The sequence below is a fragment of the Vombatus ursinus genome, unplaced genomic scaffold (genome assembly GCF_900497805.2).
Source record: "Vombatus ursinus unplaced genomic scaffold, bare-nosed wombat genome assembly UNPS02014812.1, whole genome shotgun sequence".
NCBI classification, from domain to species: domain Eukaryota; kingdom Metazoa; phylum Chordata; class Mammalia; order Diprotodontia; family Vombatidae; genus Vombatus; species Vombatus ursinus.
The window spans coordinates 96301241-96362188 of record NW_020954590.1 but is presented as its reverse complement, the minus strand read 5'-3'; the positions used below and the strand labels follow the sequence as shown (position 1 = coordinate 96362188).

Genomic DNA, 60948 nt, shown 5'->3' with positions numbered 1-60948 from the left:
AGGCCCCCACAAATAACAGTATCAAAGGCCTTGGTCAGATCTACAGATATTGTGTACAGACCTCTGTTCTACTCCTGGCATTTCTTCTGGAGTTGTCAGGGAGCAAACATCATTACTTGTTCCTTGGCCTTTTCTGAAGCCACAATGGCTCTCAGGTACATGACCACCTCCCAGGTGAAGGGATCAGCCTATTAAGGAGGACTCTGGCAAGAACCTTTCCAGCAATAACTAAGAGAGAGAGAGAAGCCCTTTTGATTATCACAGGACACTATTTCCTTTCCCTTTATAGAGATGGACAATGGAGGCATCCTTGAACTCAGCTTTTGTATGAGAAATGGACCCCCCTACTTTGTAAATCTCAGCTGGAATAGAATCAGCACCAGGTACTTTGCCACACAAAAGGAACCTGATAACATTCAAAACTTCTTCTTCAGCTGGAACTTCAGCTAGGGAGGGATTGACTTCAATCTGAGGCAAATTGTCAATGGCTTCAGCATTTACGATAGTCTGTTGAGAATACTATGGAAGTGTTCAGCCCATCTCTCTACGATCATGTCCATTTCACTAATCAATGTGGCTCTATCAGCACTGAGTAGTTGAGATGCACCATAGGTCTTTAGCCCATAATGCCAAGACCAAAGTGGAGGGAGTGTTGGTACATGTTTGCAGATGATTGTGCACCAATGCACCCCTGAAGGTGAGATGCAACAAAGTATGGATTGATTCTCTGCTGCTTGTGCTAATTTTGGCCTAACAATTAACATCAAAAAAACACAGGTGCTCCATCAGCCACCACCACACCATTCATACATGGAACCATCGGAGCAAATGGAGAAGTTTTGAATGCTGTGGATAAATTCACTTACCTTGGTAGTGTACTTTCTAGGGATGTACACTTTGATAATGAAGTTGACTCACGAATTGCCAGAGCCAGCTCAGTGTTTGGAAGGCACCAAACGACAGTGCGGGAGAGAAGAGGTATTAGAATGACTACCAAACTGAAGGTCTACAGAGCCGTTGTGCTGACCTCATTGTTGTACGCTTGTGAAACCTGGACAGTATACCAGTGCCATGCCAGGAAACTGAATCGCTTCTATTTGAATTATCTTAGGAAGATTCTGAAGATCACCTGCCAGGATAAGATACCAGACACTGAAGTCTTTTCTTGAACTAAACTGCCAAGCATTCAAACTCGACTTCAGAGAGTGCAGTTCCGATGGACTGGCCACACTGTTCTAATGCAAAATGTACACTTGCCAGAAAGACTATTTTATGGATAACTCACACAAGGCAAGTGTTCACATGGTGATCAGAAGAAGCGACACAAGGACACTCTCAAAGTCTCTCTTAAGAACTTTGGAATTGATCATGTATGTCACATGCGAGACACTGGCACAGGACCGCTCAGTATGGTATGCCCTCATCAAAGAAAGTGCTGTGCTCTATGAGTAAAGCAGAATTGAAGCAGCTCAAAAGAAACTCTAGATGCACAAATTTAAATAATCCACCCCAAATGCTCACATGGACGATTGTGCCCAACCTGTGGCAGAGCACTCCAAGCTTGTATTGGTCTGATCAGGCACAGTCGGACACACTCTAACTTGACTCTAGCATAGTGATGTCATTTTGGTCCTCTTCAAGAATGAAGGACAACAACCAATCAACCATTTTAAAAGTAAGATACTAACAATAAAAAGATAATTTATTACCTTACAATGATACAAAAAGCATACAGTTGAATAGGTGCATAACAGCAAAGAGGGTCACATTTATCTTCTCCATGCTATTTATTTTCATAGGATTCTTCAATGTCAAAAGTAAAAGGCTTGTCATAGCCCATAAGATGGTTATAATCTTGAGGATGTGGAAAAAGCATTGGATTAACAAGCATTGATTTTGTTTTTGCATAAAATGAGGTAAATATACTTTTGATATCTGGAACCTTTACATCATTCTGATGAAACACTGTTCTCTTTTCTAAAAGAGCAACATTATAAGTAATAGCTGTGTAAGTGTCTGTCTTGGCTTCATGGTACAATCGAACCACATATCCCTTTGTAATAAAGTGAAGCAGCATAGGAGTAATTAATGTAAAAGTTCCCAAAGCACCAAAAAACGCAATTTTCAGAGGCAGACTTCCAAATTCAATATTAGTTTGTCCAAACATGTATGGGAGTAATGCAAGGCTGAGCAGGCTTGTCGAATAAGAGAAACATTTTACACCTGAATTTGTAAAAAAGAGCAAAAATTGGTTAGTGTTTTTCTAAGGCACAAAGTAATCAATTTATCCCACTCATTTTCAATTGTTCATCTTATATGACAAAAATTGCCTAAGAGCTTATTCATCATTAAGGATTCAAATTATTATAGGATCTAAGTTAATAATAAAAAATTAAGAAATTAAGAAATAAAAATTGGTTTTATCATTTTATCAAACAGAATTCTACTAAACAGCACTCATATATCTAAAGTATCCAAAGTAAAGATCTTAAGCTACTTTGAGACCTCAAAGTAATTGCCCCTGAATTACCAGATATTAAATTATTCCTGAGAGTTATTTCTGTGTGTGTGTGGGTATGTTAAGTGTATTGCAAAGCATATTATCATTTTTTGGAAGAAACAGACTTCTCAATTCTATAATCATACTCAATAACAGATAATTACTATAGTTAAACTACAGGATCTTTTGGATTATGCACTAGCTTGCAATTTCACATTTCAATAATTTTAATACTAAATAAAATATTCTACCCATACCAATATTAATGTACTTGTATATTCATCGTAGGAGAATGGAACAAAGAAAGAAAAATAGGCAAATCATCACAAGCTTTGAGGGAAGGTTCTCAGTGGCAAGATAGGTGAGGCCAAAGTTAAGTCTACCAAACCAAAATGTGCCTGAAGCATAGTATTTAATAAATGCTTTTTTTCATTCGTTCATCCATTCAAAATGGGGGAGGAGGGGTAGGAGATCTCTAATGTGCAAAACATTATATCTAGGATCTTATAACTTCTATTAGTTCAAAACCCCTCAACTCATTAACTGTTCATTCAAGTGCTTGACTCCCTAGAGACTACTTTAGGTACTCATATTTATTTTTATAACTACTCATTACTCCTAATAGACAGTAGTTATGGTCAGTCTTTCTCTTCAGCTTCAAACTTACGATCATTCTATGACAATGTTCTGACACAAATGGATTAAAGAGTGCTGGCATGCAAATTAAAGAGAAACATTCTTACTAGGCTTACTTAAATTTCAATTAGGATTTCCAGACCTTTTCCATACTTGGGCTTCTTTATATCTCTATAACTGAGATATAAAATACAATTATCTCTCTAGAACTCAGTTTTCATCCTCATCCCTCTAATGAGACAGTTCTAACACCAAAGACTTCCTAATTGCCAATGTCAATGGTGTTTTCCAGTCCTCACTTTTTTCAATTTCCTTATATTTTATAACACTGGTACATTGTTCTTCCTTGGCTTCAGATACCATATTTTCCCCAGTTCACTTCTTACTTCTTCAAAACCTTCTCTAGCTCTTTATCTTCTTCCCAACCCATTTGTATTTGTGTTTCTTAAGGGTCTGTCCTTGGCCCACTCTTTCCCAAGACATCAACCATCACATGTATGCAGCAGACTTCCACATCTTTACCTCTAGTCCTGAGCTCTCTTCTGGGATCCAGATCTATATCTTCAACTGCCTATAGCACATCTCTACAAGTACCTCAAACTCAACATGTCCAAAACCAAACTCATTTATCTTTGGCCATGACCCTGCTTTTCCTTCTGAATCTACAATTTCTGTCTATAGCAACAACATTAATTGTGTTTCCCATGTACACAACCCTGGTGCTACCTTTGACTCTTCCTCTTATATCCCATCAGTTAACATGTCCTATTAATGCTACTCCCAATTCTCTTGAATTCATCTCTACTTTTCCATTCCAAATACCACTACCCTGGCACAAGCCTTCTTAGCAGTCCAAAGGACTTTTCATAGGGCCCAAAAATATGTTTGTGATGTTACCTTTTTTCTCAGTTTTGAATTGTGTGCTTCATAGCCCTTATATCTTCTTATGTTTATACAACTCAAAAACATATTACCTGATCCTCCTGATATGAATGATAAGTCTTAATTTTTACCTGTGTTGTAATACTTGGTCTCTATAGGTCCATTTCCTAGGAGTATTGAACCAATACCCTTTGACTGAATCCAAACTTCACAGAACAAATCCCCTTAATAAAAGGATTTGTTCTATAAAACTTGGACTCAGTCAAAAGCTCGCACCCAAGGACCTAGAAGGCCACATGTGGCCTCGAGGATGCAGGTTCCCTATCCCTGGATATATGGATGCATTTGTGCCAACTCATGATGCTACAAATACAATATTTATTAAGTATTTATTGCATGCAAAGGATTGTGCACCAGGGAAGGGACAAGTTTAGATACAGCACAATTTCTTCCCTCAGGGAACTTAGATCTAATAAAGGGATGAGACACCAACACAGAGAGCTATACACAATATTATATGCGTGCATTAGTTATGTAAAATCTAAAAAAGAGGGTCATTTGCAACTGAAAACGGAGGTATGGAAACCCAGAAAAAACTTCGGTGGCATTTGAGTTAGGCACGTGTGTGTGTGTGTGTGTGTGTGTGTGTGTGTGTGTGTGTATGTTGCAGGGAGAGCAGACAGACTCAAACATATGATTTTTCTGGTGTAGAGAGCTTGCAATGAGGAAATTTCCTCCACCAACATAAATCAACAACTACTATAGAATGTGCAGTTCTATTAAGTGCCTACGACACTTAAGAGTTTAAATAACACATATTCTTTCATGTATCCTTTGCCCAACAGATAGCCTAACATGATACATTAGTACTTAGTTGTATATTCTATCTGAGAGACGTATTGGCCTAACCAAGGTACACTCTCATTTCTACCTACTTCAATTATTGCAATAGCAGTAACACAGATCTTCCCATCTTCACTCTTTTTCCCCCACTATAATCTATACTCAACCAGAAAAATCTTTCTTAGATATACATCTGGTCAAGTAATTTCTATGTTCAAAAATCTTCAGTGACTCCCTATTGTGTGAGATAGATGAAGTTTCCTCGGTACTAAAACTTATAAATCCCCTCTGTACCCCCAAAGCAGTAAAACTTGCAAGAGGTAACCTGTGCTCCAATTCCTCTAGCAAGGTTAAAACGTCGAAAGACTGCTAACTTAACCGCCTTTGTCTCCGGGTAGAACTTCTAAATGGTTATCAAAAGTCTTCCCGATCCTTTGTCTCTAGGCAAATATTTCCAAATAAGGATATTATGTACTAAGGTTCTTAGAAAGCAGCGTTTAGATTGTGCACCCTGAAACCCAGCCAATGGGAAGAAGGGCTCAGGAATGGGGAGGAGTTATCGCTTTAGGAGTATAAAACTTTGTTCCCCACTAACAGACTTTGCACTCCCTGGCTGTCGCTGCTCAAGTGATGAGGGCTATGCCGTTTCTCATGAGAAAGAATAAAACCTTTTCTGATCTCTGACTCAGCCTCTGAACTTCTAATTCTAGTGTGGCCATTGCCCCACACACTATTGTCTATGAAGTAAAGGTTAAGGTTATCTTTCTTGGAATCAAAAACCTCTACAATCTGGTACCAACCAGACTTTCTAATCTTATCTCACATTGCTTTCCTCCATACTCTAGTCAGATTGGACCACACTCTCTGCCCCTAAACACACATTGCTACATAAATACTTTTGTTCACACTGTTCCTTCAGCTTAGAATTGTCCTTCTTCCCCATCTTTCCTGAATTTCTACTCATCCTTTTTAAAGTCCAACTCAAATACAAGACTTTCCCTTTAAATTTTTCCTGGGTACCCACACTCATATCCTTCCCTTTTGCTGACTACAAAACAGAGGTATATCACCATCTATCCCTATATTTTGTACAGAAACATCAAAACAAGACATTAAATAATATCTGGAAAGGTTTTGAATTTTGATATTTAATATATTGCCCATTTACATCTCCATGATAAAACATCAGGATTCACCCACCCAAAAAAAGTGATTACTATAAGCATGTAATTACCTGGAAAGTATCTGAAAGGACTGTTTTAAAAATATATTTACAAAAATCATATTTCCACCTTTATGGCTCCATGTTCTAATACCATACTGCTGTAGTACACCCACACTATGATCTCCAATCTCTTGATTCCTCAATTCTCTCCCAGGCTATCAACCTGGCACTAACCACTCTTTCTTCTTTTCCCCATCGTGGCCCCTTGATGAACCAACTCAAAACTACACTGTCCTCCTTTCTTGAATTCCTAGCCCCTTTATCATATCACTGATTATGCCCCACCAAGCCTCAGCCTTGGATCACTCCCACCATTAACCATCTTCACTCCTACACACATGCTGCTGAACAAAGATGAAGAAAATCATACAACTGTTCCTATTGAGTCCACTACAATTAGTGTTACAAAATCTCAACTGGCCCCTTACTGCTACTATGCAATCCTACTATAACTCCCTCATCAATTCACTATCCCAGTCTTCACTGCAGTTCTTGCAAGCCTTTTCTTCCCTCCTCAAACTTCCCTTGGCTCCTACTCCCCCACCCTCTCAGATGAGGTTCTTACCTCTAATTTCACAAAAAAAAAAAAAAAAAACTGAGGCCATTTGCCACGAGCTCACTCTTTTCCCTTCTTCCTCATCTCACATCACACTGATGTCTCTTCTTCCATTATCTCTCCCTTCACCCCATCTCACATGATGAGGTGCCTTTACTCCTCACCAAAGCCACCCTCTTCCTGGTCAATTAACTCCATTCCATCCGTCTCCTCCACTAGATTACTCTCTGTCATCCTCACTCTATCACTTATTTTTAATTGCTCCCTGTCTACTGCCTTCTTCTCTACTGCCTATAAGGTCTTCCCATCCTCAAAAAAAACCCTCACTTAATCCTTCTATCTCCACAGTCATCCTAGATCTCTCCTGTCCTTTGTGGTTAAACTACTTAAAAAGACTTTCTACATCAAGTGTCTCCACTTTAATCTCCTCTCACTCTCTTAACTCCTTAAAATCCAGCTTCTGACTTCATCATTCCACCAAAACTGTTCTCTCCAAAGTTTATCAATGATGCCTTAACTGCTAAATCCAATTGCATCTTTCTCAGTCTACATTCTCCTTGTCCTCTCTGCAGCCTTTGATACTGCTGTTCATATTCTCCTTGATATTCTCTTCTCTGTAGGTTTGCAGAACACTACTTACTCTGTCCTGGAGGTCTTCCTACCTGACTGCTCCTTCTCAGTCTCCTTTGCTGGATCCTCATCCACAAAACATCCTCTAAGCTTAAGTATCCCACAGAGTTCTGTCCTGGGCCCTCTTCTCTTCTTCCTCTACTACTTCACTAGGTGATCTCATAAGCTCTCAGGGATTTCATTAGCATCTCTACATTGACGATTTTCAAATTTAGCTATCCTGACCTAACCTCTCCACTAACTTCCAATCTTGTATCTCTGTCTTTCAGACATCTCAACCTAGAAATCCAGTAAACATCTTAAACTCAACATCTTCAAAACAGAACTAGGTATCTTTCCCCCTAACCCTATCCCTTCACCCTCAACTTCCCTATTGCTGTAGAGGGCAACAACATCCTCCCAGTCCCTTAGGCTCCCAATCTAAGTGTCATTCTCAATTCCTTACTATCTCTGACCCCCATATCCAATCTGCTGCCAAGACCTGTCAGATATCACCTTTGTAACATCTCTGTAATAGACTCTCTTCTCTCCCCTAACACTGCCACCACTGATATGCATACCCTCATTACTTCATAGCTGGAATACACAATAACCTGCTGGTGGGTCTGCCTGCCTCAAGCTTCTCTCCACTCCAATCCATTCTCCATTCATCAACTAAAGTAATTTTCCTAAAGTAAAAGTCCAACCATATCACCCTCCTAGTCAATAAACTCTAGTGGCTTCCTATTGATTCCAGGATCAAATACAAAATTTGTTTCACATTCAAAACCTTTCATAACATACTCTGCCCCCCTTTTGCCTTGCCAGTCCTCTTACATTTTATTTCTCACCTTGTATTCTTCCCAGTGACACTGGCCTCTTTACTGTTCCTCAAACAAGACAATTGGCTGTTGGATCCAGGCATTTTCTCTGACTGTCCCTCATGCCTGGAATGCTCTTCTTTCTCATCTCCACTTGGTTTCTTTAAGTCCCAACTAAAGCCCCATCGTCTACATGAAGCCTTTCCCAACCTCTCTTAATTCTGGTGCCTTCCTTATTTCCTATTTATTGTGTAATGTAGCTTGTTTGTATACATGCGTTTGTTGTCTCCCCAATTAGATTGTTAGCTCCTTGAGGGCAGACCCTGTCTTTTACCTCTGTCTGTATCCCCATAGCTTCCACAGTACCTAGGCACATAGGTGCTTAATAGATGTTTACTAAGAAGCCCTTAATATCTAGCCCCAGTTGCTGTATTAACCAGTAATTGGTCTATCTCTAGTTTCTCCCCTCTTTAATTCTTCCTCCATGCAACTGTCAAAGAGATATTACTAAAGCACAGGTCTTAGGAACACCTAGCACAGAGTTTTGTACACAGTAGGTGCTTAATAAATGCCTGCTGATTGATTGCTGACTGACTACATCGCCGCTTGACTCAAAAAGCTCCAGTATCTCCCTACTGTCATTAGGAGAGAGTACAAACTACTACTGCTCTTGACAATCTGGTTCTAGCTTACCTTTCCAGGCTTATTAGACAATGATACCCTTCACGAATTCTACATTCTGGCTAAATTGGTCTGCTCCCTAATCCTCATATACAACATTCTAATTCTAGCATTCAAGCCTTTTCACAGGCTATCCCCCCATGCTTGGAATGTACTTGCTCATTACCTTTACCTCTTAGAATCCCTAGCTCTTTTCAAAGTTCAGTTCAAGTCTCATGCTTACCTCAAGGAAACTAGATGGTGCAATGGACGGAGCACCAGAGTTGGAATCGGGAAGATATGAGTTTAAATTCAGCCTCAGACACTGACTAGCTGTGTAATCCTGGGCAAATCACATAACCTCTGTCTGCCTCAATTGCCTCATAAATATAAAATATTTTAAAATATAAAACAGAGATCATAGAAGCATCTACCTCAAAGGGTTGCTGTGAGGATCAAATGAGATAATATTTGTAAAGTGTTTAGCACAGGTCAAGGCACGGAGTAGGTACTTAATAAATACTTATTCCCTTCCCTTTCCTTGCCCCCTTCCTTTTCTCTACCTAAGACCTTTTCTGATCCCTACAGCTACTAGCGCCACATCCCCAAATTGCTTTGTATATATATTTACTTGTGTGCCTGTTTCCCTTGATAGAATGCAAGTTCTTTCAGACTAAGGACTGTTTTCATTTTTGGTTTTACATACCCTGAACTTAATATAGTGCTTGACACACAAAATAGATGCTTATTAAGTGATTTAAAAAAATAAAACTAAAAACTTTACAAATCTTAAAAAACATAGATTTAAACCAGCACCTTATTCCATTCCTATCAACAGTCCTCTCTAAGCAATGGGATGAAGAAAGAGTACCTAAATTACAAATAATCAAAATCCCAATTCTAATCACATACCAAATACTGCTCTTGCCATATTCCCTGTATAAATCAGTCTTCCATCTTCTGATCGTTCAGGATGGGCACAAGTATGAATACATCTAACACATTCACCAGAAGCTCCCTAATGGATTAGAACACATTGTAATGTTACACAATTTTTAAAAACCGTTCATACTAACTAGCCATTTTGGAAGAGCTTTTCATTATTTTAAGTGTTTTTCAAAGTTCTCCCCAAAAACTTGCTTAATCACTATAACAAATATCTGTAAGAAACAGAATTTGAGGTGAATTTTCAAAAAAGAAAGAAGGAAGTTCAACACCTACAAGAACAGGGTAATAATCCAAATATAAGGGCACCTACAAAACCCAGATTATGATCAAAAAATCAAGAGGGACATGAAATGATCGTCCTTTAAATTCTAGTTGTAAATAGCTGTATCTTCCTTATTTGTAAGTGAAAAAAGCAAATTAGAAATGTCAAACTACCAAAAATAAGTATCTTGTTACTGGTTTTGAATAGAAGGGAAACAACTTTCCTAAAGGCCTTGAAAATACAATAGATAGATCCTATGTTTCATAATCATCTTATCATCTCTTTTACTTGACACTGTTTTAAATTTCAGGAAAACGGGAGGCTGCAGCACATTACGGCAATGACTTTTCTTGATAAGAAAAACTGAAATATAATCAGGGAAGCCCATTTCCTATGACTGTAAGATTAAATTTAAAATCTCTCCAAAATCTAAATCTTGCCCTAGTTCCCTATTATTTAACCCTTTACCTCCCAATCCAATTAGAATAAATCCAATTGTAGCACCTTAGAGGAGGTAAGGGTACATCTGTACAGATGAACTTTCATACAATGGAATTCCTGGAAATGGAAATCATTAATTAGAAAATAGAACTATGGTATGAAAACCAGAGTAGAGGAGTTCTACTCCCCCTAGTTCTGGGCCCAAATTGTTTTAAAATTCTGCTTTCTGGCCTGTGCACTCAACTGTCAAAAAAGCAGGACGGAGGGAGGAGGCGAGACACAGTGGAGAGAAGTCTGTATGGCTTCGGGATTTATTTCTACGGATCTGAAAAGTCTTTGAACCACAATAAGAAAACAATTTCTAAGTCACACGTGGGTCCCAAGGGCAACAGATGGCAAAGGAGTAAACAGTCCCGCCTCCAGGGTCATCCTCTAATCTAATCCGCTGGATTTTACCGACACGTGTCCGGCTGACGTCAGACCCGGGGCCCCACGAGGCCTTCCACGCCTATAAACCTGACTCTCACGTTTGCGGCTCCCATGGCCTCTTTTTTTTTTTTTTAAAGCGCTGATCTAGCTGATAATGGGAACAACCCCAGGCCCCCGTGTACTCCCGGAACCTCCCCCCTCCCCCTCCCCCTTCCCCTCCCCCTTCCCCTCCCTCTCCTCTCCTCCCATCCCGGGCCAAGATGCCGGAGGCGGCACCTGTTCTCGGCGGGGCGCCCGGAGGGCGAGGCCTCGCGCCGATCCCGGGGGTGCTGCGAGTGCGCTCCGATCGCTGCCTGCGCGCGCGCGGTTGAGGCCAGAAGACTCCCGGGGATCTCGAGCGGCCCAGCGACTCCGCAGCGCCGCCGCTGCCCACGGTCTAATCCTCGTCCCGCCGCCGCCGAGCCGCAGCCGGGGGGCCCACTGGCCGCTGACCGCTAGGAGCAACATCTCCCTTGCTCTGAGTGAATGCGGGCAACTTCGGAACCGCGGCCCCGCAGCGGCCTGGTGTCACCAGCAAAGACACCCCCTCGGCCCGCGCTTTCCCTCCGCCTTCTGATCCCTCAGCATAGCGATTGGCCGCCTGGCTGGTACTCTGGCTTTCCTGTCCCCTTGGAAACTGGTCCCGAAACAAAAGTTCCCGAGATCAGAGAGGAGAGCTGCAGCCTGGAACCTGAAAAGTCAAGGCGCAAATGTAGCAGAAATAGAATCAAGGCGCTACTGTTGCTAGTACCTGTGCTTGAACTAAACTCCTGGCGCCTGGAGAAAAGAAGACTTCGAAAAAGCAGAGCCCGGAGCCAAAAAAAAAAGCCGCATTTTTTGAGGATTTGAAGAGCTATCATGTAGATGGGTGTATCGCAACAATTCTGCTTGGTCCCAGAGGCCAGAACTAAGAACAATGGGTGGAATAGCAAAGAAGCAAATCTAAGCTTGATGCCAGAGGGAAAATACTTTCTAGTAAAATTAGAGCTGTCCATGTGTGGAACGGAATGCCTTGGGAAGTAGTGGGTTCCCTCTCATTCGATAACCTTAGAAAAGCTCCAGTACTTCAGTTTTGCTCCCAAACTAGTCTGTGTGTGGAAACCTCGCTTATTTTTGTTTATTCCTTCCCGTTCCCTAATCCCCACAGTTCAGAGATGAGTGGTCACATAGAGTAAAGCAAAGGCCCCTGCCGTCTTGCCCCTGCAGCACTGAGTTCATCTAACACGAGCATGATGTCAGCCTGGACCTCAAGCCTTTGATTATATTTTTCTTTTATTAATGTGTCCACTGGTTCAAAAGGAGAAACTACCTGTTCTAGGTGGGCTCTTCAAAAGATAGTTCCTTCTAATACTCTTAGCTTAGACATTGCAGTAATTTCTTGGCTTCGTTTCCTTTGTGTTCTTTACTCGTGTTGTTTTTACTGGTTGATTTTGCACCTCTTCTGAAGTTTAAAAGCCCTTCTCAATCTGGCTCCAGCCAACTCCTTCCAGGTTGTTTATTACACTAAACTGCATATAGTTGGTCTTCACGCACTCTCTTTCTTTTTTTCTTTCTTTTTTTTTTTTTTTTTGGTTAGGCAATGGGGTTAAGTGACTTGCCCAGGGTCATGAAGCTAGTAAGTGTTATGTGCCTGAGGTTGGATTTGAACTAGGGTCCTCCTGAATCCAGGGTCGTTACTCTATCCACTGTGCCACCTAGCTGCCCCACACACTCTACTTTCTAGCCACATTGGCCCATGGGCAATTCTCAATATATTCTATTTCATCTTCAGTCAAAATGCCTTGGTACAGACACTATCCATTTTTTGAAACACCTCCTCATCTCTCTCTCTCTCTCACTGAATCCCCATGGTAGTCTATTCCAAGGATAGTAGAAACTCATACAAATCACAGTCAATAAGCATTTACTAAGTGCTTACTATGTGACCTACACTGCTAAGCATTGGGAATACAAATAAAAGCAAAAAGAAAGCTAGCCCTTGCCCTTAATGAGTTCACATTCTAAGGTGGAAAGACAACACAAAAGAGGGCTGGAAGAAAAGGTTGGGGTGCAGGTACCCTGCACAGGGGCATAGTAGGGAAAATCCTATGGAGATGAGTCAGCAGTGCAGCCTGGGAAAGAATGAAGATTGTCAGGCCCTGGGCCTGACATTCCTTACTTTGGAGGTTCTGGAAGGAACCAGACAATCAAAAGGAGAAACTGCAGGAATGGAGAATACTTCCAATATAAGCAGTAGTCCAGTAGATATTATTACATATTTTAGAATTATATATATATTCCTAACCCTGAATCTCAAGGAATAAATTATGATTATTGGCTTGTTACTATAGCAGCCCAAAATTAAACTGACTTTCACCATTGGCTATCCAGTACGAGTAGTTTAGGGGCCAAGTTTATTTACATGGAAAAATAAGAGTATGCAAGGAAATTGTAAGTTGAAATGACAATCCCTTTCATTCAGCTCCACTATTTGTTTTTTACTGTATGCCTAAAATAACAAAGCAAAGCTAAAACTCTCATTTTTGGCAACCACAAGAACTAAAAGTACGCTCAAATCAACCACAGTGGGGAAAAATCTATATTCTAGTCCCCAAAATCCCAACTACCCTAAGGGGAGATGCCCTGGAATACCATGAAACTCCTGCCAGAAGGAAAGAAATACAGAGCAGGACCTTTAAACATTTTGCCTGGTACCATCTTATAGCTTCCTAATATAACTAACTATTCTTGCTAATTAATTTACATCCTCCAAAAGGACTGAAAATACGAGTAAAGCAAGGTCAACAAGCATTTATTAAACCCTTACTATGTGCCAGATACTATGCTGAGAGCTGGAGATACAAAGAAATATGCAAATATTCCCTGCCCTCATAGAACTCACAATCTAATGGAAATATTGTCAAAATATAAATGTTAATCAAATATGAACTTTTTTTAAAAGTGTGCAAATATTCCCTGCCCTCATAGAACTCACAATCTAATAGAAATACTGTCAAAATATAAATTAATCAAAAGTGTATGACCTTTTTAAAAAAGTGTATGAATTTTTAAAATCTTTATTTAAAAATTCTACAGCCTTTAAATTTTATGCCCTCTACTAAGTTCTGATTGCCATACCTGATTATGATTCTGCAGCAAAATAGATGAAAATTTTTTGTCATCTCATGTTCCTAAATTCTTCTAATTCTTTTTAAACTCTATCATTTGTTAAAATGCTTTTTGATAAAAATATAACATAAAGAATCTTTCATTACTTCATTAACATAATTCAAAATTTTGTCATTTTGTGTTTGAGTGTTTTACTTCTAAAAGCAGCATTAAATAGTGAAAGATCTAGGAAGAGCCTGGAAAGTCTAGTTTCAAGTCTTGCCTTTAACAGTACTGGTAGTGTGGCTCTGGGCAAGTCCCTTAATTTCTCAGTGCTCTAGGCAACTCTCTTGAGACTATGAATTGCAGAGAAGGTGCCACCTCCTTTGGTTGAAGGAATTTCCTTATGTGGGAGTTAGCTAAACCAGTGAAATCACAGATCTCATTTCCTTCTAATACATTACTTATACTAATTCTGTTTGACTAGATGTGTGTAAAGCATTGCATGCCTTAAATGGTTAAATTTAGTGACTATTATTAGATATTCTTGTCATCACACATTTGTTGAGCACTCACTAGGCAGTTATAGCTGCAGCAGGAACCGCACTGTACAGAGAATAATAAAAGAAAAAAATGTCTTCTCTGCTCTTATGGCCAAAGAACTTCTATTCCAAGATGGACAACAATCCCCCTCCCCATAGCAAAATCACAACATTCTGAGTAGCAAAATAGGTATTTTAATAATGTGCTTTTGAAAAGACATGCTGCCAATGCCACATTTTCACCGAATCTCAAGCTGGTGAGGTCACTTAGTCCAATTCTGTTGTATTTATCCTTTTTAAGGTTTCACTTATTTCCATCCACTACTCTGCTTGGAAGTGGATTTCAGAGTTGGTGGGATGGAAGGAGGAAAGTAGAAGCTGATAATGGAATGAGAAACGAGAAAGAAAACAGCAGTAGCAACTGAGATGGGGGGTGTGTGTGGAGAAATTGAAAATACAGTTTCACTATTTGTGCCCATCCCCCAATCATCTGTTCCTAACGGTATGGAAAGTAGTTGGGTTGTTACAGTTAAAAGACTTATTTTACAACCAGTGTTTCAAGCCAGTGGTTTGATAGCTGAACCTCAATCAATTTCAAGAAAACTTTGTATTCAATTAAAATGGACACAACGACTGCTTGCAGTTCAGGGAATAAAATCATTCTTTTCAATTACATAAATATAATTTTCCACCGGGATAAATGCCCATTCCCCGCGCATTTTGATTGAGAACGTCCGGGGAACAAACAGCCACAGGCCTTAAAAAAAATGGGGGGGTGAGGTGGGGGAGGAAGCAATTTAAAAGAAAAGGGGCAGGTCCTGCTAAGGAGTGCAAAGCATAGTACTAAGAAAAGCAAACTAAATGTGCCAGTCTGGTCTAAGTAGTTGTATCATAATCAGTAAATACACGACCAGTACCAGGAAGAAAGAATCCAAGAAGGTACAAAGCCACTGTCCCAGAGTGTGCTGCAACATTTCTCAAAGGACAGACGTAGCTAGTTTGAGAGCAGGATGTTCTTATTAGCATCAAAACCGCGCCCCACGCTTTGCAATCTGTCCTCTTCTCTGAAAGTACGTGACTCCAGCTGCCCCAGAGCCCGACTCATTAAAGGAAACTACAAATTCCAGCATGCAATGCGCCCCTCTACACTGCCATCCTGTTTTCCGTCTTTTACCCCCCCACTAGAACTGAAAAATTGGGTCGTCCTGTTGCATGCTGGGAACTGTAGGAACACATGAGTTGGACTCCGATTGGTCACCAGTCCGGTCCGTGCCCCTCCTCCGAGGATAGAGAGTGTTTGTGTGGAAAATAGAGAGAGGGAAAAACTAAGAGAGGGCGGGTTTTAGGCTCGCCCGGAGTGGATGGTGATTGGGAAGGGTACGCGGAGCGTTTCCAATTGGTAGGAGGCGTCGAGAGGCTAGGTGGCTCGGCGCTGGCTTGGTGTACCCTCTCTTTGGAGACACTGCGCTGACCTGCCGGAAGTGGTTACTTTCGTTGTCCCGGAAGAGACGGCGGCGGGCGGCTGGGGCCCGCGGGGGGGGGGACGGCCCTGGGAGCAGGGGCTGTGGCAGTGAGTGGGTACCGAGCTGCGGCCGCTGCAGAACTGACAAGTGAGTCACGGGTCTGGGACTGGGATGGGAGTTCGCTTCTGGGCCCAGGCGGGGAGGCGAGGGAGGCAGGGAGAAGGTGCTCGTCTTCCCTTCCTGGCCTCGGATTTGGGCGAGGAGTGAACGGAAACCATTCCCCTGCCCCCGCCGGCCACCACTTCCCTCGGGGCCGTCACGGGGCGCGGGGAGAGGAGGGCGGCGGGGCCTCTCCGAGGCGCCCCTTGCGGGGCCTCTCCGAGGCGCCCCTTGCGGGGCTTTCGATGGCTGGGAGGTTCCCGTGGCGGCCCGGTGGCCGGGCGGGACGCCCCGGCGCCTGGGTGGGTGGAGTGGGGGGGTGGGGGGTTTCTTTTCTCCTGGCGTTGCTGGATCTGACCCTAGCTGGCTTTTCCAGGGGTGGCTGGACGGAAACCAGGCTCCCTTGGTGCCGTGCCCCTGGAAGTTTGGGTGAACTTCGGGGATCCCTAGGGTTTGGGATGGGAAGAAGAGCATGGGGCTGTTTCAGCAGACGGAGACTTTTGTGCACTCATTTGACTTTTTTCCACCACCACCAGCTCGCTGTATCTAAATGGTGGTGTCAGGTAACACACTTGTGGTGTTACTGGAGTTTCCCTTAAGGTGCAAAAAAACAGGGCACTAAAACCTTAATTTAAATGCGTACTATTTATTGCTTTAGAGGTTGTGTATATGTATGTATGTATGAGTATCTCATATCCTTTGTGAATGCTTTTTAAATCCTCAGTTTCAATTTTCTAATTCACTTATTTGTAGCACATACTTAAGTAGAAAATCAAAGGTTTAGTTAGGATGCCAAAAATTATTAGGTCTTCTATATGCCTAGTTAACTGATTCCTAGATAATTGCTGTTTCAGTGGTCTGCAGTGGTGAAAACTTCGGTTTGAACTATCTTGTATTTACTTTGTTTGGTGCCCAGAATTAGATCCTGAATGAATATTTAGTATTAAGTACTTTTTGTACTTGTCGGGCTGCTACTGCTTTTTTCTTTTCTTTTCTTTTTTTTTTTTAACAAATTTGTCTTTGTGTATTATCTCTCCTACGAGGTTGTAAGCCTCTTGAGGAAAGGGACAATGGCCTGTTTTTGTGCCTGCCTACCACCGTGCCCCATACACAGTGGGCTTGGAATAAAGGACTAGTACTTGTTAACATTGACAGCAGATTTGAGTGGCATTGGGTTTTAAATGTGACACTTAGCAGTTTTTCATCCAGATTTACCCAAGCACACCCACTACTAGGAAAGATAGGAATATTTATGTTACATTATATAAAAGGGAATATTTATGTTATATTATGTTATATAAAAGGGAGGCAAGCAGCTTCATTCCTGGCAATTTAAGGGTGGAATATAACTAGGCAATAAGTATTCTGTAGTTGGGAGGAATTGTGGTCAGGGCTACTGACAGATGTTCTAAAATAGTGTCTAAATCTCTGGCAATAATGAAGCAGCCAGTGCCTAAACAGTCAACTCTTCAAATGTGTGACAGTGTTTCAGATAAAACCTGTTTGTGAATGTTATTTAACTTACAAAGTGTATTTCACAGTTGAAGGATTAAAAGGCATGAATGCCATTATTAGTAGGAGCTGAATATCTCCATTTTGAATACCAAAATGAGCTTGGAACTTTGGTTGAATTATTTAAAATATCCCCTTTTGTACACAGAGGAAAATAGTGATCTTCACCTAAGCTTTTTGGGCGCTATATGTGTGGTTTATTGTGTTCTTGTAATCAGAGTTGATACTTAAGTACATAGATCATAATGCTTTTGTCATTAATCTGAATAATATTTTTCTTTTTTTAAACTGGTCTCTTTTCACTCTTATTTTGCTCTCTTCCATCCCTTAGCATAACTTTGTTAAAAAATACTACACATTGCTTGTTTTTTTGTGTGTTACCTAGCCATTTCCAATGAAACAAACTACTTAGGAAAAAAAAAGTAGAACTTGTAGTCAGGTTTGGGGATAATTAGCACCAGCATACAACAGCTGTTTTGTTCTTGAACTTCTTTTGAATGTTGTTTTAAAGTAGCATTTTATCTATTGTTATGCCATTTGTGAATAATATATGGCCTAAATTGATCTCTTTATCCATTTGTTCTAAGTATTTTATGCAGTGTGCTCTGCTTAAAACACATACAGAATTGTTAAATTATGAAATGAATTAAGGATATTTGCTTTAAAAAATCCACTGGAGAATTACTTTAAAAATTTATATACTATTTTTTGGAAAGTTTTCCATTAGATAATGTACCAAAATTGAGAATTAAAGCAGTGCAAAGGATGTGTCTTGACTGGAGGCCATGGGGAGGCAAAACCCAGACAAGTAACCATTTCATAAAAAATGAATTCTCTATAGAAGCACCCTGAACTTAATCTTTTGTTTTATGCTTTGCCTCCAGAAACCTAGTGTGGTTGAAATAGTGCTGGATTTGTAGTCAGAGGAACCAACTTCCAATATAAGCTCCTTTACTTAGTATTTGTGTAGTCTTGGACCTCAGTTTCCATATTTCACAAATGAGGGCAATGGACAAGTTGGCCTCTGAGGCCCTTTCCAGTAAGGGATAGAGTATCTAGTTTCAGATACTTCGTATATATACACATGTGAGGTGGTATGGTGTATTGGATAGATAGTTGGCCTCCAAGCCAAGAAGATTCCTCACACATCTGACATACTGACTGTAGAACTCTGGGCCAATCACTTGACCCCTCACTGTCCCAAGGCAACCCAAGGCAAGTTTTAGAAAGATTGTTCTGTGCTGCTCGGAGTTTCTTCATCAGGGAATTCCCTATGTGAATAAAATTGCAGGTCCAGACCTTATCCTATCTTTAACACTAACTTCACGGTTCACTTATGCCTTTCTTTTTTGAAATCTTAATGTTAACTCTTAGCTCTCTGGAATGCCTACTCCATAATTTAAAAAAAACTTGCTTTCATAATAAACATTTTCCTTTCTCACTCCTTCCATTACCTGACATTCCCTGGGACCCAGCTCCCTCATGATTATATTGCATCCCTGGCCACTCTTACCCACTACTGGTTGTACTTTGGTTCATACCCCCCACACACACCTCCCACACCCCTAGTCAAGATGGGAAAGTCAAAATACACCTTGCTGTCCATTGCCACTCCAGACTCTCTCCACCACCATTACTTAACAACCTTTCCTTCTAGGTTCATGCTATTCTAATTTATCACCTGATCCAGACCCTGTAGCAGCCTTACCTGTCCACCCCTAGGACATTCTCCTTTCTTTCTCAATGAGGTAAGTGCTTATGTTATCTTTCTACCCCAACTCTTGCCCTCACACTTATATATAGGACTTGTATATTTATATTTCCTCAAATATCTTAACTTCTCAATTCCCTAAGCTATTTAATTACCATGATCTACCTCTCCACTACACCTTATCTAAACACAAAGATAGTTGTATCCTAGAATTTGCCATCATTCACAAGTATTCTGCTTCTATGTTCATGAACTCGAAGATTCTTTTATCCTTTCATCTTTGCCTGTGCTTTATATCATTTGACCCTGTTCTTTGTTCTCACTGTGACAAGCTATTCCTTCACCCCTCACTTCTTCTGCAGGCTTGATTATACTCTTTTTTTCCATGTCTTGATGCTTTGGTGAATCGGTTCAACTCTATACCATCTTCCACTCTCCCTATGTATTGCCTCTTTCCCTGCTACCTACAAACATGATGTTGTCTTCCCCATCCTTTAAAAAAAAACCTTCTTTGATCCAACCATCCCCACCAGCTACCATCTTTTCTTACCTTCTCCACTAAACTGATTGAGAATTCAGTCAACAATTATTGTCTTTTCATCTTATATTCTCTTCCATAAACTCTCTATAATGTGGCTTCTGACTTCATCATTCAATTGAAACTGCTCTTTCCAAAATTATTTCATACCGAATATAATGGATTTTTCTCAATCCTCATCCTAAATGACTTCTCTCTACCTTTTGATACTGTTGATCACCCTCATCTGATTATTCTCTTCTCTAGATTTTTGGGACACTATTCTCTCCTATTTCTACTTTATCCTATTTCTCCTCTGGTCTATCTGAGCATTCCTTCTCAATCTCTTTTGCTAAATATTCATCTAGGTCATACCCACTATCAGTGGGCTGACCATAAGGCTCTATACTGGGCACTCTTCTTTTCTGTTTCTCTACTGTCTTGCTTGGTAGTCTCATCCACCCTCCAAAATTATTATTTCTATGCAGATAATTTCCAAATTTCTACATCCAGCTCGAGTCTCTTTTTATCAACTGCTTTTTAGACATTTCAGACTTGGTGTGTCCAAAAAGATAATCCATCTTTCACCCCAAACTCTCCCTTCCCAGCTTTCCTACCATGTTTTGTCTTCATATTACCTATAATAAGAAACTGTTCATCCTGTCTCTCCTACTCTTAGAGCCACTCCATTTGATAAAGAAACATTAGAGAAGATGTTGAGTGAAGCTAACCAGTATATCAACCAAGCTTATACAATGTTTCACTGCCATAGTCTCTCAGCTTTGAAGAGAAGGAAGTAAGGGACCTTTTTTCTTACTGTTTTTTTTTGTTGTTGTTGTTGTTGTTCTTTCCATATGTGTTATTGTAGTTGAGTGTATCATTTTTTCCTAATTATGATTACTTTGCTTGCTTCAGTTTATAGAAGGTGCTTCTGAATTCTTCATATTCATCATTCTTTTATGGAACATAAAATTGTTATTGTGTGACCATGGGCAAGGCGCCTTCACAATTACCCTTATAAACTGTAGTTGCCTTTCTCTATAAAAGTGGATTAATATTACTTCACAAGATCACTAGGAGCAAATGAGGTGATGCTAGTATATTACTTTAGGTATATATACATGTTATTTCTGTGTAACTCACTTGTTATGCAACCACCTACCATATCTTACACCTCTCAAATCTGTATTCCTTGCTCTTCCACTGCTACTAACTTAGTATAGGCACTCATTTGACCTTTCCTGAAATAGTATAGTAAGTTTTTTTTCCTTTTTAAAAACTCAGAACTTAACAAAAAAAAATAGGTATTTCCATATAAGTAGTCGAATAGGAAAAGATGATTATACATGACTGTGGATCTCTTTTTTGTACAGTTTGCTTTTCTTTTTTAAGCATATAACTTCATCCTTTAACTTTCAAAACTGTCTAGCTTTTGTTGCTTCTTTCTGGCCTGCCTTTTCCTCTCCGCATTTTTGTCCCCCAGAGGAGACATTCATGACCTGCTTTTATTTTCTTTGTTTTTTAGCTACGTAATCCCTATGCCTCTTTGTTCCCCCACCACCACCATCCCACAGTTGGGGGAGAAAAGGAAAAGAAAAATAAAGTCCTTGTAACAAATGTACATAGTTAACTCTCACATTGGCTATGACTGAAAATGTTTGTCTTCTGCATCGAGTCTGTCACTGCTATGTCACGAAGTATTTTCCTTCATTGTCAATCCTGGAATTATGTGATCATTTCATACATTAAGCTTCTAATAGATCTTCCTTCCTCTGTTCTCTTCCTTGTTGGGTCATTCTTCATAGGGTTGCAGGACACAGTCCATAGAAATAGATCTGGTCATTTTGTCCTTATTGGAAAGAGCAGTACACTTGGAGTCCTAGGACCTGACTTTTTTTTTTTCCATTTTGATTGTTAGTGTCTTCGTTTGTAAAAATAAGTATAGTGATTCCTGCTCTGTCTAGCTCAAAGGATATTTAAAGCAGTTGAGATCAATGTTAAGTATATTAATGTAAGTTATTTTGTGTGCTCTTGTTTCTTGAATAACCTTGCATTATCTGAATGTATGTTGTATTTCTCTCTAGAATATAATCTCCTTAAGAGCAAAAACCCTTGAACATATCTAGCACCCAGTGCCTTGCTCATAAACACTTGATGTTTATTGAATTGAATCTCTTAAACATTGATGATGAATTTTGTATTATAGGTATGTTTTCATGTGCTGTATCCTCTTGTTGGATTGTAAGCTGTATGAGAGCAGGAACTAATCATACATGGAGGGTGGGAAGAAGGGATATCCCCCACAATATACCTGACAAGTGGTCAATCAAGCCCAGGGGTGGGGAACTTGTGGTCCTCTTGGTCCTGAAGTGAGGCTCTTTGACTGAATCTAGACTTCACAGAACAAATCCCCTTAACAAAAGGATTTGTTCTATACTTAGTCAAAAGGCCACTTGTCTCCTCAGAGCTGAAAGGTTCCCCACCCCCACCCCTGGCTATCCTTTCTTAAGAGGTCTCAAGTAAAGAGAAGTGCCTGAGGCAAGCCATTCTACTTTTAGATATTCTGTTAAGAAGTTAAGCAACTTTCACCTGTGCCCCCAGGCTTTGCCCTCTGGCTCTGCTCCCTGGAGCCTAGTAGAATAAGTCTAATCCCTCTTTCTGAAAATAGCCTTGTAGATACTTTCAAGCCATCAATCAGGCAGGTCCACCTTTAATTTTCTCTCTTCCCAACTAAACATTCCCAGTTCCTTCATTTATAGGTTAAATTCAAGGCTCCTCATTATACTTTTTTGCCATTCTAGATGTTCTGTAGGTTATCAGTTTCTTTACTAAAATGCACCCTGAACTGAACATAATACTCCAGCTGTGGTCTGACCAAGTAGAGGATACAAGAGGACTCTCATCTCCTTATTCTTGGACACGGTGCTTCTCAATGTAATTTAAGATTGAATTAGCTTTCTTGGCTGCTGTATCACACTATTGGCTCATAATGAGTTTACAATTCACTAAAATTGCCATTTTTTTTTCTTGATAGACTACTTTTTGGTTTATCTTTTTATTTAAAATAAAATTTTTCTGATACTCTTTTTTTTCCCAGCACTTATATTTCCCAGTGTATTCCTCCTCCTTCCTCTTTCCTTGTATAAAAGAATAAAAAAGTGAGGGAAAAGCCAACCAACATATCCCAAAAGTCTGACAACTAGCAGTGTTTCATAACCACTTTCCCTTACTTACTCAAAGAAATGAAGGAAGGTACTTTCTTATATATTTGTTTAGGACCAGACATGGCTCGTTATGATTTTGCAGAGTTTTGATTATATATCTTTCCATGCTTTTTTATATTCATTGTTTCTTACAGAATAGTAATATTCTACCCCTCATGTCTTTTTCAGATTAGTAGTTGGCTAGACATGCCTATCTATCTTGTACTTGTAGAATTGATTTTTTTAAACCCAGATTCAGCTTAGTGTTTAGCTTGTTAAGACTTTTTTTGAATCCTGGCTCACCCGCTATATTAGCTATCCTTCCCAGTTTTGTGCTATCAGCAAATTTGATAGTCTTAAAGAAACTTTGTATTTTACTCCAGTGCCTGGTACACTATGGACCTTAAATGTTTGTTTTATTGGGAGAGGAACCAAAGATGTCTTTATTTTTGTTTAGTGTTTCTATGTCTAGGGCCTTGTACAAAGTAGACAGTTAATAAATATGTGTTGAATTGTTTCATAGAGAGGGAAATTGGGAAGGGAGGATGTTAATGGGAGGGGAGAAGTGATAAGCTTAGTTTGGGCTTAGAAATTGGAGACTATGTAACAGTGGAAGAAAGCACTGAGTTCTAGAGTTGGGGGACATGGCCAGGAAGACTTGAGTTCAAATCAAGATTCAGACATCTACTAGCTGTATGACCCTGGACAAAGCGCTTAACTTCTGTTTGCTTCGGTTTCCTCATGTATAAAATGGGAATAATAATGGCATCAACCTACCAAAGTTGTGAGAATAAAATGAGATATTTGTAAAGTGCTTAGCACATAATAAGTACTATGTAAATATTAACTGTTATTATTAAAGCCCATCTCTGACATTTTTAAACTGTGTGACCTTAGGCAAGACACTTAGCCTTCCTCAGCCCCAGTTCCTTCTTTTAGAAAAGGAGGGAATTGAACTAGATGGCCTGTGCAGTCTCCATATCTATGAACCTGTAAAGCTGTTGAAATCTTATATAAACTGTCATTGTTCAGATTAAGAAACTAAGGCCCAAAGAAGTTAAGTGATAATGGAGTATCCAAATTGTCCTGCACTTGGGGAAATGCTGAACTGGAACTCGAGAAAAATTAAAATCAGAGATATAAATTTGGAAGTTAACATAAAAATGTAGTAGCAGGTGAGTTTGTTTGAAATCTGTAAGGGAGGAGAAGACATGTGGACCTAAGTCTGGTGTTTGTAGAATGATCTCATTTCTGGGATGAGAGGAAAGAGGAAGATGGACTAAAGAGGTAAAAGGGGGAACTAGGGTAATATAGTATAATTTCCATTTCAAGGGGAAAACCATAATTTTAATAAGATTTTGCAAAAGCAATATATTTTGTGAACTTAAATCAAATTTTTTGGTTTAGCAAATAATGTTACCCTAACTATACTTAATTGGACATTAATGGCCTTCCTGCCTTTCCATCCTTCTCTTTCCTTTCTTATTTTTGCCCACAATGTACCCTAAACCTGAAATTCCTTTCCCATCTACTCTCTAAGCATCCTTTAAGGCCCACCTCCAGACACTTTGATGAAAGCTGTCCCTAGTGTTTCCTAGCTTGTATGATAATTATGTATGTGTGTATATGTGTGTGTGTGTGTATATATATATATATGTATATATATAGTATGTATAATTAGTCTTGCTCTCCTTAATTATAAGCTCCTTACGGTCGGGGATTGTGCCCTATATATCACTCATAGCACCTAACTTAAGTGCCTTACCATCATTGATGTTTGATAATTATTATATTAATAGAGATATGAATTTGTTTATCCTTCATTCCAGTCTTAGCATATTAACCAGTATTTTAAACTTCTTTGTATTTAGGAGACAATTAGAAATCTACATGACAGATGGCTTTGACATGTTGATTAGGAATTACAGGATACCTAGGATACCTTAGTTTTCTGAATTCCCTGATGTTGTGTAGTTTTTATCACTGTGGACTGTTAACATGTTACACTAAGGATTGCCAAGAAAAGCTCCAAATAATGGGAAGAGGAGCATTCTAGTTAGTTGAAAGTATTTGTATTAACAGAGAACCTCTTCATCATTGGCATCTTTTATACATCTCTACCAATTAAAGTATTCACTGTATGACCAATGCTTTGAGAACTCCATCATCAGTAACCTCAGTCTAGTGAGCTCCTGAATACCATCAGTAACAGGTAGGTGTGCCATAGAGTTTAACTTCTCTGGAAATATTTTATAGGTGATAATGGACGGGGGAGGTTGTGCTATGATGTACTGAGCTGTAGTTTTCTCACTAAAGGTTTAATAAGAGCAGTCAGCAGATCTGTGAATGGTGGATAATTTCAAAATGATTTTAGTTGGTTCAATCATAGTAATCAGCTAGGTACTCTAATAATAACTTGCAATTATTTCAGACTCTCCTGCTGTAGCAGTCCTGGAACATAATAGATTCTGAAGGACCCTGAGACAGTGGAGGGTTGCAAATAGGCTAAATAAAGTATGTTATCCCGGTAGTGTAAGATTATTATCCAGGAACTGACTGGAAAAATATGTGGTCTGGTCATATAATAAGAGCAAGGGGTTACATGGACAGTGTGAGTACTACAGTTTTACTCAAGAAATATTGAAAGCTGTTAGGGAGATTTCTTATGGGGAACTCACTGGAGCTCAATAATAACTGATGTTGATATAATTCTTCAGATTCAGATCTTTATATTTGCTCATTTGAGCCTCCCAACAACATGGTATGATATATAATACAGAATTAATTCCCATTTTACAGATAAGGAAAGCACAGAGTCTTGCCCATGGTCACTCAGCTTGTTAATGCTGGGGAAAGGCATTTGACAGGAATGAAAAATGGTACCTCCTCCTCCATCAGAGATCCACTGAAATATATGACTAACTCAGAAAGTTGAGTAAGCTTATTTCTACTTTCCCTTCCTCCTGAACATCTCTTTTTCACCTCCTTGTCCTTTCCACTTTCCTTTCCTGCTTATTCCTCTCTATATAACTAGCCATAGAATGGAAAGGAATCTGTATTTTTAAAAAATTAGTCATATCTACTGCATGAAGGTCAGTACAGGTGAATTAAATGTAATATTTGTAATCGGAGATTGGTTTCCATTGGTGAATGGCACTCTTACACATGGGCACTCTTAGCTATTATATGCTCAAGAAAAGTAAAATATTAACCTAGTCAGAGCATCATTTGAAAGGTAAATGTGGCCTACAGATTTCTAGCTAGTATATTTTGGATGCAAATATAAACAATTTTAAAATTGCTTTATTCACTGCTCATTTGCACAAAATAGATTGTTGAAAGCAGATGAATTGATATTTTAAGAGTTATAAAGATATAAGTAGTACTTATTTGTGTGTGATGAAATTAAAAGGCATTGATGGTCACTAGTCAGTGATATTTTTCAAATTCTAAAGTGAAAGTGAATAGGAAAAAATTGAAATTTTTTTTCTCTGCTCACCCTAGAGAAGGCTACAATTAAACATAAATATGAATATATACACACATTTATACCTGCATACATTCGTATACACACATACATATATGTAAAACAATACTGTACATATTTCTAAGTATGAGTGCTTTTTCTGGAGGTGGATAGCATCTTCCTTCACAAGTCCAGGTCTTTCCATGTTTTTCTAAAATTAACGAGCTCATCATTTCTTATAGTGTGGTGGTATTCCATTAGAATCATATGCTATAACTTGTTAGGCCATTCCCCAGTTAAAGGAAATCTATCATTTTAACCAATCTGATAGGTATGTGATGATATTTCAAAGTTGTGTTAATTTGCATTTCTCTCATCAATAATGGTTTAGAGCATTTTTTCATGACTCTCTCTCTCCCTGTCTCCATATATATATATATTATATATAGTTTTGACTTCATTGAAAAAATTAGCTATTCATATCCTCTGACCATTTATCATTTGGGAAATGACTTCAATACATACATATATGCGTATGTCCACATTTCATATATACACACACATATAAATAAATAGAATTCTTTAAATCAGAAGTGTTTTTTCAACCTGATTACCTGAAAGATTTAGGATTTATTTCTAGCAGATTACAAGATTTATAAATAGCTAAAAGAGGATTAATAAGAGACTAGCCAAGCAAACAATATGTGTACTACATTGAATTACATGCAGTTCAGTTACATTTATTATTTTGGTAAAACTGGACTGTTTCAGAAAAAAGTTGGAATAATAACCCAATTATGACCTTGGAAACAAAATAACAACTTGCTATGTATTTGTCTTTTCTTTACCACCTAATAAATGACTTTTTCCCCCTCTGCATTCAGCCTGTGTGCTGAAGTCCAAATAGTTCCAATCTTCATTTTTTAAAAATTAGATTTTTTTCCCTAGCATGCTACTTTATTTTTTTTCACTGCAGAAACATTTACTTTAATTCAGATTTTACAGAATCAATTAGAAACAGCAAATAATATTATCATGTTCAAAATCAAAGGTGTTGTATATTCATAACAGAATTGTACAAGTTTAGTTATTTATTACACATAAGTGGTACAAATTTAGGTACTTCAGCTATGAAGTTTATTGTGAATATCTTAAATTTTCACATAGATGCAACTAGGTGGTGCAGTGGATAAAGCACTGGCCCTGGAGTCAGGAGGACCTGAGTTCAAATCCAGCCTCAGACACTTGACGCTTACTAGCTGTGTGACCCTGAGCGAGTCACTTAACCCCATTGCCTAGCCCCCCCCCAAAAAAATTCACAGACTACAGTGTTGCTGTTGCTGATGAAATTTAAGAAAGAATTTTTTCATACTCAAAATCATATCCAAAGTTTTAAAATATGGTGCAATATTTAATGCATGCCCAGCAATCATACATAACTGTTAAGTAAATCACAATGCTAAATGCCAAAATAAAATGTTTTGATTTATCAAGTTTCTAAACTGTGAAAGACTATTACTGTTTTATTTAATTCATCTCAAAAAATGGTCGAGGATCCCCAAATCTAAATTTTGCAGTAATGTTGACATAGATGGCACTCAAAAATGTAACAGACTCAAGTCAAGTGAAGAGGCCTATTTTCCCTCCCTTTCACATTTTTATTACCTTATCAACTGGTACAAGCATTCCTGTCAGTTATACCATCAGGGCAGTATTTTTTATTAAGTTATGAAATAAAATAAAAGACTGAACTTAGGCAAGCATATGCCTTTGAAAATGGTTTAGAATATAATCAACAATGCTGTCAATTCATCGTAGAATTAAGCAACAAAAGGCATTAGACAATTGCCTGATGTGACAGTTGAAAAAAACTATGCCATTAGGTTCACAGAATAAAGATTCTCACAGGTAGCATATACCAGTAATATAGTCTCCTAAAAATAAACATGGCAATGACAAACTACTATGTTTCATGTATTCTTCTGCTAATAAGTAACAGTTAAAATTTAAAAAAACTTTTCTACAACTAGAAAGGTGTAAACCCTTTCATTTCTAACAACCTAACCTGTGCCTTTTTAAAAGATTGAAACAAATCACAGGAATTAAGAAGGGCAATTGCCTGTAATTAGCAAGGATTCATTCCCCAATAGATTAAAAGTTTTTGTCTGTAGTTAAGAGATCGTGAAGTAACATTCCCAAAAAGAAACTGTTCTTAAAGATTACTGTGCTAAGACAATAAAAATGTGGTATTATTTTCAGGTTATATTAGGCTTTTGAGCAGGAGCTTACAGAGAACTGATATTAATTATCTGGCTTACTTAAACCAACAAAATTATTAATGTATTCGATTTTCAGAGAAGCTTGTCTTAAGTTTTCTTTCCATATGCAATATTTTCAGTGCTAAAAGAAATGGCTGCAATCAAATCCACCCACTTATAATAAAATTAAATAGTACTGTCTGTTGTCAAGTGGTTCTATAAATATTAGAAATTAGGTTTGGAAAAGAAACAAGTCTAGTTCATTTTCACCCGTCATGTATGAAGGGTCCAATGGTGGAGCAAAATTTAATTTTAAACAATTGTTTCCACTATCATTATTAAACATATTTCAGACTTTAGCAGGGTAAGGTATGGGCTTAAGGGCACTTTTTATTCACTTGGTAAAAAAAAAAAAATTGAAGGTCTAATCCACAAAAACTTTAGGACTCTTACCTGCATTTCTACCACACATACAGACTTCCACATTGAACACCAACATTACAACTATCACCATTTTTAAAATTATCAAATAGCTAACCCTGGCCAAGAGTACTTTAATTCTGGATTTAAAAAAAAGAAAGTTCATTACTTCTGAGTGGTGTGGTGGCATAATGTCCAAGTTGGCCACATGAAGTATCACATATATACAGTGAATTTATATATTGTTATTATCATATTTAAATAATCTACCTAAGAAAGTTAGGCTGAGAATAGTTAGGGGATTGCATAGATAATTTTGAAAAGAATAAATTTCTTTAAAATGGTTTTTCTTTTTCTATTTAAAACAAATTTTTTGCCTGTAACATTTAAAAACAGTATCTTACATCTACATAATCCCATCAGAATCTGCTTCAAGAAGTTACCTGATAGATGCATTTTTAGTATTCTAATGGAGCATAATGCACTTTTTTTTTTTAAGGAAAGGGAAATGTATACATCTGTGTTTTGGTCACAAGTTGGGCAATTTTTTTATTTTATTTTATTTTTTGAAGATTGTGTTTAGGTTCTAAGAATAAGAAAAACTCTTGGGCTAACTAAACAGACACAGAGATGGTTAGGAATCAGAGAGAAAGCATCTGCCCAACTACCAGAGGAAGTTCCCTTATATAAACAGCATGCTACTTTAGAACATTTGTTTTGTTTTGAAGATAGATGGATTTCCCAAAACAAATTAAGGATAGTTCCTGTAAGTCTTTTCTTTTCCCATAAGTCATTTTTAAAAGAGTAATTTAACTGCAAGCTTCCACTAACCTGGGTACCATCTACCTAGTAAAATAATTTACAGGTCACTGAAATGGAAAGTTCTAATCTACACAGAAAAATTCCAAAAATATTAGAGGAATATTATCCTTATGTAAGTTTCCCATTGATTTCTTTAATAGGTACCAAATTGGCAGATTGAAGAGTATTGCCAGTTTGACTCCAGTGCTACTTATCTTAACAGAAAAGTGGTTACTTTTAGAAATTTCCAAAAAACATTAATTCCTCAAACTTGTTTTAAGCACTTAAGGCACTAAGCTAGGAATTCAAAAGATAGGAAAATATTCTCTAAAGAGACTTATTTATAATGATGTGGGGGAGGGGGTAGGAGTTAAAATTTGAATCATAGGCTTAGCCTTGCAAGGGACCTTAATGGTCATTTAGTCCAATGCCCTCATTTTATAGATGAGAACTGAAGCCCAAGTTAAGTGACTTGCCCAGAATCACACAGATTCTAGGCAGAACCAAGATTCTAATCAAAATGGAATGTGCTTCTTACTGGATGGCCATTTGTCAGGTATGTTGTAGAAGGAATTCTTTTGGAGGCATAGATTAAACCAAATAAGGTTCTTAACCTTTTTTGTGTCATGTACCCCTTTGCCAATCTGGCAAAGCCTATTTTCAAAATAATCTATTTAAATGCATAAAATAAAATACATAGGATTACAATGGAAACCAATTATATTGAAATCGTTAACCAAAAGATTATTAAACAAGTTCACATAACCCAGTTTAAGAACAACTGAATTAGGTGGTTGATGAAAAGCACAATTTTGATTCTGTGAATTTAGGTTCTTCAAATCAGAATTTGCTTAAGGCAAAAGAGAGATCTTACTTCAGTCTTCCTCATCTCTTCTCTGTCCCTTACCTACCATATCCAGAATAGGTTGCTAGGTCTTGCTAATTCTTCCTCTCCACTTCCTTCCACTACAAAGTCCATCTCTACTAACACTAGCAACCACCCCTAGTTCAAGGCATTATATCACATTTCACTTGAACTGTTTCAGTAACTTAATGCCCTAAATCTCTCCCTCTCTCTAATCTACCCTCCACTAAGCTGCCAAAATAATATGCCCATAGCATAGTTCTGGCTGTGGAACTCCCTTACTCAGGAGACTTCAGTGGCTTCCTTTTCCCTTATAGAGTAGTCTAAAACCTCTTCTGTTTAACATTTAAAGCCCTTCACAACCTGATTCCAGTTTTTCTAGGTTGATTTCACATTATTCCTCTGATGTGCCCGCCTTCTAACCAAACTAGTCTGCTTGTTATTCCGTGTGTGTGTCTGTGTGTACATAAAACACAGCATTCCATCTTTGGTCTCTGGAACTTTTTGCACAAACTATTTCCCATGTACTAGAATGCATTCACTCTTCATTCATACCTCTTAACTTTTCAATCTCTATTCAAAGCTCAGCTAAAGTGTCATTTCTTCCTAATTTTAGGCCTTTCCCAATTTTCCATTCTCTCAGTTTCTCCCCCCTCCCCTTCTGAAATTACTCTATATTTACCTTGTAAAGCGTGTACTTTGTATTTATTTATATATGTATATGTTTTCTCAAAGATCCTTGGGAAAGGTAAAATTTCTTTTTGTATCCCTGGCATCTAGCATACATAGAGTGTGACACATAGTAGGTGCTTACTAAATATTTGTTGTTTGAAAGTGCTGTAAAAAGAGAGCTATATTTCCATATATATGTACATACGTGTGTGTGTGTGTATACACACATATATATATTCATATCTTGGTATGGAGGTTGGAAAATGGCTCTCAGCCTGGCTCAAATTTTTTTTTTGTTGGGGGTGGGTGGGAGAGGAGTAGTGGTAATTAAATACTTAATCTAGTGAAGACAGGATACCAAAAGAAAGAACCCACAAAGATATCTCCATTCTCTGGAAGCTCTAAAGTTCATATATCTACATTTCAGTGTGAGAGAGATTGGAAAGTATCTTGGTATGTCCTCCATTTTACCATTAGGTGGCCATCAAGTTTAGAATAACATTCTAGAAGTTGGGAACTTTGCTTGAAGCTCATCAGTAACTATTGGACTCTGCATTAGGCCATGGGGGACAAAAATGTTTTTCCCTTATGGAGACTTAAAATATAGTTGGGGAGATTGGAATTCCATGGTTAACTTCTTTTAAAAAAGTAAATGAGGGTGTGGTAATTCAGGTTTTTGAAAATCAACAAGTATGAGCATTTCCACAATCACAGAAGAGAAAAAAAATTATACATGAAACCATGATTTCAGTAGTACATTTTAGATTTTTTTTAAAGAAGATAATAAATTTGACATCGTAGATTCAAAGCTTTCCTGTATCTCCTCCTTAGCTTCCTTTCTGTTACCTTCTTTGCTATCTTTTTAAATGCTACAATGACTTTTTTCTTTTTGCATCACTATCACTATTTCTCATATACACACATTTGAAAAACAAAACAAAACCTTCCATATAACATAAGCATAGTAAAGCAAAACAAGGCCATATATTGGTCATGATAAAAAAAAAAAAGTGCGTTTCACTGTGCCCCTTTAGTCAGTACTTCTGTCAGATATGTTCCCTTGGGAACTAAACCCAGGAAATGGCAACACAGATAGTAAACTCAACTATAACACCAAGGACATTCCAATGATAATTATCAAAATATTTTGAAGAATGATTTTTGATATCTTTATCTAAAATTAGTAATATCAGAAAACTCAAGAAATTTCTAGGTATGAATCTAATGAGAAAGAAACTCTACTTGTGAATTCTTAAGTAAAGAGAACTATTAATTTGAGAAATATGTTAAAAATTTAAGTTTCTTATTCCTTTTTTTTTTTTTAAATGGTGAGGCAATTGGGATCAATTGACTTGCCCAGAGTCACACAGCTAGTGAGTGTTTTGTGTCTTGGATCACATTTGAACTTGGGTCCTACTGACTCCAGGGCTGGTGCTCAATCCACTGCACCACCAAGCTGCCCCCCAAATTGTTTATTCCTTCAAGGTTCAGTAGAGTTGTAACATTTCTTCTTAGGAACTGGAATGAGTAAAATAGAAAATTCTTCTCTTCCCCTTCAAATAGATTCTGACCTTCCTTATCCTTCATAATATTAAAGGCAATGCAGTCTATAATGCTTCTTTTGATATCTTTTTTTTAAAAATCTATACCTTAAATGCTATTTATATTATTTTGCTGAAGCTTTTGTTGTTTTTATTAATTTTTAAATGATCTTAAGTTCATGTTTTTAGTCATCTAGAAAATCCAATTATTTAATGATGGAATCTACTTTTTTACTCTAAATCACATTATTAAGCATAGCAAGGAAGGGTAGTAGGATAGCGATCTATTTTTTTATTTTTACAGCTATGTTCTAGCATGTACAACTTTTCATAATTGCTATTGTATGTATGTATAAGTGTTTTTGTACATATGGGTATACTTGCATGTGTAAGTACTTTGTTTCTCCTTTGCTATTTTTTTTAATCTCCTTTGCTCTAATCAGACACTATCTGGTAGGATATTTATTTGTATACGTGTGTCTCCCCTTCATAGATTATAAGTGCCTCAAGACTCCAGTATATGTACTTTTACTTCTACCCAAAGCTAGCACTGTTCTCTGTATATAAGAAGTACAAATAATGTTTTATTTATTAAAGATAGTTCTTACAATACATTTTCCATATATTTTCTTGCTTGATCCTCACCAATAACTTTTGAAATAGGTCGTACACATAGCCTGGTTTTCAGATAAAAAAATTAAAGCTTAGAGAGGTTAAATTCATGAATGTCAGAATGGACACTTGTACGCTTGTATTTTATACTTTTTGTACAGAGGAGGGGAAAAACTTGAATTCAAACTTAAACATTTTTCAGATATTCTAATTTTAACTACTTCCTGGGCTACTGAAATTTGTAACTATTCAAATTTTACTTTAGTTCTATTCTCTCAATTAAAATACATCAAACAGTGGTATTGTTATTAAGTGCAAAGAAACAACTGCTATCATAAGGTGTTTTCAAGGTGTGATTTGGATAGTTGTTTGGTTACCATCTAAGTTAAGTGTAACTTTTTTTTTTTTACCCAAGGGAATTATTCCAGATAACATCATAGATAGAGAGAAAGAAAGGACCTTAGCAGTCATTTAGTATAGATCTTTCATTTTACCAGTTGTGGGAGATGAAGCTCAGAGAGGTCAAGTAATAAATGACAGCTAGGATTTTAATGCAGGATTTCTGCTCAGAATTCAGCATTCTTTGCATTCTGCCTTATTTTTTCTTAGAAAAGTACCCATTTGAAACGTCTAAAATTCTTATTGATATTTGTTATTTTTATATTTTTTGTTTTTACATTATTTTTGTATTCCTCCCCTTGCTCCACTTAGAGTAATCTCTTATTTTAAAAAAAAATGAGGGGGTAGGGAATAGTTTAAATTTTTTGCGGGGGGGGGAGGGCAATTGGGGTTAAGTGACATGCCCAGGGTCACACAGCTAGTAAGTGTCATGTGTTTGGTCTGAGGCCTAATTTGAACTCGGGTCCTCCTGACTTCAGGGCTGATGCTCTATCCACTGCACCACCTAGCTGCCCCTGGAATAGTTTAAATCTTGACTTGAACACTTGATACCTCTATGTCCTTGGGCAAGTCACTTAACTACTCTGAGCCTCAGATTCCCCATCAGTAGTATGAGGGGGTCAGACTTGATACCTGAAATCACTTCCAATTCTAGATTAATCCCATGGACAGTATAGACAGTGTTCTATATCCATAGATCCTCCTCACTACAAAGAAGGGAGGTGAATTTTCATATTTCTTCTTTGGGGCCAAGCTTGCTAACTATAATTGCGGTGTTTGGTTTCAATTCTTGTTGTTCTTTCTTTCCATCAGTGCATATAAGGCTCCCCATCCTCACTATGTGAGACAACTACGTTGTTTTCTGTTTGTATGTTCTTTTAATGTCTTTTATGCTACTTTCACATAAATAATTGTTAATGTGATGCAACCCAATGTGAAAATACTGACTCTGTCTTTCCATTGCCCTTTGGGTTATCAGTGATTTTGAGTCTTCTGAGAGCATGGTACTCTGATTTCCAGCTATGTAACATCACTGGAAAAAATAGGTTTTTGCATCAGGAAGCAGCTTTGGATTATTGAAAAAAGCTGTACAGTTTACCAAGTGCAGTAAATTCTTTTTTCTTCTTCCTGCTCAGTACCAGATTATCATTTATTGTCCACCTGTAGTACGTGATCAAAATTTGTACTGATGCCCATTTAGCTTCCTGTTACGGGACCAGTATGCATTCTTCATTCACTAGGTAGATGAAGTATCATTTGACTATGAATCTTAAGAAGTTCCTGTAGGGATATCAAGGAATTGATGCTATCTACAAACAGTATATGTGCAACCTCACCAAGTTAAATTCTTCCTCATCCTTTAAAGCCTTAACGTATATCTTTTTTCTTCCATAAGTCCTTTCCTGATCTTCCCCCCCCCCCCCCCCCCAAAAACCCCCCCCTCTCGTTTTTGTGTGATACCTGTTCTCCTCTAGTTCAGGAGTGGGGAACCTGCAGCCTCCTCGAGACTACATGTGGCCTTCTAGGTCCTTAGGTATGGCCTTTTGACCAAGTCCAAGTTTTATAGAACAAATCCTTTTATTAAAGGGATTTGTTCTGTGAAGTTTGGATTCAGTGAAATGGCCACACTTAAGGACCTAGAGGGCCACTTGGGGCCTGGCAGTAGGTTCCCCACCTCTGCTCTAGGGGATGAACTCCTTGAAATTAGGGACCTCCCTTTACCTAACTTTGTTTTCCATATCCCAGTGATTTGCACAGTCACTTAGTAAAGTGTTTGTTGATTTGAACAATAAGTCTAATCATTTTGGAACATGGTGAGATTTAATCTATTAAAGCTTCTTAAAAAATATTCTGATAAACTTTGTTGCTTATTATTCAGATAGGGATTCTAGTTTCATTTTCTCCCCCACTTGCTGTGTGACTCTGGGCAAGTTAGTTAAATCAAGAATGAAATTGTACTCTTCTTTCCCTGGCCACCATTTTCTTGTATGTGTTGTCTCCCCCTACTGGAATATAATCTCAGAGACAGTCTTGCATTTGTACCCATATCCCCGGTACTTAGCACAATGCTTGCCACACAACTTTAATGCTTTTCCTTTCTCTCCGTCCTTTCCAACTCTAACATTCTCTTCTTCAATGGTTTATTTACACTTCACTCTTAAAGCAGAGAATTGAAGTCTTTCTGCTTCCTTTGAGATCAAGGGAAAGCCTTGAGAACTATATTGCATGAGTTGTCTTGCTGAAAGAGTGCCAGAGGACATTTTTAGACATTAATTATGCTTTCATGCTTTCTTCAGCAATTTTCAGACATTTATACATGCATATTGTTGTCTCCCCAATTGAAGGTAAGGTACTGTTTCACTTTTGTCTTTGTATCCCCAGCACCTATTACTTGACATGTAATGAGCTATTAATCAAGGATTAAGATGGCATAGTGGATAGAGGGCCCCTTTGTCTTCAAAGCCGGGAAAACCTGGCTTCAAATCTTGCCTCTGACACATACCTACTGTATAACCCTAGGCAGGTCACTTAAGTTCTCAATACACTAGCCAAGTTTAAGACTGTAAGTTGCAAGAAGGTATGGACCTGCTAGGAGGAGTTTCCCTTTCTGGGAGTTCCTATATCAGTGGAATCACAATCTTTATCCCTTATCATTTGGCTCTGAAACATTCATTACTTAGCTGAAAAGGTGAGAGATGGGGAAAATTTCACAAGAAATGGGCAAGATTAGTCCTTTAACCTACTTTTTTTTCTTCTGACATAGGCTCTTTGAGTAAGACCACATGTACGTTCTTTAAATGTTCTTGGTCCTTTCTGCAAACTAGTGTGGTAAAAACTAGAAAACTTGTTTACCCTATAGAAGAAGTTTCCTATAATGCTGTGTAAAGTGATTGTTTTCCATCAAAATTGAAATATTTAGTAGATAGTTTTCCAAAGGAAAACAACAAACAGATAATGTAGGCCCTAATGTCTTAAAGTGGGTTGGGGAGAAAGAAGGAAATTAATCATTTTTGGTTTAAAATTAGAATATTTCACCATTGTAGATTTTTTTATTTTTTTTAACAAATGTGTTTTATCAAGTGACAGTTTTAAAGATTTATTCTTTTGGTGTGTGGCAAATGTCATAACCCCTACCCAAAAAAACCATTTTTGGAGGAAGTATTTGGGAAAACAAGGGGAAAGGATGCTTGATTACATAGTATCTTTACTTTGAGGATCATTTTGCTGTTGCTGTTGTTTTTAGCTTCTGACCTTTTTTCCCCAGATGTTTTTGCTGGACCTTCAGAGGTGCAACCAGTTTTGTAGTACATAGTCCTTCAATGGGACTTTTTAGTGGCTAGTATTATCTACTCCAGAATTATATCTCTATATTTCACACCATTCCCCATCTCTCACGTTTGAGTTGCCATCACCCTAGTTCAAGCCCTGAATCATTGTAATTGCCTCCTAATTAGTCTCCCTGACTACAGTGCTTCTCTTCATCACTCCGTCTTCCACACAACTGTCAGTCTTACTAAAGCACAGATTGACCATATTAATCCCCTATTTAAAAGTCTTAAGTAGCTCCCTATCAATTCTAGAATAAAATACTAATTCCTTAGCCTGACAATTCCAACCTACCTTTCTAGTGTGCGCGCGCACACACACACTCACACTCCAGTTCCCATCACCACCACCACCTCCAGCTTTCTACTTAATCTCTGGGAACAGTAACTCAACTGTTGCTATGATTTCCCTGACCAAAATATTCCTCCCTGGCCATCATCTTTCGATATGTATATATATTGTCTTCTCTTGTTAGAATGTAAGTTCCTTGAGGGAAAGAACCAGCTTGCTTGTTTTATTTGTATCCTTGCCACTTAACACAATTCTGATACATAGTGAGCTTTTAGTAATTTTTTTTAATTCATTCATAGCTTATCTGTGTACATGTTTGTATCTACCAAGTAGAATGTAAACTCCTTTGGGGCAGGGACTGTCTCACTTTCTGCTTTTGTATTCCTAGTATGTTGTACATAGTACATGTTTAATAAATACATGTTCAATTGATTTGATCCTTTTAGTTCAAATTATTTTAGTTAGCTAGATTCTTTCAACTCTAACAATTATCTGACTAGAAATGTCCACCATATTCATAAAGATACCTTCTCAGGTATGCAGAAATGGGATTAGGTAGCCCATATTTCCAAAGTGTGTCTTACGTAATTAGTGGTATTTTAATTCATAATATTAATGATAATTGTAGAAATACTGATCTCAGATATTAACTTTAAAACTCTGGTTTTTCAGGAAGGTGTTTTGTTAAAATTCCTGTGGAAACAAAATATAATTTCATAAGGAAATAATGGGTAAGTTTTTTATAAAGGTAATGAAGCTTTTTAACTCTTAATGATAGCTCATAATAATTCACATTTATATAGTACTTCAAGCTTTACAAAGTATGAGTATAATCTCTTTTCTTTCAGTTTTTTCTTTAAAGTAGATTAAATCAAGTAGGAAGAGTGAGAAGAATAACAGGCCAAAAAAAAAAACTTTTTAAAAGCAGAGTTAACGTTGTTTTTCTACAATCCAGACAGGGTAGATACTTTTTTTTATGAGGACTTTTACAGTACATTATTGGGAAAATATTGGCCTTTTTTGGAATTCATTTACTCAAAAGTTTTTGAATGTTTTGAGTTTTTGGCTTAAAAATAAACGGACGTTCTTTTAACTCTAAGGAGAGAGATTAATGAAATTTTTTTTTCAGGCATGTAGGAATTTGAGCAAGGGCTACTATTAAAAGTATAGAAGTGATTCAAATGTAGCTAAGCACTGGGGGGGGGAGGGAGGGGGATTAAGTGACTTCCCCAGAGTCACACAGCTAGTAAGTGTTGTGTCTGAGGCCAGATTTGAACTCTGGTTCGCCTGACTCCAGGACCAGTGCTCTATCAGCACTGCACAACCTAGCTGCCCCACTAAGCATCTTTTTTGACCTTAGCTCTTAAGTACCCTGACTGAACTAATAAGTGTTAGCATAGTTGAATGAGGATGTTTGCCTCTAGTTACTATAGCTATTTACCTTTGTTTAAACAAAACTTAAAAGTTTTTAATGTTTATTCTTCCACAAATTTTACACACTTCATTTTAAGGCTTCCACCACATTGTGGAAAGAGCATTCTTATCTTAAAGGGCTCTTCCAATTTAGAGGTTTTCTGATTCTAAGTTGTAGGGCTAAGCGACAACTTCAAACAATTTTCTTCCAAAACATTCTTAGCTCTGAAAATAAACATTCTACCATAGTGATTACTTGTATGGTCTGGAATTGCTGCATAACTTTAAGCACTTTTCCCTTGACAAACTAAAATTTAGATCCTCTGTAAACTTAATCATGAAATAATGATTACTAACAATTTTTATCTTTTTTTTTCTTTCCAAGAGTTTAGTGCTAAAAACAGATTTTTCTACAAGTCTGGCTAAATCAAGAGAAATTTAACTACATTATAATCAAGTGCATTTGTAATAGAGCAACCATCAGTTTCACAAATATGTATTTCACACATTTAAAACTGAATGTATCTAAGGCTTTGGTTTCTTTTGTTGGTGGTGGTGGTGTTTTTCTTTTTTTGTCCAGAGCTATGATTTCATTGTTGTAAGTAATTCCTAGTGATTAAACTTCCTCTACCAGTGCAGGTCAGCAACTGTGATTCAGTTTGCAGTTTGAGAAAGTTTTCTGAGGCACTGAGGAGTTAAACTGGCAGAGGTGGGGAACCTGTGACCTTCTAGGTCCTTGGGTTCAGACTGAGTCCGAGATTTACAGAACAAATCCTTTTATTAAGGGGGATTTGTTCTGTGAAAGAGCCATACTTGAGAACCTAGAGGGCCACATGTGGCCTGGAGGCTGCAGCTGCCCCACTCCTGGACTTGCCCAGCTCACACAACCAGTATGTATTTGAGGCTAGCTTGAACTTTGGTATTCCTTAGTTCAAGACTGACCTTCTGTTATACCACACTGCCTCTTGTTTAGGATTAAATAATGTTGGATAAGTTATTTCTTTGAAAGAGTATTGACACTCTGTAAGGTTTAAGTGTGATATAATGGAAAGACTGCCAGATTTGAAGTCAAAGGACCTTCGTGTGACCTTGGGCAAATAACTGCTTTGGGCCTCCATATTTTCATCTGTAAAATGAGGAGGCAGACTCAATGATCTCTTAAGATTTTTTTCTAATTCTAAACCTATGATCCTAATATGGTTGGGAAAATGATAATTTTTCAGGTTCAGGAGTTCAATCTCTGTAAGTGGAATGAAAAATGCCAGCTAATGAAACCTTGGATAGAAAAAAAGTACCCCTGCTTTACCTTCACACATGCCACCCATGGAGTGCCAAACTTGAAGAGGCTTTAACAGGAGTGAAATTATACCAACCCAGTGCTATGTGCCCTTGGGATTAACCAGTTGCCTGATGTTTTTCTGGAAGATGCTTATGTGCCTTTTATAATTTCTATCTATAATATCCTGAGTTAAAGTGCAAATAATGCTGTCTGTGTTTAAAATAGATCATTCTGAAGTTATCATGTTGTTAGACCTTACCTTAAAATGACCAATAGCAAACCTACGTATTAAAACAAGGTTACGAGTCCTAGTTATATATAAGACTTAAAAACAAATAAGCAAGATTATTGGTGTTAACTCTTTCCAGAGAATTTTTTGATTTTGTGAAACCCCCCCCCCAACTTAACACTGTTTATAAGGTACTAATTTGTTTTAATATGTTTTACCTTTGAAAATTTACATTCATTTCATTAACAAACTTTGTAAAAAGAGATGACTTAAGTGGAACATCAATTTTTTAAAATGAAAGGTATTAATATTCCACTATAAATCTATAGGTAGATTTTTCTGTGTAAATTTTTTACAAAATTTCTATAGATATGTCTAGAATGTTGTGCCCCAAATTTCAAATAGTGTTTTAATATTTTTCAAACATTAATGAATAAAATATGACATGTCTTTCAATTTAACAACAATGTAATCATAAAGATATTTTTAACATTGGTTTTATTTTAGATGGAGAAGAGAAAACATATGGTGGGTGTGAGGGACCTGATGCTATGTATGTAAAATTGATATCTTCCGATGGTCATGAATTTATTGTAAAAAGAGAGCATGCTTTAACATCAGGAACAATAAAAGCCATGTTAAGTGGCCCAGGTATGTATAGAAATGTATATTAGCCCTTGATAGTTTTTAAAAAATTTTAATTGTTAACAGAAGTACTGTGTGTATTTGTTTTGTCAGATAATTTGTGAAATTTTTAAATACTGATTTTTTTTTATGTGTGTATACCATCATCAGTATGAATTTTTGTTATTTGGGGATTTTTAAAAAAAGCCCAGTATAAGTTTAAGTTAATTAAAGGAAAGCATTGTATCTATGCTGATCCTCAATTTAAGACTGAATATTCATTTAATTTATTAAGCATTAATTTGCTTATGTAAGACATATTCAAGGCACTGTGTATTATGTGTTGGGGATACAGAGGCAAGATTCAAATGGTTCTTGCCGTCTACGAGTTTACATTCTGCAGGTGGTAGGGGTTATGGTGAGGATGAAGAATAGGGTTGTAGATCATAAGGTAGAAGAAAAGATACACTAATGATCAAATAAAGAAATTTTGGAGTTCGTGAACATGGAAGTGGAACGCTTATAGATATAATGGCACAATCAAGGGTACCACTGGGTGTAACTGAGGTATAGAGAATAAATAGGTCATGGGAAATCAGTAGATTGAGGAACTAGGAACTTAGGTTGATATCTCCTAGTATGAGGGCAGGAGTTGGAGTGGAAAAAGACTATGAGCTTGGTGCTGAACTCTCAAAGTCCATAGGTTACAGCTACTACAACCTGATGGGTGACAAATTTGGATTGAATGCACTACAAAAGAGGAAAGGTTGCTAAGTGATAGTTGTAGAGAGAAAATCTGGAAGTGGTCGTGGGGAGCATAAAGCATTCTGACTTTCCTCGCCCTACCCTCCCTTGACCAGCAAGTTGGTGGGGTATGCATAAAAGTGCAGCTGGTACTGGAAAGGGTGGCCAGTGATGTTTCGTCATCAGGAAGGAGGAGCCTAAAGATAGAGCAAGAGAATATTAAAGGAAAAGGTTTAAGATGAAAGCAAGTTAACTGGAGCAGGCATTCCAGAGAATACAGTGGAAGAAGTGGGTAAATTTGGAGACATTTAGGAGGTAGGGTTGAGAGGGATGGAAGTAAAACAGTGGGTAGTTTGAGTTGAGGAATGAATGGGATTTGTGCAATGACAGCCAAGGGTTCAGAATCATGGGATTAAGAATAGTTTGCTTGTGTGGGAGTGTGCTCACTGAGGGTGGCAGATGATTTATATTGTTCTGTGCCTTCCTTTGCCCATCCTTGTAACCAGTGGTGATAATGTGCATTGTGATGCTCAGGAGGGCCAGTTCACAGCAGGCAAGATCAGAGAAAGGGATAGCTTGGGAGAGGCTAAACATGAGGACCCAGAATGGCTTCCCAAGCACTGAAGAAGGCCTTGGGGCCAAGAAAGAAGCTCGAGGTGGGTGGCTTAGATCTGGGGCTGTTTTCAGAAGCAGGGAGACCAGGATCCAAGGCTCACAGAGGGCTCCTTGGGAAGTCTTGGAGGTGGGATATGAACGATCATCCTTCAAAGGAGCAGGCAGAAGATCAGGTAGCCAACAGTGTCTCAAAAACTTAAGGTAGGGAAAGTTCGGGAGGAGAAAATGGTTTAACAGTGTCAGCGACCGAGGACTGAGAAAAGGCTATTGGATTTAATGATGGATTGTTGGTAATATTGGAACGAGTTCAATTGTGGTGATGTCAGATGCCAGATTGCAAAATGTTGTAGTGGGAGGTAAGGCAATAGATACAACAAATGTAGAACTTTTTTTGGAAGTTTGGCTATAAAAGGGAGGACAGAGATAGGATAGTAGGGGATCAGAGTCAAGTTTTTATTTTGTTTTTATTGTAAGGGACATGGGCATATCTGTGGGCAGCAAAGAACAAGCCAGTGGTTAAAGAGATTGAAGATTGAAGACAGCAGTGAAAAGATGGAAGGGGCAAGCTCCTGGAAGAAACCTGCAGGGATAGGATTAAGGGTGCAAATTAAAAGGGCGGGACTTGGGAAGCACCACCTTTTCCTGTAGGACTGGAACAAAAGAGGAAAAAGTGAGAATGATGTCCAGGAGATTTGAGGCATAGAACTAGGAAGAAGGGCCTAGGTTACTGTTTTACCACCAAGTAGCTGTCTGCCCTTGGGCAAATTACTTAACCTTTCCAAGCCTCAATTTCCTTATAAAACCATCTTTCCCCAGACTTTCTGTAGATTTTTGAGAAAAATAAATGAAACAGTGGGTAATAAAGCAGAATTGTTTATTGAAACAATATACATGAATAAAAATTAATGAAACAATTTAAATGAAAATCTACCCAGCAAGAATTATTAGCCAAATTATTTTATCTAAATGTCACTTTTTTTTCTTTAAAGCAGAGAAGCAAATACAACAACTTCTAGGTCATGTCCTTAGTTTGGAACACATTCAGCCAGCTCTAATTGTATTTTTTATGTATATAATGGTGTAATATCAAAGAAAGATTCAGTTATGTTAGCTGTGCCTTACTTATTGAAGCACAAGATTTTTCAGCATTGAACCACAGTTTTCTGACTCTCAACTGACCAGCAAATTCATTTAACTGGAACATTTAATAACTCATGGGTGTTGGTTGATTTAAGGTCTTCTTACTTAGGAAAAGATTAAGCTAGCTTTGCAAATTAATTTAAAAAAAATACTATTAGATTAATTTGTTTTCTTACCCACAAAATATTCAAGGAACAAATATCTGAATATAAGCCAAACTTCAGTCCTAGTTTCCCTCCAGTTGCCTTGTTTAAAGCTTGAGTGAGGCCTTTAATCGCTATTTTTCAGATGATGCTTCTGGGTTTGTTTGGCATTTTTTTTTTTTTCATTCAAAGAACAAAAGTCTTAGAAGACTATGCAGAAAAAGTGGAGGTTTTGGTTTTTTTGGGGGGGGGGGCGGGGGAAGGACACCAGACAGTTCCTTTAACCAATGCAGATCAGCACCTACTCTGCAATTTAAAGAATCTTTAAAAGTTATCTGGAGTACTGAGAGTTTGTCACTTGTCCGGGATGGGTCAAACAGCCAGTGTCAAAGGCAGTACTTGAATATAGGTCTTTTTGACTTTGAGCCTGGTTCACTGTTCCCTACTACAGTAAATCATTATCTACTGGTCCAGCAAAGGTTATATCTGCCCCAGACATATACTCAAATGACTAGATGAACTTTATGACAATAATGTTAACTTACCCATGATCCATATATCTAGGGTTTAAACTATTGCTATATTTACATATTTATCAAAGATTTAGGTGGTATATTAGGTGCTGACCTTGAAGTCAGGAAGACCTGAGTTCAGATTCTACTTCAGATATTTAGCAGCTATGACCCTAGGCAAATAATGACTTAACTTCTCTTAGTTTGTTTCCTCCTCTGTAAAATGGGAGTAAAATAGGGATAATAATAGCACCCTTTCTAGGGCTGTTGTAAGAACCAAATGAGATAATATATATGTGAAGTACTTTACAAATCTTTTGTTCAATTGTTTGTCAAGTCCAACTCTTTGTGACCCCTTGGGATTATTGTAGTGTCCTGGTCAAGTAGAGCTGAATACCATATTGTTTGTTTGCTGAGCCCTCACCATCCATCAAATTGAACAGTAACTATAGTGGAGAGATTGTAGTGTGCATGTTTTCAAAGATGCAAATAGTAACATTTCCCTTATTTCTCTAAAAAGGTTTACATGCCTCAAGTAGTGAGTATTGACATTGTAGTCCTGAAAATGCTTGTGACGAAAAGCTAAGGTGGTTGGATGGTTTAATCTGGAAAAGAGGAGGCTAATGGGTGACTTTGAAGTGAACTTTATATTTATATGAACAGTACATAGAACAAATGGTTTATGAAGGTATATCACTAAGCATAATTAAATACTTGAACTGAACTACAAAGGAAAGTTTTAGAATTTCATTCCCTAAAAAGAGCTTTAAAAATAAGGTGGCTCAGTGGATAGAGCTCCGGCCTTGGAGTCAGGAGGATCTGAGTTCAAATGTGACTTCAGACACTTGACACTTTCTAGCTGTGTGACCCTGGGCAAGTCACTTAACCTTTATTGCCTCACCAAAAAAAAAAAAGGCAAAAAATAAAAATAAGGTATCTTTATGACTGCTAACCAGTTTATAAAAATGGGATTATAGTTATAAGGCTGAAAAGTATCTAATTCTTAAGATGAGGCATCTGAAGCCCAGAGAAGTTAAATGACCTGCCCAGGGTCACCAAGCTAGTAAAGTGGCAGAGCCTGGATTTGAACCCAGGCTTCCTGGCTCCCAAACCTAGTATTCTTTTCACTGTATACCACCTTGTCCAACCATCCCATTATGTTATACAAACATGGTGGAATATTATCTTTGTGGTCTTGATTACCTTCTCTAGCTTAAATTATGTGAATACTTTAGTTTAATGTTGGCTATCTCTAGGTCTTAACTGTATTATTTTTGTTTTGCAGGTCAGTTTGCTGAAAATGAAACCAATGAAGTTAATTTTAGAGAAATTCCATCACATGTGCTATCAAAAGTATGCATGTATTTTACCTACAAGGTTCGCTACACTAACAGCTCTACAGAGATTCCTGAATTCCCAATTGCACCTGAAATTGCACTGGAATTGCTGATGGCTGCGAACTTCCTAGATTGTTAAATAAAATAAATTATAATAAACTGTTAACTTTTTCAGTATTTAATACCTGTAGTTCAGTTAGTAACTTTTTTCATATAGCATGTTGTGTGTTGGGGGGCGGTGGTGGTTGAGAACTGTAAAGTTCATTGCAAAGCAGATACCTTCAGTCCTTTCTTTTGCATAGCAATCAGAGTTGAAATTTGTTTTGCAACTTAAATAAAATAAGGACATTTTCACTAAATGAGAAATAAACAAATATGCCAATTAGAAGATGGCTATGCCTTATCCTTTAGATGTGATTTTAAATATTAGAACAATGATTATAGTAAGTATTGAAATTTAGGCAAATACTACAGGTTTATATTGGCTAAGTATTTTTAGGGGTTTTGTTTTTTGTTATTTTTGGACTGGTGGGATTAACTTGAACCTACCGTATCATAGCTGTCTAGCATTATTAGTTATGCAACTATTTTGCATTGTCAACTTGTGTTTATAAATATGGCTTGGCCAAAACATTAATTTTTTAATAACTCTTGAATACATAAGAATTGATCTTACGTGTCTTTTGATAAATTGCAGCCGTGTTAGCATATCAAAGTGTATCTGCATATCTGTTTTTGTCATAAAACCTAAGTGGTACTTTTCTTTTAAACCATTATGGAAGATTGTTAGGTTTAGCTTTTGCAGTAGTGAATTTTTAAGAACTTTAGCCAAGCTGTCAATAAGTAACCACTTATTAGATAGCTTTGGTTCTGAAAACTTAGGGATAGTCGTACAATATCCTTTTTGAACAATCCAAAGTACTGTACTTAATCATCTAGCTAAGAAAGCTTTCCTTTTGCAATTTACTTTTCACTTACTACATTAATAAATCATTACTTAAGTGTATTAAAATAAGATCATGGCAAAATTTATCCACCCACCCCCTTCCCCCCCAAAAAAAAACTAGAATTGAACCAAAAAAAGCAATCAAAATAATCTTTATAGGACTTAATATGTGGAATTCATGATAAGAGCCTGGCATAAAGCGCCTTAATGCTTTGTGGATTCAGCTTTATTGATGGTCAGATCATGTCTTCTTTGTATGTAGTGGCTATATAGAGAATTGCTGATATTAAGGAACAAAGCCTATATATTATAACAGGGGTAATGACTACACCAGTGTAATAAGGCTTTTACTTAGTGAAAATGGACATTAGTTTAACCTTTAGGATTATGAAGGACAAATAAAAACTTCAGTCAGGTCTCTCTTTCCTAGGTATGGAGTCAAGAACATGAAGGTTGAGTTTCAGCTTCCTACTTTTCAAATAGCAGAGAATTAGTTATATAAATTTAAATACTGATGACTAGATTCTTTTAATTCACTCCACAAATTACCAAGAAAAAAAATCATCAGCAAACTTAATCATTTTGTTCTTAATCTTGATTGAAAACAGTTGTTACATCTGTTTTAGTAATTCATTAAGACAAACTCTGGTTCATATACACAGTACTGAAGTATTTACTAGTGTTTGCTTATGAAGTGCAGGGATTTTTAATGCTAGATGGTGACAAAAATACCAATTATGTACAGATATGATGATCTTATAGGTCAAGATGGTAACAGAAACTACATTTCTAATGGGCTCTGTCCTAGTAGGTTACCTTTTTAACTCATGGCTACATTTGAACACATCATAAAATACTAAGATTGATGTCCACAGTTTAGTATGGCTAGAATTCAGATAAGGAGAGATTATGTATTTCAAAAGTGGTACTGCATGATAAGTGAGAAAATGCTTACTAAAGAATATGAGATATTTTGTATTACATATGTAGTCTGGGCTTATTTTCAAAAACATTAAATTCCTAGGTTCATGGTTTTAATTTTCACATTAGGCATTTCCAAGCATCATATTCTTGTATACCCAGAATGATTAGATATCACTTATTTGGTTTCATTTAAGAGATTTTAATAGTTTATATCATATTCAAATCTATGATTGTTTCTGAAATTGATACTAGCTTATTTTTGAAATTCCATTTAAAACTCTACCCTAGTCTTTTTTCTACATTGTAGCATTTGCAGCACATAGGATTCTATTATAAATAAAATCCTTTAAAGCAACATCTGCTTATGTTTCATTGTCCCCTGGATGTCTAAATTAAGTATTTTAGTTTGTGAGTTTGGGTGCGTTGTGCACAAATCAGTAATTGAGTGTCACACGGGTGACAATCTCTGAACACCAACACTGTTGAAAAATATAATTTATAAGCAGTTCAACTCAAAGGATAGTGGATAGAGAGCTGATCTCCAAGCCAGAAGACTTAGGTTAAAGACCCACCTTGCACACGTGGCAGCTCTGTGACCTGGGACAAGTTGCAATCTGTCAATACTCTAGGCTATTTTCTTAAGTTGCAGAGAAAGTGCCAGCCTTCACTGGTAGAGGGGAATTTCCTTACCTAGAAGTTTTCTACCAACAAAATTATGTCCAGTCCCTATTGCATCACCTAAACAGCTCATGCTAGTGGATAGACATCAGTCTATCTATGCCCTTAGAACGTATGTATTTTGTCCTGTTAAGCTTTAACTTTATGAAACTGTCTAAAAAGTAATTTTTTTTAATTGATTCTAAGACAGGGAAGGTGAACTATTTACAGAAATTTATGTCCAGAAAGATGTAGGAAATTCTAGAAACTTAATACAGTCTAAGTTAACAGGCTCAAAGTGTTGCATTTAAACTTATACACTGTTAATGAGCTCAAATTGTCCATATCCAATTTTGAAGTTGGAATTGAAAATTTTTAATGCTTGATAATCATTAGAGGGGCAGTTGATTATGGAATTTTATTTGACATATAAATCTAGTTTAATTTTAGACCACACAACTTTGTAACTTGTTAAGACTAAATTAAACTGATTTATAGAAAACCTAATGGTTTGTTAATTTGAACAAATAAAGATTTGGATCATTTGAAAGGTCAAATGATATAGTGTAAAGAACTCTGGAATGAAGTTAGGACTCTAACCTAAGACTTTTTAGGGCCAAGTCAGCTGCATAATGGTTTCTTGACTCGGTAGTGGTATTTGGTAATGTATTAAGGTACCTATGCCCCTTGTAACTTTCTGTTCTCAATGTGGTGATGCCCCTCCCCCACAACCTATGTACCCCATGCGTTTATTTCTTCAGTAAACAAGCCATTAGGTTCAATGTGTGTAAATGTCATGCTATATGTATGTAAATCCAAATTTGTAGTAGTATAATTATTTTTATTCTGATCACTTGAAAGTGGCATAAAGTGGACCTCATTAGTGAAACTTTATGTAGTTAATACACCCTTCTTGCTGCATTTTCATAACTAGACATTAAATTTCGAATGGTCGTTACTAGATATATTAAAGTGTAAAATCCTTAGAACAATTTTGCTTATTGTTTTCCAGTTTCAACTCCATGTGTAACAGTTAACTTCATCCTGTTATCATTAGTCACTGCACTGTAAAGGAATGGTTTGCATGCTCTGTCACACCATTATTTGTAATGTCTGTTCAGCTTTAAACTAATTTTTCCTTTTCAATTTAGTAGCTAATCTTTATGCTTTTGTAACAAATTGGACCGCTTCATTCCCCCCCCCTTTTCTTGTGAGAGCCTGTAGTTGAAAGCAAAAAGATAAAGTGTATACTTGTAGATCCTCACTTCAACCTCCAAACACCTTCTCCTTCCCCTTAATACCACCCCCCCATTAATTGGGAAATATTAAAATGTGCTTAGAAATAGAACCATCTAAATTATCCTACTGTAAGCAAGAGTTTTGTATATTTATCAAAAATAATGTTTATCAGGATTTTCGTTTATAGGGACAAAAAAGCCACAAATACATCTGAATTAGATTTTTTTTCTCCTGAAAAACTTATTATTTGATGACAGCCCATACTAATCTGTGAACTTCTGTTACACTTGACTTAAACATTTTGTATGCTGAAGACCTCTCTATGGCAGGGTGTTAATTCTAAGTTATGATTTATAATTATTTAGAGAAGCTTGTGTGGTTGGTCTGGTTAAGATAGCCAAGAGAAAATTCAAATGCAGGTAACTTTTTATTCAATAAAGATCTTTCAAAACCTTAACAGTTTTAATCAGAGTCTACTTGTATATGTTGGAATAAATGTAGATTCAGTTTGACAAATATTGATCCCCCAATATATGCAAGACACCATTTTAAATACAAGTGTCCTTAAGGAACATAGTGTTAAGTGTATACTGACATATAATTGCCAAACAAGGTGTAGTACATGATAAATGTCAGAAAAGACCTACAGAACTAGTTGCCTCTATCTTAATTAGCAATTTAGATTTTTTTTAAATGCCAGGCCTGTTTGTATTAGCAAGATTGTAATTTCACTAGATCAGCTGTAGACCTCAGTCATTTAATAGTTGTGTGACCCTGGCCAAGTCACTTAACTCCAGTTTGCTTTAATCCACTGGAGAAGGAAATGGCAAACCTTTCCAGTACCTTTGCCAAGAAAACCCCAGGTCCACAGGGTCACGAAGAGTTGTATGCTACTGAACAGCATAAAATGCTGCTTGATGTAAGACTTAAGATATTTTAAATTTGACTTGAAAAGATGGAGGAAATTTTGCATCTTTTTTTTCTTATTGACATCTGTGTTGAGTAATTTAAAGCATTGAGGAAATGAAAATTTTGCAATAATTTTCACAGAACAGCCCATTGAAAATATTTTGAGGATTTATTTTCTTAGAGCAGTCTTTCAAAGTAAACCAATGTTTTCCACATTTTCTTGCTGACAAACTCAGAGAAAAATTACCCAAGATTATCAAATTAAAGTAGGGAGCAAATGTATGAGGTTGGGAGTGTAAAGATTTTTGCTTACTTTCTGTTTTAGTCCAGACCTATCATTTCATTGGTATAAAGAATTCCTGGTGAGGAAACTCCTACTGATGCAGATATATATATATACATATATATATATATATGTATATGTATATATATATAATATATATATAAACAATGCAGAAAGCTTTTTTTTTTTGTTTTAGGGATTTTTAATTTTTATTTTCTGTTCAAATTCCCTCCCTCAAGGCTCTTCCCTATCCATTAAGAAAGCAATATAATACCCATTATACATATGATGTCATGCAAAGTATTTCCATATTAGCCGTGTTGCTACCTCCCAAAAAAAGTAAAAATATGCTTCAATCTGTACTCAGAGTTCATCAGCTGTCTTTAGAGGTGGACAGCATTTTTCATCATGAGTCCTTTCAAATTGTTGATCAAAGTTACTGAGTTTTTTAGGTTTTTATTTTTCTTTTGATGTTTTATTTTTTTCCCAGTTGCATGCAAAAAATTTTTTAAACTCTTTTTTGAGTTCCAAATTCTTTCCCTAGATCATAATTTCTCAACTTTAAGAGTTTTAGCTGCCTGGTGTACTGAGGATACATGATTTGCCCAGGGTTACACAGCCCTATCCATGTCAGAGATGATCATATTTTCTTGACCAAGGCTTTAAAAACAACATCAGGACTGGTACTTCCAAATGGTAATCACCAAATTTTCCAAATGTTATTACCTTGGAATCAGGTATTTATTCAGAACTTGCTAGGTACCAACACAATGCTAGGCACTTAAGATACAAATATGAATAAAACTCCATCTGCTAGCCATCTTTGCAACTCCTCTTTGGGAATTTTCTTTAGAGTTATTGGCACATCCTCAATAGTGGGAAGGCTGTTATCTTTTTTTTCCCCTAACTAGATACTGAAATAATAAGGGTATATTAATATTTGATTAGTTCTGAATTTGTTAGCTTTAAGTATGAAATCAACTAAATTTCTAAAAGCCCAACATATGGCTTATCAGTCTCTCCTACTGGTCCCTTTCATTGATTTTGTACATTGAATCCTGTTTAATATATGTGGTTTCGTATTACATAGTCATAATCTGTGTGTATACCTGTCTTTTTCATTTATTATTGTGTTTCCATATATCTTTATTTGCTATTTTTATAACATAACATTTCATTTATATTGATATATCACAGTTTGTAGAGCCATACCCAATTACGGAGCATTTAACTTCCACTTTTTTCACAGTTAAATAATGCTGCCATCTTTTAACAAATATGACCTAACTTTTTGATAACATTTTTCAAAAGTATTTCTGATAGTGATAGGATTTTTTTAAACTTAGATAATTGTTCTAATAACTTCCACACAGAAGCTTTAAAAAATCTACAGCTCAGTAACTGTGCCAAAATTCTTATGCTGCAAGAGGATTTGTAAAATGTAGTGATTCAGACATTTCACATGAGCCTGTCAAGTTCTAGTAGTCATATCCAGTAAGTTCAGGTCTTAGAAGCATTCCAGAGAATTCTTTCCTATCCATAATGATCTTAAAGGTCTGGCATGGAGCTGATGCATATATTGGTAATCCTAAAGACCCTGCCTAGAAAGATAGAATTGAGTTTTGGCTTCGCTGCAGCTGTAGGTCAAATTCATGCTATTCAATTGTACCCCCATGGCAACAAGGTTAGGTTTTCATTCTTCCCAATTGACCCGTCTTCTCACTCCCCATAAAAGCTTTTCAAAACCTCTTCCCTCTATAAGGCTCCTTTACCTTCCCTTCCCTCCTGACCTGCTCCCCACCCCCAGCAGAGGATCTTGCTTCTTACTGAAAAAACAGGCCATTGGACCTGATCTCTTTACTTTTTTCTTTTTTTTATTAACTTATTTTGAGTTATCAACAATCACTTCCATAAGCTTTTGAGTTTTAAATTTTTCTCCCTCACCCTCCCCACCTCCCTCCCTAAGAGGGCACTCAATCTGATATAGGCTATACATATACATTGCTATTAACATTTTCACATTAGTCATGTTGTAAAGAAGAATTAGAACCAATAGGAAGAACCACAAGAAAGAGGAAACAAAACAAAACAGAAGGGGCAAAAAAAAAAGCAAAATAGTATGCTTCGATCTCCATTCAAACTTAATAGTTCTTTCTTTGGGTGTGGATAGCATTTTCCGTCATGAGACTTTTGGAGATGTCTTAGTTCTTTGCTTTGTGGAGAAGGACTAAGTCTATCAATATTAGTCATCGCACAAGGTGGCTGTTACTGTGTACAACATTCTCCTGGTTCTGCTCACTTCACTTAGCATCAATCCATACAAGTCTTTCCAGGTTTTTCTGAAGTCTGCCTGCTTATCATTTCTTATAGCACAATAGTATTCCATTACATTCATATACCACAACTTGTTCAGCCATTCCCCAATTGATGGGTGTCCCCTCAATTTCCAATTTTTTGCCACCACAAAAAGAGCTGCTATAAAACTTTTTGTACACATGGATCCTTTTCCCATTTGTATGATATCTTTGGGATACAGTCCTAGAAGTGTTATTGCTGGGTCAAAGGATATGCACATTTTTATAGCCTCTTGGGCATAGTTCCAAATTGCTCTCCAAAATGGTTGTATCATTTCACAACTCCACCAACAGTGAATTAGTGTTCCAATTTTCCCATCTCAAACATTTATCATTTTCCTGTTTTGTCATGTTGGCCAATCTGACAGGTGTGATGTGGTACCTCAGAGTTGTTTTGATTTGCATTTCTCTAATCAATAGTGATTTAAAGCATTTTTTCATATGGCTATAAATGGCTTTAATTTCTTCATCTGAAAACTGCCTGTTCATATCCTTTGACCATTTATCAATTGGGGAATGACTTATATTCTTTTTTTTTTTTTTAGGCAGTTGGGGTTAAGTGACTTGCTCAGAGTCACACAGCTAAGTAAGTGTCAAGTATTTGGTCTGAGGTCAGATTTGAACTCAGTTTCTCCTGACTTCAGGGCTGGTGCTTTTTCCACTGCACTACCTTGCTACCCCCAATGACTTGTATTCTTACAAATTTGACTTAGTTCTCTATATATTTTAGAAATGAGGCCCTTATCAGAGACACTGATTGTTCTTTCTCAATTTAATGCTTCCCTCCTAATCTTGGTTGCATTGGCTTTGTGCAAAAACTTTTCAATTTAATGTAATCAAAATTATCCATTTGGTATTTCATAATGTTCTCTATCTCCTGTCATAAATTCTTCTGTTCTCCATAAATCTGACAGGTAAACTATTCCTTGCTCTCCAAGTTTGCTTATAGTATCAGCCTTTACATCCAAATCATGAACCCATTTTTATTTTGGTATATGGTGGAGATTTTGGCCTGATCTCTTTTCTTCCACTCCATCTCAAAACCCCTTAACATAGTCCGCCATTGCCCAGTCCTTTCCCCCTTAGTCTTTGGCAATGAGCTGACCTTTCTCCTTACCAAGGACAACCTCTCTATATGTATCCTTAATCCTAACCTCTCCCATGTTTGCAGTTTGTAACCTCAATCATCTTCTCTCTGGTCTTTATCCTCTATTTTTTCCTTTCCTACTGACTTCAAACCTGCCCAAGTCTCCTCAGTCTTTAAAAAACAAAAACAAAAACAATAACCCTTTACTATCACCTCAGGCTATCACCTTATGTTTCTCCCCTCAGCCAAACACCAAGAAAAAGTTGTCTATACTTACTGCCTTCCTCTTTCCTGAAACCTGTGGAATATGGCTCATCACTTGACTAAATTTGTTCTCTCCAAAGTTGCCAATGCTGATATACATACATATACATATATATATATGTATGTATGTATATATATGTGTGTGTGTATGTATATACACACATATGTATGTATATTTCCCAATTACATTTTTTATTTTAACATTCATCTTTTAAAAATTTGAGTTCCAAATTCTCTCCCTCCCACTGCTCCCCCACCCTTGAGAAGACAAGCAACATATTGATTATACATGTGAAGTTATGCAAAACATTTCCATGTTCCATATTAGCCATGTTGCAAAAGAAAACACACACACACACAAAGGACTTTGGTGGCAAGTACTTTCATTATTAAAGTGATGGTTTCTGAGCACTATGTGCAATGGTAATCACCAAAAGCCAGGATGACTTATCAAGAGCAAGCCATGACAAACTAACCTCATTTTCTTCTTTGACAAGGTTAACAACCTAAGTTCAAATCTGGTCTCAGACACTTGGCGCTTACTAACTGTGTGACCCTGGGCAAGTCACTTAACCCCAATTGCCTCACCAAAAAGCAAAAAAAGAAAAAAAGACAAGGTTAACTAGATTGGTAAATCAAAATTTGTAAAGGAACATATATAAAATTTTGTTGACATAATATTCTTAGATTTTAGCAAAACATTTGACAAAGTAGCTCATGCAATTATTCCGGCAGAGAAGATGGAGAGATGAGGGCTAGAGGATGGTTCAGAATAGGTTGAATAATTAAATCCACAGAATTGTTGGTCATTAATCAGTCAATATCAAATTGTAGAGAAGTCTGTAGTGAAGTACCCTAGGAATCAATCCTTGTCTCAGGGTTATTTAACATTGTTATCAATTACTTGGATGAAGCCATAGAAGGCATGCTTGTTAAATCTGCCAATGATACCAAGCTAATCCCTATTAGCTTGGTCAAATGTTAGATGATAGAATCAAGTTCCAAAAATGTAACAACAGCCTAGAACAGTTTGGACTCATTAAGATGAGGTTTAATAGTGGTGAATGCAAATTCCACACCGAGGTCCAATAAATCAACAGCAAAATTATAAGATAGGGGAGTCTTGGCTTGACAAGAGTTTAGGCAAAAAAAATGTGAGGGTATTAGTGGATTGAAAGCTCAAAGTGAGTCAGTGCTAACATGGCAGCCCAAGGGTACGTTAGTGTACAAAACAAAGGAAGTGAGAGTCCCACTATACTCTGCCCTGGTCAGATTACATCTGGAATATCGTTTTCAGTTCTGGGTACCACATGGCATGCAATACCCTTCTTTCCCTGTCCCCTCCCTCTGTTGTCACCCCCTGAATCAGACACCAAGAAATGAAGGCAATCCAGGCAAGGGAGAGAACTGTGGGTGGGGACAGAACAAGGAGAAAGAATATCTAGTATCAGATATGAAAGTCATCAGACTAATATAACTTTTGTGAAAGTGAGAGGGGACAGAGTGAGAGACCCAGTAATCAATCACCAGGGATTACCACTGGCTATGTTTGACCCTCCAGGTTTTTTCTTGAGACTTTATTAGCAAGGTCACCTCCCTCTTTGGCCGACAGTCAGACCCAGGGCAAGCAGTGAATACAGCCTGCGCTAAACTAAGAGCCGAGATGGAAGTAGAATTACCCTGAGAAGGATATTAGCCATTGATCCGGATTCCACATTGCCTATTGCCAAGAGCCCAGGCCTCGAGAGAAAAACTGACAGATTTTCAGTTCCTGAGCCATCTCCACTGGCTAAATAATGACTTTTAGGAACTTTTGATATATTTGTGAAAATCCCAATGTTAATACTGGCTAGTTCCCTGTAGGAGTAGCTGGGGAAAGGACCTGAGCTCTTGGGTTTTAGTTTGCCTATAGACAACCTGGTTTTTTTACTTCCTGGTCTGGAAGGGATGTATGGGCTCCCAGATCACATTAGTTGTGTTAGTGTATTTGATTTTATTCTTTTCTTATTGTTTCCATTAAAGAAATGTATACAGCTATTCCATGCTTTTGTGAGTAAGCTCTCCATTAAAAGAGATGGGATACTTTTTTCCCACTATGCTAGGACACCACAAGCCAACATCTGAATAGGATATTACACACTAACCTCTTAATCTAAGAAGGTGAATATTGACACACACAAAGGAGCAAAGTCAGGGGAGAAAGAGGTAGCCAGTTTTCTGAGAACTAGAGTAGGGTTGTCATTATCTCCAGAAAGCTCTCTAGTTTTGGGCTTACCAGCATATAACTGCTGGGAATGATCTTTCCATAGGTACCACCAGTTGGTCAGTAACACACTCTGGTGGTTAAATGAGGAAAGGCCCTGAAATGCTACAGCAGGTCCAGAAGAAGGTGATCAGGATAGTCCAGGAGGATGGACTAGAGAACATGTCATCTAAGAAATACTTGAAAGAATTAGAACTACTTTAACCTGAAAAAGAAAAGGGTTGAAGGAGATATAATAGCAGTCTTCAACATTGGAAGGGCTATTGTGTAGAAGAAGGATCAGATTTATTGTGCTTGATTTCCCTGACAAGACAGAACTAGAAGCAATGGGAAATGAAAAGAAGCTGATTTAGGCTTGATGTTAGGGCAAAAATCACAAGAGTAAAGGTGATTCCCAAAGTGGGATAGACTATTTTAGAAGATAGTAGGCTCACCTTTGTTTGAAACCTTTAAGTAGGCTTAGATTCTTAAAATCTAGCCACTGCTCGATTCTTGTAATCTAGCCACTGCTTACTCATGTTCAGACTCCTTAAGAGTCTGCCCAATATGGCAGATATTCTAATAAACCTTGTCTTTGGCTGAAAGAAGGCTTGGGTCGAATTCAAGGTAAAGAAGCTGGCCTCCAAACTTGGGTAAGCATGCTTTTTTGCCCCAGAAAGGAAAAACCCTGGACTTTCCCACATGGCCAAATCTCTGGCGTTCCCCTGCAGCTATAATCCCATCAACTGGCCTTTCATTGTGGACCTCCCTATGGCCTCAGGTCATTTCTCCATTCTCCCTTGGGTCCAGGTCCCTGGAGTTCTATTACCTCATAGACTACTTGGCCACGCCTAGATCCCTCCCATAGTCTTTCTGTACATAAGGTCCATCTTGTCTCCATTAAGATGCTGAGATTCTTAAAATCTAGCCACTGCTTACTCATGTTCACACCCCTTAAGAGTCTGCCCAATATGATGGATGTTCTAATAAACCTTTTCTTTGGCTGAAAAAAAAAGAAACCTTTAAGTACAGCCCAAAGGACCAACTCTTGGGGATATTATGAAAGGGATTCTTTGTTAGACACAAGTGATGCTAGATTGGCCTCAGAAGCCCCATCTAATTCTTAGGTTCTAGTATTATAGCAGTGCAAAATAAGACATTCCAAGAGTTCTGAGGGGCTTTAAAAGATCATTAGCATTGGCGAAGGCTCTACACAGGTAGCATTTGAACTTCAACTTCAACGTGGGAATTTCACAGGCAAAGAGAGGAGGGAGAAGATATTCCCAGGATACAGAATAGCATGAAAAAAAGCATGGACTACAGTCCACTACATATGGTCAGGAGTCAGAAAAGAGTTCAGTTTAGCCAAATCAGAGTGTGGTGAGGAGTGATAGGAGATAAGGTTGGAAAAGTTGGGTGGTCCCAGATTGTGCAAAACCTTTATTTAATGACAGTCAAAAGGTACCAAACTTGACACAGAATTCAATAGGAATGACTAAAGACTTCTGAGCAGAAGAGTAAGATAATATCTATGTATAAAGTAGATTAGTCTGGCAGCAGTTTAAATGATGTTTTGTAGAGACGAGAGAGTAAAGGCAGGAAAATTTATTAGAAAGTTATTGCAATAGCCCACGTGGATGCTAAACTGAGGGCCTGTACTAAGGAGGGTATTGTGAAAATAGAGAGGAAGGAATGGATATGAAAGATATTTGGGGAATCCAAAATTGACAGGACTGGATGAATGACTGGATGTATAGTATAAGGGAGAAAGGGGAGTAAAAACAAACAAATAAACCACTGTGTGATTCTTAGTACCCTCAAACTACTTTTCTCCTACTTTATCACCATCATTGCAAAAAAAATTTTAAAAAGGATAATACACAGGAATGACTGTTTCTCTATTGTTTCATTTCAAATGTTATCTGCTTCCTCTGGCATACAAAAAGTATCAGTCTGTTATTCAACAGAATTTATTAAGCACTTACTTTGTGCTAGGTACTATGCTAAACACTAGGGTTACAAAAAAGGGCAAAAACAGTCCCTGACCCCTAGGTGTTCACGTTCTAACGGGGAGACAAAATGAAAAATATTGTACACATAACATACTGTATATAAAGTGTAATGGAAGGTAATCTCATAGAGAAGGCACTAGCCTTCGGATTGAGGGGAAAGGCCTCTTGCAGAAAGTGAGATTTCAGCTGAGTCTTGAAGGAAGCCAGAGAAACCAAGAGGTAGAAGACAGCATTCTACGCAGTTTTGGTAATCAGTGAAAAGGAATGGAGTAGGGAGATAGTCTTGCATAAGGAACAGCAAAAAGGCTTATGCTGCTGGATTGTAGAGCACATGATGGGGAAAAAGGTATGAGAAAACTGTCAAGGTAGGAAGGGGTCAGGTTGTGAAGACAAATGGAAAATTTTATATTTGGTCCTGAAGTAGAAATGATAAAACTGGGCAATAGATTGGATATGTACGGTGAGTGTGAGGGAAGAGCTGAGGATGATGGCAAGGTTTCAGGCTTGGGCGATAGGGCGGATGGTGTTACCTTTAACAGTCATTGAAAAGTTCAGCAGATGGGAAGGTTGGAGTGAAAGATCATATGTTCTGTTTTGGACATGTTGAACTTGAGAAGTTTACAGGACATCTACTTTAAAGTATCCAGGGAGAGTTTCTTATATGAGACTAGAGGTCAAGAGAGAGATTAGAGTTGGATATATAGATCTGAGAATCACCTACACAGAAATGATAACTGAACCCATGGCAGTCAATGAGACCACCAAGTAAAATGTTATAGTGGGAGAAGAAAAAAGGGCCCAAGACAGAGTCCTGGGTGATATATATCATTAGTAGACATGACCTGGAAAAAGATCTAGCAAATGAGCCTGAGTAGTGGTCAGATAGGTAGAAGGAGAATGAGATGGGAAGTAAACAGAATCACAAAAGCCTAGAGAGGAGACAGTGTGTAGGAAAAGAGGGTGATTGACAGTATCAAAGGCTACAGAGAAATCAAGAAAGATGAGCAATAAGAAAAGGCTATTAGATTTGGCAATTAAGGGGCAGCTAGGTGGCACAGTGGATAGAGCACTGGCCCTGAAGTCAGGAGGACCTGAGTTCAAATCTGGCCTCAGACTAAACACTTCACACTTAATAGCTGTGTGATCCTAGCAAGTCACATGACCGAAATTGCCTAAAAAAAAAAAAAAAAGACTTGGCAATTAAGGAATCACTGGTAAGTTTAAAGAAAGCCATTTCAGTTGAATGATAAAGTTGGAAGATAGACTGCAAAAGGTTTGGAATCACAAAGTTATTACCCAGAAAAACAGAAAAGGAGTTGGACTGGTGATAAAAAAAAGAGCAGGTTAACAGATGAAAAGCATTGGTACGCGAGTGATGTTAAGAGGCCTGAGCAAAGGCCTGCAGTGTGTAGGATAGGGACCCTCTTGAGGAATTATGAGAAGACATTGACAAGAATTGCATGGCTACATTGCGAAACCCTCCAATGGAGGAAGGACCAACAGCAATGACATTGGAGATTGTAGAAGTATGTGTTCTATAGATCATCTCAGCCAAGGAATTCATCACTTCATGATCAGCCTTCTGGTGTTTGCTCAGGACTTTGGTGATGTGGTTTGTGGCTGAGTCCATAGATGATGCCTTTCCAGTTTGGTAGGGCTTGCCTGAGCCTGTGCTTTGATGACGTAACCTTCACATTCCCCTCTCCACAATGAGACAATGCAATAGGATTGTTGTGAAAATGCAGATACTTTACTATTTGCTCTTTTTTTTCTTCTGTTTTGTTTTGTTACCTCTTTCTTGTGGTTCCTTCCATTGTTTTTAATTCTTCCTTACACCATGACTAATGTGAAAATATGTTTAATAGGAATGTATATGTATAGCCTGTATCAGATTGTATGCCATCTTGGGGAAGGAGGTAGGAAGGGAGGGGGAGAAAAATTTAAAACTAAAAAGGTTATGGAAATGATTGTTGATAAATCAAAATAAGTTAATTAAAAAATTTTTAAAAAGACACACAAAAAATGCAGATGCTTAAGATACCCATTATATAGGCATTAAAGATGTATCAGACAAATTATTGAGGTACAAGCAGGAAGGTAGGGAATCATGGAAGGTTCCATAGAGGAGGTGGGATATGAGTTGGATTTTAAAGGGAGGGTAGGAATTCAGCCAGTTAAGAGCAAGAATGAGGATATACATGGCCTAGGAAATGGTGTGAGTAAAGATCTGGAGGAAGGATTAATGATGATAATGACACATTTATATAGCGCTTTATATAGCACATTTATATAGAACTC

At 37.5% G+C, this 60948-nt stretch overlaps 2 protein-coding genes across 4 annotated transcripts; one reads left to right on the top strand and one right to left on the bottom strand.

Moving 5' to 3' along the window:
* Positions 1 to 1667: 1667 nt before the first annotated feature.
* Positions 1668 to 11419, bottom strand: LOC114053710 (transmembrane protein 70, mitochondrial-like). The gene is made up of 3 exons (XM_027876840.1): positions 11089 to 11419; positions 9645 to 9750; positions 1668 to 2223 (listed from the first exon to the last, which is right to left on the bottom strand). Exons 1-3 carry the CDS (start codon positions 11317 to 11319, stop codon positions 1784 to 1786), a joined length of 777 nt encoding a protein of 258 aa, XP_027732641.1. The 5' UTR covers positions 11320 to 11419; the 3' UTR covers positions 1668 to 1783.
* A 4371-nt stretch (positions 11420 to 15790) lies between these two features.
* On the top strand, positions 15791 to 49956 carry LOC114053912 (elongin-C). Of its 3 annotated transcripts, XM_027877042.1 has the most exons (6): positions 15791 to 16090; positions 19272 to 19362; positions 20522 to 20638; positions 38370 to 38428; positions 41126 to 41269; positions 45682 to 49956. In XM_027877042.1, the coding sequence occupies exons 4-6, from the start codon at positions 38425 to 38427 to the stop codon at positions 45870 to 45872; spliced, it is 339 nt and encodes a 112-aa protein (XP_027732843.1). In that variant the 5' UTR covers positions 15791 to 16090; positions 19272 to 19362; positions 20522 to 20638; positions 38370 to 38424; the 3' UTR covers positions 45873 to 49956. The 3 variants fall into 3 exon arrangements, with proteins under 3 accessions (XP_027732843.1, XP_027732842.1, XP_027732841.1); XM_027877041.1 differs by lacking the exon at positions 20522 to 20638; XM_027877040.1 differs by lacking the exons at positions 19272 to 19362; positions 20522 to 20638 and having other exon boundaries at positions 15792 to 16090.
* Positions 49957 to 60948: the final 10992 nt, after the last annotated feature.

Coding starts and splice junctions, on each gene's coding strand:
- LOC114053912 (XM_027877041.1), top strand. Junction 41,270..45,681: donor AGCCATGTTAAGTGGCCCAG/GTATGTATAGAA, acceptor TTTGTTTTGCAG/GTCAGTTTGCTGAAAATGAA.
- LOC114053710 (XM_027876840.1), bottom strand. CDS start 11,319: ATGTTGCTCCTAGCGGTCAGCGGCCAGTGGGCCCCCCGGCTGCGGCTC. Junction 9,751..11,088: donor GGGCGCCCCGCCGAGAACAG/GTGCCGCCTCCG, acceptor CTAATCCATTAG/GGAGCTTCTGGTGAATGTGT. Junction 2,224..9,644: donor TATGGCAAGAGCAGTATTTG/GTATGTGATTAG, acceptor TTACAAATTCAG/GTGTAAAATGTTTCTCTTAT.